Genomic DNA, 72,089 nt, shown 5'->3' on the forward strand with positions numbered 1-72,089 from the left:
CTCATCATTAGAGCTTCAACAGGATCCGCTGTCTTTGTTTGTCTGGACGAGACAAGACAGGGATGACGACATGTCAGCCATAACGGCCTCGTCTGTGGTTTTCTGCTGTAGGAGGACCTCAGTCAGTGGTCGGAAGAGAGGAAGTGCAGAGGAAGTACGGAGATGGACGAGAAGAATTAAACCGAACTTTCAAGCACTTGTCATCAAACAACCTGCTGCCCACAAAGTTGCCTACAGTGGAGGTTTGAACCATACCAGGTTGCTTTTACCCCCTCACAACAAATCACATTTAATCTATAGTGCAGCTTTTTTCTTAAGGATGTTGTTGTTGTTCATTTCTGTTTTTACTTTCATTATCTACTCCATATTATAATTTTACTACAGCTACCTCTGTCTACCCTCTTTTACCTATTATATGACTTTTCATAACATGTCCCTCCCTTTTTAGTGTCATATGTCATACAGTTTAAAAAGCCCTCTGAGACAGAGTTGTGATTTTAAGCTATAAGAATAAAATTGTCTTGCCTCAATAAAAATAAACAAAAATAAACAAAAATAAGTAGCCTAATTTAATTTCCTTGAATATCAGTCTTTTTTGTCATATTTCCATACCACATACATGTAAAATAATAGTAACCAGTGTCTTCCCAAGAAGTGAGAAAACCACATCTAAAAATAATTAAAACAAACCTGCACATAAACAACAATTACTGTTAATACCAGATGTGTATTGAATGAGAAATGACATGGAACAAATTAAGATTATTGAAACACTTATGTCATATTTAAAGAGGTTTGTACAGCATATCATATAAAACCTGTATTTCTTCAGTAGTGTTACTATATACAAGAAAGTCTGTCTACTTTTTTGATAATAAAACTTTTGGGGTGGACATGAAATGAATGAATGATGAATGACATGATGAGGATGGTCTTGTAGTCCGTGTCTCGTCACAGACACACCGAGGTCATCAATCTCTGGATGTCTTTGTTCTTTGGAAGGGACAAGACAGGAGTGACAACACTTCAGCCATAATGGCCTCGTCTGTAGTTTTTTACTCAACTAAGGAAGGAAGGTGCAGGGAAGAGAGGAAGTACAGAGGCGCAACACACATGAGAAGTCATATACACTGCTGGCAACAAAGAGAATGCTGAGCTTGTGAGAGGCTTGTGGGCTCACATGGAAAAACATTTGTCCTATGTTACTGAAGGAACAGTCACACATGTTAAAAGAACTGCTGGTTTATCCTCTGAGTCAGAGGAAAAATGATCAGTTTCACCTCAAAAAGACACCTCTCCACAGCTGTCTGTTCTGCTCTGTCTGTGGACAAAATGGCAAAGGTATTTTTTATTTTATTAGTTCATTTGTCTGGGAAAATGCTTATGGCTAGTGTTTGCCTGGAAGGCTAATTTTCATCTGTTTCATCTGACCACAAGTTAAAATGTCAGTGTTTCCTTAAAGTAATTGTTCTACATTTTGAGATTCTCTTCCAGAGAACATCAATATCAATATCAATATCAATATCAATATCAATATCAATATCCATATCATGTCTCTGTATTAAACACAGCACCGCAGTGGCTGATGTGGTTAGCCTAGCTTAGCATAAAGCCTGGAAGCAGGGGGAAACAGCTAGCCTGACTCTGTCCAAAGTTGAAAAATAAACCTATGTACACTTCTACAGATCACTAACTAGTGGGTGTCTAATTTGTATGTAAACAGACAGGAAAAATTACAGTTTGTTGTTTTAAGGGCAGTTACAAGTCGGAATAATTTATTGGTAAGCAGCAGCAGGTTGTCAAGACCAAAACCAAAACCTGGGCTCACTGACCATATCTGGAAATCTGCGCCATAGCTGGAGATGCAGCACAGAAGCGATTGATGGATGGATAAACTGTTTGTCAAGTGATAGTTACTGCAGCTAACTACCCATGAAGCCTCTTGCTTTGTGTATGGATTAATAAACAAAGGTTGTGTTTATCAGTGGGTGTAAATTTGAGCTTTGGAGTCCTTGTATATCCAGTCTTTATACTAAGCTAGCCTAAGCACGTGCTGACTCCAACCCTGTACTGAAATAAGACTGATATTGATGCTCTCAGAAAGGAAGAGAATTATTTAATTTTTTATACTGTAGGACTTTTCTCTCAACAAGGGCAGTAGAGTATTTATTTGGATGAGATCTCACTTATCTTCTTTAGCTTAGCTCAGTAAAACAAGACACAGGGACAGAAAGGATGAAATAATATGAAGAGAAAACCTCCAGCTTGCTCTATACAATTCCCCCTCTAAACTATACATGCATTCACATCCACAGCAATCATCTAGCACAGTTTGATTTTGTCTTGTGCATTAAGTAAAGTCTCACTGAGCTGCCCTTTAATAGTTGACCTTTTCTGTGGTTTACGCTACCAGATGTAAATGTGTATGACTGAATATAGATCAGAGCAATGGTGAAAAACAAGGATCCTACCCAGGGTAAAATAAAGGCGAGCAAAAGCCCTGCTATAAAGCCCTGAGATATTGATCGCTGATAAGTTATGACCAACGTGTATTGATCCAGCAGGACATGTGTCCACAGCAGTAAGACAAAGACACACACCTCAGCCCTGACTATGAATACTTCAGGACACAACAAAAAAACAATGATGATTTTTTGTCTTGTTTTTTAATCCTAAAACTGCTCACCATCAAAATTCTCTCAAAACTGATTTTTCTAAAAAAAGAAAAATTTCTTTCTAAGAACAAACATAATTTCTGCAATGCATGACCCTTGTAGCAATAAGTTATGGGAGGTGGGTATTGATCTGGCCTGTTTTGTGACCACAGGACATTAAGAGAATGTCACGCTATCCATCTGCATGTGACGATGGCCAACAAGCAAAGACTGAGGAAATGCATTCAGAGACCTCATCTAAATGCCGGGAGTGGAGGCAATCCATCCTGCTCTACATGGCTATTCTGGCATATTTCAGAGATCTGGGCTCAGAGAGACAGGACGACACACAAAAGTCTTACAATAAACACAGACAGAAAATCCACTGTATGTACAAATCTTTTCAAAGAAGCAAGTGCTGCCTCAGAGAGAGTGAATAAGACACAGTCACAGCTTCATGAGACACAGTCAGATATTCAGAAAGATGGAAATACACTGAGATAATTTATCTGGACATCTTCAGTAACTAATGGTTGTGGAGGACACATTAACATATAGTGAAGGTACAGATTGCACCCCCACCCTCCAGTGACTGTCATCATATACCACCAGCACATCATGGTCAGTCCCATCTATTCATACACATTTCATTAAAATACTGCATGTACATGCAACTACTGGTATTATAAAAGTTGAAATCTGAATTTTTTTGCTATGGCAAAATCACAAATCATAAAATCACATCAATTTTGAGAGAAAAATAATCGTTACTCAAAAAGGAGAAATTTATATTTTTTGTATCATCCATTAAGACGGAAAGGTTTTTTAATTTAGGCAATCAAATCATTTCATTTGAATTATATTTGCTATAGTGACGGCGTTCCATAAGCTGACGGTCACACACTGACTGACACCAGCTTTTGCATGTGTTTCCTCCATTATTGTGTAAGTGCCATGTGAGTGCAGCTGTGTGGATACCAAAAGTTCAGATATGTTGGACTTTGCCTGAGTTGAACTGAACTTTGTATGTGCAGACAGTCACTGTTGACCACAGCTTGAAATGAAAGATGAATAAAAATCTAATTATTGAACTGCAAAATAACAAATAGGTTGAATATATTCAACTGAAATATCAGCTTGCGGATGCAGATTCTTGTTTTAACGATATTAAAAAATGTGACTTGCAGATTAAACTTCACTCAGAAAACTTGTGAAGTGACCAGAGGATAGAGAGTCCTCCTGAGATTTCACTTCTACATCACAGAGTTAAAAGTTTCTGTATTACCCCTCAGTGAAATTACAGCCTAAATGTTTCTTTGGATGCAGATTAAAGAATATTATTGGTGGAAAAAAAAGGATGGAGATTGAATAACTGCAATACTAATATAGGAAATGGTTCTAGGAGTTTCTGTACATTCCTTTATTCTGAAGAGAGGAAGAGATCTTTCTATTTTTGGAGCCCATCAACATTATATCACATCATCTGCACAATTCAATATAAGAGTAAACACATCAGCATCAGCTCCGAGGCCTCTCTACAGCAGAAACACAACACACACAAAGACGATCAGCAGAGACAGAGGACTTCTTGATGATTTTCTAATAGGGTTTATTCCTCTTTCCTGTCATTAGTCAAACAGTGACAAATCCATTTGATCTCCGCTGTGTGATGTTATATGAACTTCACTGGGGAAACTCTCTCCTCTTCTGCCCAGATGAGCCTGAAACCTGAACCCTCACACTCCCTTTTTTACTTAATTGAAGCATTGAGAGGCAAATTGAACAATAGCCTGGTGTAATTAAATCTTAGCAATACCCTGTTGTGCTAGTTTAAGCCTGTAATGATGTTTTTGCTGCGCGCCTCTCTCCTGTTCCCCACCAATTAAAACCTGCTAAAGAGCGTAAAGACAGCTGGATCGATTTCTGCTTAATGCCAGTGTTGTGGTTTTCTAGCCGTCCTCCAGTGGCACTGAAATCCAATAAATGGTATAATCATGGTTCCTTAATGACAAGACGCAGGTGGAGGGTGATTTGTTTTGCTTGATTTGGCATGCAGGATAAGATTTACACTAGACAAAAAGTTCAAGTTGCCAATGATGTGATACTAATGTGTGCAGCTTTCAAGATGCAGCAGTTACTTAAAGAACAATAGCAGTAATTTTGACTTTACAGAAGTCAATACGGAATATGTTGACTGAGATTCCTTGATGTTTCAATGTTTCATTTTGAGAGGCGTATGCTGGGTCCGGCTGCAATAATGTGATTGTGGAAGATTGTGTATGGAGCAAGAAGCATGTAGCATGGAAGCCTCTTAAGAAAACCTCATTCAAAAACACACAACGGCAGTATATTGTGTGGTTCACGCTGTATGTTTTGATAAGGACGGACCTTTAGAAAAACAATTTGTTCATGACTTAAATGGCCAACAAACAGGATTCCACCAACTCTGCAGCTGAGGTGGATGGAGGCGCTGCAGCTGATACACACATGTTCATAACAACAGCAGGACAAAGAGTGTTAATGTGTTTTAAATGGCAGAGATTACAGAGAAAAGATCTTAAAGATTAGAAAAGGCTGTTGGTGGTTATCATGGTTTAGAGAGAAACTGCTGCTCATGTGTTGATGGAACATCATGGGAACTGCAGCACTTCCTGTGTGCTAACAAATTAATAGTTTTTTTTAACTTTGTCCAAATCATGAAGAGTATCAGAATCCAGATTTGCATTGAGGTACACAGGTTAGTGTAACAAACTTTGGCTAAATTAATTCAGGGTTACAAACTATACAAACAGGAAACAGCCAGTCTAGAACAAAAAATATACCTGGCCTTTCTGACATTCACATCAGCCTGGTCATCTGATTCTGAGTGTGATGGCAATAAGTGTTCTTTCAGTTTAAAAGTTGTAACCTGCTCTCTTATGAACAAGTTAAATAAGTTAGAGTGAAAGTTAAAGGAGTAGCTGCAGGAGTAAACAGGGGCCATTCCAGAACTGTTCTTTTTTTTTTTTTTTTTTACTGTATTTGCCTTAAATCCAGCTTTACATGTTTGGTATTTGGAAACATTTCAATGTGCAATAGAACAAAAAAATATTAAAATTATTAATTATATTAATTATAAATTCTCTTCTCTTCTCTTCTCTTCTCTTCTCTTCTCTTCTCTTCTCTTCTCTTCTCTTCTCTTCTCTCTCTGTGCTGGTTGTTTAACTAGTGTCTGTACAACTGAATGGCATTCAATTATGAACGCTATTATCAGCCAGGAGGTTAGGGCCCTGTCTAATTCACTCCTACTCTGTTGTCACAACATTAAGACCCCCCAACCCACCTGCTCCTCTTCCGTTATCTAAACTACACACATTGGCCATCTGATAATAATACCTGATAATGATGTCTCCTCTCCCCCAGCCCCCTTCTTCCTACAACTCCTCCCCAGCTAAATGAAAGCAGGGAGTGGATGAGCTTCTCCTACGCTTCTTTAACAGCATTAAAGCGTTGGGGCAGGTACAGTTTCCTATCAGTTTTATCCAGGAGGAAACACGAGACTCACCAGCATCATTAGTGAGCAGACATAATGTAATCACTCATGAACAAGGTGTGTGTGTGTGTGTGTGTGTGTGTGTGTGTGTGTGTGTGTGTGTGTGTGTGTGTGTGTGTGTGTGTGCTAGACAGGGGATTGATACGCCTATATTACATTCATCAGCAGCAGCGGTTATTAAAAGTGAACTTTTCCGACTTTTTCCTTTTTCTGTGTATTTGTGCGTGTGTGTGTGTGTGTGTGTGTGTGTGTGTGTGTGTGTGTGTGTGTGTGTGAGTGTGTGCATGTGTGTGAGTGCGTGTGTGTGCATGTGTGTGCGATTTACATGTTAACTGGTAATTAAAGGTAAACTTGTTTTAAAATGTAGCCATCAAGAGGATTAGAGGTCAAAGGTCATACATTTATCACAGCTGGGTGTCAGATACAGTGTGGGTGGGATGCAGTGGGTGCATTTGTAAATGTCTTTACAACAGGGGAACGAAAGAGGGGCAGAGCAGGAGAGAAAAGTGGAGATGAAAGGAGTAAGAAAAGGTGTGAAAGACAAGAAAAGAAGAGAAAAGTAGGAGAGTAGAGCACAGTAGAAATGAAAGATTGCAAGGAGATGAAGAGAGGAAAGGAAAAGGATAAAAAAGCGGGGAAAGGAAGAGAAGTAGAGGGAAGAGCAGAAAGGAACGGAGCAGAGACAAGCAGCAGAGGAGGAAAATGGAAATGAGGATAGAAAGAAGAGGGGAGCAAGAGAAAGACATGGGAGGAGAAAAATGATGAGCTGAGCAAAGGCAAAAATAGAAGGTGAGATGTGAAGAGGAGAGGGGACAAATGAAAGAAAGAATGAGAAAAAGATGAGGAGAGTAGCAAAATAGAAGAGAAGCAGAGATCAGAGGTGGCAAAGAAATTGAGGAGGAGACAAGCAAAAAGGGGAGGAGGAAAAAGGTGGCGAGGAGATGAGAAATGGAAAGAAGTGGAGAGAAGGAATGGAAAAGGAGGAGAGGTCAGGAGAGGAGGAGAAGTGATGACATTAGAGATGAGAAAAAGAGGGGTGGAGAGGAAAGGAAAAGAGGGAAAGAGAGGGGAAGTGGGATGAGAAGTGGAGAGCCTCTTTATCTGTGACGCATTAGGTCATAATACATAAAACCCTTCCAGTGCACCATTATACTCCACAATACTCCACTGTGTGTGTGTGTGTGTGTGTGTGTGTGTGTGTGTGTCTGTCTGTCTGTGTGTGTGTGTGTGTGTGTGTGTGTATGTGTGTCTGTGTCTATGTCTGTGTCTGTGTGTGTGTCCTGAAGAGGGCTGTTTGCAGTTCGTGGAGCAATTTTGTACTTTGGCTTCTTTGTCCCTGTGGTTGTGCGTCACTGATAACCTCCATTAACTCATCATTGTTTATTTGCATTGAATAGAACATCAAGCCAGGTTTTATCTGCTCACAGGTCTGTGAGAAGCTGACATACGTGTGTGAGGTTGGTAGAGATGTTGACTCACAGTGTTGGTTTAATACAGTCCTGACACCAGCTGATCAGTTGTGTGTATCAGTGGTGTGTATGTTGATGGGCATTATAAATTCCTGTAAAATCCTACATACATTTTGCAGAGACTTTCATTTTCATTTCAAGGTATATGTTAACACTTCCTAATATTCCCCTTTCTATTGTGTTGCTAATATATTTAAGAATAATTAAGAATATTTGTTCATGCAGAACTTGTATTTTGCCATGAAAAGGAAAGTAACAGGAAGTTCATGGATTATTTTATTTTACAACTGTACACCCTGCATTTTACTTTTTGTCACACCACATTGAGGTCTAGTTGGGGTTTTGTCACGTCTCTGTGTTTTGTCTTGTCATTTCCTGTTTTAGTTTGAAAAGTAACTCTCCTCTTGTTTCAGGTCACTTGCCCTTCCTCATGTGTCTCGGTCTGATTGCCCTCGGAGTGTTTTCACTTGTTCCCCTTGCCCAGTGTTTAAATAGTCTGTGTCTCCCTTTGTCTTGTGCCAGTGTGTTTCGTCTACGTGCGTGCACCCCAGCTCTTCGTCACAGCCCTTGTCACAGCGTTCCTCAAGTTTTGTGTTTTTCTTCCTCCAAGTGAGAGTTTTTGAGTTGCAAGTTTATTTCCTAGTTTAGTTTCATAGTTAAAGATTGCATAGCCTTTTGTTTCCTCCGTGTGGAGTGATCTTTTGTTTACTTACCTTTTATAGAATAGAGCCTCCAGTTTGCTGGAGAGTTTTTATTTACAGATAACGTTTAATAGCCCATTGTGTTTTCCTCCTTTAGTGGAGTGATTATTATTTTGATATTTTTCATAGCCTCATGTATAATGAGGGCTAGGTTGATAGCCTATTTATTTCTCCAATTGGAGGCGCTCTGACGAGACAATAAAAACTGTCAATTGAACCCTGAGTCCTTGCCTGGTTGTGACACTTTTGTTGTCTAGGCAGAAATGATCTTTATTTCTTATGTACATCTGTTTATAAAAGAATAATAAAGAGTTGATAATAATTAATTTAAATATATAGTTTGCTGTGTGGTGATCTGCACAAGCCTCTACAAGGCAACTTTATTTGTATAGCACCTCTCAACCACAAGACAAATCAAAGTTCTGCCATAAAACAGCAAAAAGAAAACAAAACAAAAGGAATTAAGACAAGGACATTAAAAAACACAAGTCAATATGAAATAGATTTAAAAAGAATAAAATAAAAATTGAAGGTAGACTAAGGTCTTAATTCCTTTGTCTGATAAAGCAGAGACAGAGACAGTGAAGACAGGAGAAGCATTTTAATGTCAGCACTGAATCAATATGGGGAAAATAATGGCCTAAGAGGAGCAACAGTGGCCATAAATGTTACCCATGTGTCATGGCGTTAGTAATGGAGGATCAATGCAGCGAGAAAGAGACTGGTCCTCAACTGTCCTGTCCTAACATGGCTTGTCCAGCCGTTAACATGCTATATCTTTAGTCAACCCAGTCACACAGTCACCAGCAGCCTTACACACACACACACATGTAGTGTAAGTTATCATAATAAAACAAAGTTTTCACCTTGATCTGTATCTGGCTGCATGTCTCCACTCAGACTTTAATAAAATGTTTCATATATTAATCATTCTTCTTCAGATTTTAGTTTTTAGCTCCATGTTTGTGATTAGTTTTCTTTATCTAGTTGATTTTAATATTCTATTTAGCTTTTTTTTATTTTAGAGTTGTTGAACTCTGCTATATAATTAGAATTTAGATATCATGGATGTTAATTAAAGTAATATTACTTTTGTGTCAGATGAAATGGTTAGTTCATGGTTACATTAATGAAGGTAAAAAAAACTTAATTTGGGAATTAGAGAAATCCGTTGTTGGCGTTGAAGGTAATTTTAAATGTGATGACTTCGCAGAATTACAGCTCACTAAAACTCCGGTAATGTTGATGAAGACAGAGGAAAATCCTGAGCTCGGACTAGACACTGCTCAACAGGTTAGTTTAATGTCAGACACACACTCATAGCTGGAGCTTAAGAATCCACAGAGGGGATTTCCTTTCCCACCCACCACTCTGTGTGTGTGTGTGTGTGTGTGTTTATGAGCATGTGCAGTTGTTTGTGTGGTTTCAGAGGTGCACAGTAAGCATCCACGCATTTCTGTCTTGAAATTGACATTTAGTTTGATGCGAGCGAGTGAATTAAATGTAAACTGGGGGTGGAGAATAAATATGCATGTTTTCAAATCTATATTTGTCTTAAAAGCTAAATAACACAGGACCAACACAGACTTTTGGCCGATCTGTAACACACACAGCAGCGCATGACCTGCACACACTCACACACTGATTAAACCCATATTAAAAACATTCAGCCTGGTCCAAAACTCACTCTAACACATAATCATAATAAATACCCACATTACATTGAACCACTGAATGCAGACTTTGGCTGCTAGTGTAGTGCTACAGCATACCAAATGAATAAAAAACAAATAAATGGTCAGTGCTTTTTCAGGAATTTGTGTTTCAGTCAAATATGTATCATCCTCACTTTGAATTTGAATTTGACAATGAAATTTGAGAAAACTTTTAATCCAAATTGATTTGTCACTGTACAAAATGCTGGCTCATGATAACTGTCTGTTTGGTCTTTTTAAATGCTGGATATTTTTGGTACAAGGTACTGAGCAGTTATTCTGTTCTGACTTACTCTGAATGAGGACTATATGATGATGACTTAGAAAACAGATCTGGAGATAATATATCAGTGATGCATTATGTAATGATCTCTCTCTCAAATTAAATCGAAGGCAACTGGACTTGTATTTGTCTGTGGAAGACGTTTCACCTCTTATCCAAGCAGCTTCATCAGTTCTTATGTATTGGTCTCTCTAGTCCCACTAGTGGGACTAGAGAGACCAATACATAAGAACTGATGAGTTGATTAGTCAATCTGTGGATCACTTATATACTGATCACTTTCTTCATGAGTCATTTTAGGTAAACTCAAAATTAGTAGCTACTCATTAATTACTAATTACTTAAACATTAGTTAGTATTTTACATTAAACATGGTGCTTCATGATGTGAAGTGAATAAGTAGTGCCTCATTACTTTTATAATATCTGACTCTTTTAAAGCATCATCCTACAACATGACAAGTAGCTTACTGAGGAATTCACAAATAGACAACAGGATTCTCAAAATATAAAAATAACCATATTCAGGGGACATATACATGAATATTCGTATCCATAGAGACACCACAGTAGATACTGACCAGCTAATTCATAAGCATATGATGGATATGATTTTACCATCCTATCTTTCATCAATAATACAGTAGATAATCTCTTCATTTATAGGCTACATATTCATTTTTCCAGAGTGCTTTATAATACACCTCTTATTCACCCACTGACACACACACACACTTACACACTGATAGCAATGAAATATGAAAGGTGCTGGTCTGACTATCAGGAACAATTTAGGGTTCATTGTCCAGCCCAAGACACTTCAGTGTATGGACAGGAACCCTGACCCTGTATTAAGTTGGATATGAATTTATTAGTGACCAAAATGTCTTTAAATTTACTCATTTTAGGGCAATAAGTAAGCAAAGGATTCAGGTATTCTCCCCTATCCAAATTTCCCCCCCAAGACTTTGAAACAGTATTTGGACTTTTGTGTGTGTGTGTAATTGAATAGTTATGTGAGTAAATTAAGTATAAGACATCCAAATTATTATTTAAACTTTATAGTAGTGGTCTATGGGGAAATATGAGATTTTAGCTGCTGTATCACAGTTATTAGACCACTCTTAAAACAAGCTAAACACCACTTCAACAAAGTCAGTGGCAAAATGTCTGATCTCAGAGCTGCATTCAACATGGTTGACTACGACATATTATTGGACAGACTGTAAAACTTGGTGGTTCTCTCTGGCATGGTGCTAAACTGGTTTGACTCCTATTAACTGGGACTACTTTGTGTTTCCTGGTACATCCAAGAGTAAAACAATAACTTCAGGTCCTCTGGGCACCATTCTCTGCCTCTTCTGTTCCAACTAGCTTATATTATGGACAACAACATAATATCTCACCAGACAAATAGGGTTTATATAAAGCACCATACTGATTACTATAGTCCCATGCAAGCACTAAGTAGGTGCACTTGTCACAGACCAAACCATTGAATGAATGTGCCCCTCCAGTTAAACAAAGATAAAACTGAAATAATTGTTTTTGGAGCTGAAGAAGAACAAAGTGACTGCTCAGCTCCAGTTGGTCATGTTAAAGACCAGAAGCCAAGAAACCAAACCAGAAATCCTTTTGTAGTCAGTGACTAAGAGTAATAACCACATTCAGACAATTCAGCCAAAAGATCAGAGAAAATAAGCCAGATATATCACCTGTAGCTAATATCACACCAACACTTATAATCTTTAGTGTCTTCATTGAACACAACCATTACAGTGCTGGTGTAAGTAAGTGAACCCTTGGATTTAATAACTGATTGAACCTCCTTTGGCAGCAATGACCTCACAACAGCTCTTCCAGTAGCTTCTGATCAGACCTGCACAATGTTTACAATGAATTCTGGACCATTACGCATTATATAGCTGCTTCAGCTCTAATAGATTCTCAGGATGTCAGGTGTGAGTGGCTCTCTTCAGGTCATTCCACAGCACCTCTACTGGGTTAAGGGCTGGGCTATGACTGGACCTAAGTGGTCAGAGGTGGATTTTCTTTGTCTGAAGTCATTCTTCATTGGATTTACTTTAATGTCCAGGGTCATTGTCCTGCTGCATCAGCAGCTTCTCCTGAGCCTCAGCAAGTGAGCAGACACCCTGACATTAGCTTTTAAGAGACCCTGATAAACACTGGAATTCATTTTCCCCTCAATGATGTGGAACTGTCCAGGTCCAGAGGCAGCAAAGCCCCAAATCATGATGCTCCCTCCTCCCTACTTCACCTTTGGGGTGATGTTTTCATGTTGGTATCCAGAACTCTTTTTACACCATACATAGTGCTGCATATTCTTTACCAAACAATTCAACCTTAGTTTCATCAGTCTAATACATTACGTCAACGCATTTTCCCAGTAGTGTTGTGGAGAGTCAAGCTGCTCTTTGACAGGTCTACAGTGATGTGTTTTTTGGGAAACAGTGGTTTCAATGTCCATGGCAGAGCACTATGCTCCGTGATTTGCGCCTGGCAGACTCCAGAGCTGTTACTCTGAGATTCTTTTGTACCTACACTGTGAATGTTTGAATGATGTTTTCAATATGGACAAGAACAATACAATGCTTTGGGCGTTATTCGTTAAAAGAGATTGTATTTGTTCAGAATTGTAACTCATATGAAGATCTGATCATATTTTAAGACAAACTTCTATATAAATTGAGATACTTCCATATTGTTCACTTACATATTCTTGCCACTTGTCTCAGTTTGAAAAACTTGTCTGTGTTTATGTTCTGTAAGCGCGTCTACTGTAATACTGTCTTTACTTCTGTCTTGTATTAATGCCTTTTATGTCTTATTGCCTTGCCTTTCTTGCCTACAAAATTATAAAATACAAATTGATTAATCTGGATATCAACCTCAAGAGACATGACAGTTAATGGTACTGTGTTGTTACAAATTTGAGCTAATTGGACAGTTTTTGTATCTTCACAACGTGAATATTGATCCATTCTTTCACATATATCATGAAAGTTGTGTTTTAGGGTGGATGTGTGCTCCGGAGCAGATTCTGTTTGATAAAACCCTCCACCAGCTGTTTTCATGACAGATGTCTTATTATCCAAATTTTAGTTTAATATCTTTATACTCATATTTCTAAACATTCATCTTCATAGAGTTGAACCAGAGAATCTGGAGATATGGATTCAATATTTTCTCTGGCATAGTAACGCCCTCCTCCGCTCTCTGTCTCTGTCTGTCTCTGCGCTTGTTTCACAAATGTGATTTATACAAAAAATTAGCATACAATCAGCCTTCATAACATTATCTTTATTTCTTTCATTCATATCTTTTAACTGCACAATGAGCCTGTGAATTTGATTTGTCATCTTATCAACTGTGACTAATCGATTTATGTAAAATCACCCAAAGAAAGAAGTGGTTGAAAAAGCAGCCATGTTGCGATACTGATGGATGGTCCATTTGGGGATCTGACAGTGTGCATTCACTGGGGATCCTGGGAATTTTAACATAGGGTTTGGTTTGGGTTCAAGCTGATTTTGACAAACAATTATTAGGGTTTTAGCTCTAGTGTCGACAAAGGTCACAGTTGAGTTAAGTTTAAGTTTGTTCACCTTCGACCCCCAAGTTTAGCCAATAATTAGTGACTGTCCTCTGCCTGTAGACAGCTTCATATGTATCAAACAGCTTTCACAAAGCATCATGAGGCTCACAGGCTACAGTATGGACTGCATCCACAATCAAGAAGACGTACACCTGTAATGCTGTGATGAGCTGATATGTGCCTAAAACAGAGGTAAAAAAAATCCAGATCTTGTATCATTTCAAATACTTTTTGCCTTGGGCTAAATGTGCAGTCATACTTCAAAACTTCTATCCAACTAAACTGTCCCACTGTCAGACCCAGAAAAGGTTGTGATGCCATTATTCTGATGTGGTGTTAGGGTTAGGGTTATCGCTATCACCAGACATCAACATGAATATTGGACAATTCTTCAAAACCCTGGATTACAATGACGACATTCTTCATATTCTACTATGGTTACATGCCTGGCAGCTACACTATGGCTAAGATTGTATTGATAATCTGTGCTTCAGGTGTGGTTAGGATAACTCATCCAAAGATACTTGTTTACAGGTGTTATGTGTAAGATCTGGCCAGAATTTTTGTTTAAAATGTTCAAAAAATGAACTAACACCATCAATAGTATGTTAAGGAGCCACAGTGATGATGTCAGACCAAGACCACCATCTATTGTATTTCAGAGGTATCTACTGCACAGTGCTGTAATACCACCTAGACACACTAGATGCTGTGAGTCAGAGTGGCGTCTAGTCTGACCTTAGTCCCACGGAGAAGAGCTTCCTCTAGAGTTTGAAGTTAAACTACAGCTCCTGACTAGAAAAAAAAACCTCCTGACTAACATCACAGAAACGCAGAGATGGCTGAAGCGCGTATAAAGCAATCTTTATCTCCGTCCCGAAGGACCACTCTGACAAGAAACCACATTCAAGGGCAAAGAAAAGAAGAAAACACGAGTAAATCCTGGTGTGTCTTCCCACCGCTGGAGACAGCTGAGATGTGGTTTGATGCAGAGCTGCAACTTTTCTTTTAGACTGCTGAGTAAAATTTAATGTGCGTCTGTAGCAAAAAGTATCATTAGTGCAAATGACAAACCGTTCTGACAAATACACATAAATGTATGATTGATGATGTCGACAGATGTTTTAGTGATTTAGTAGAATTTAGCCTGTTGTCCAGATAGATGCGTCAGTAACTTTTTTTTACAAGTAAGACAAAGAGACTGTTTGATCCAGAAGCAGTGGGTTCAGGATCCACTGCCTAATACTGTATTTATTTTAGCATATTCATATCTATCCTTACTGTTTATTATACACACACACAACAGCACTAACATGTTTAAATATAAATAACGTGTATGATATAAACGAATTGTCCTATCACATGTTTGTCTGTATCAGGTCCAGAATTCCAGTCTAGCCCTCCTCAGGGATGGACCAGCACCTGCCTTTTCTTCTGCGTCTGGCCTCATCAACCATCAACAAACACATTATAGTAACACTTTGGAGTATTATCCCTGCACAGAACACATATTGTCTATACTGTGTTCTTTTGCACATCCTACTCAGCAGGAGTTTTTTCAACACTTTTGTACTTATTTTTTTTCATAGTTTTATTTTTTTAATATGAGTGTCTATGTATATCTATCTTTTTGACTTTTTCAGTATTTTACCTTTTTATTGTTATTTCCTGTTTCCTACTCATAATTTGTTTCAGTGCTATCAACAATTTTAACTATCAACAATAAATGCACATATAAATGATAAAAACATGGGAAAACAACAACATGATTAACTTGACAGCAGTGAAGAGGTGAAATGCTGCCCCCTATGGAGGTGGAGCAAGTAGCACTATCTTACACATAATACATTTAAGTTTAGGTAGAGATTATGGTTACAGTTAATAAAAAAGCCAACATTAATTGTCGGTCTGTGACATGATGACACCTCCAGCCTACAGCAGAGATGTGGAATTGTCCAATATGACCATAACATCCAGGGCACTGTGATGGAGCATTCCTGTGATTTGCAGTCTAGTGGTATTGTTGTATAAAACGGTGGTCGATCGCTGCTACAATAATCACTTCCAGACACAGTGGACCCATGTTTTTGTTGAGCAAATTCACAGAGTTGCCCTGGACCACCCCAATACATGAAATGCATTATTGAATGTGTCAGTTGTACAGGCCTCTATTAAAGTGAATGGGAAATTAACTGAATGTGTGATTTCTGCGAGAGTGACTGCATCTTACAAAAGAACTCCACTGATTGAACTGCTACTGCATATGAAGTACAGTAACAGTAGTATAATGTCTTCAGTGTCTCCAGAGGGAACTGTGTGAGGTCTGATAAAGTGATCTCACTTTCAGCGTTGGTGGGTCTGAGGGCTACAATTTTGAAAAGAAAAAAAATCTGGGGGTGAGGAGTTAGAAAGAAGTGAGCTTACCAGACCTCCAGAGTCAGATCCAGCACAGCCTTCAGACTCTAGGCAAAGCACCAGTGATAATGGTAAAGTTGATGATGATGAAGCTTATTTGGCTAGCTTGCTTTTTAGTCACATCAGTCGGGAATGAGGAAGCTAATAGTTACACAGGTGTTAATGAGACATTAATATGATGGCAACTGTTTTTTTGTTTGTTTAGCTGAGAGACTAACCAAAAATCGGATCTTTTTTCAGGGTTTAATGAAACAAAAACTACTAAAATGGTCAATTTTGTCCATGTATTTCTCAACCTGTAGTGTCTAGTACCGGGGCAGATTTAGTGATTGAAGGGCACAAGGCAAACTTTGCTTTATTTTCACCCTTTCTCTTACTGGGAATGTCTCAAAATTTCTCTCTTCAGTAAAACTATTTCACAGTAAAAATACTGTCCACACAGACACAAGGCTTGTATGACGTATGTACTCTATAATTTCATTGCTGTAATGAAGGGTTCAGAGTTTGATAGGTGTTTCTAACCGATAACAACATTAGCATTAGCTGCTACTAGCATAAGTTACCTGAATCTTCGACCAAACTGTTGGCTATAGATAGATAGATAGATAGATAGATATGTGTATGTATTATATGGCTGTTTGTATTTTACTATTTGAGCAGAGGTAACTTCAACATCATAAAAACAGAACATGATCCACCGAGTCCCAAACCAAATGGGCCAATTAACCAATTAAGGTCCCTCATTAGCTAACCTAGCTGTATTAATGGAATTGTTGAGCAAGAAGAGTCAAAGCAATAACATGCTGATAGGATTACACTCGATATTAGGAAGACGAGGGAGAGGCTGGATGTGAATGAATGTGTGCATCAAACTGAGGAGGGTGAGAGTGATCACATTAATAATCTGTGAGAGAGAGAGTATGTGGATGTGATCAGAAGTGCATATGCTGTATATAGAGATTACATTTAAAATTAAATATGGGTTATGGTTTAGTTAGTATCATCCAATTTTACAGTATATGATGATATGATGCAGTTTGATTGAGGAGAGGTCCAGTTGGGTTAAGAGTAGTCTTGCATAGCCACCCATTATCATTCTGCTGTAGAGTAAAAAAATCTGTCTTATTTGTATTTCTCAAACCAACCACAGTTGGGGGGGAGCTGAGCATATGAACGGTTCTGCTGCAAAATAGAGTTGGAGGAAATTGTTTTGGTGGTTATTAGCATATGGGGAGGCCAGTGGCGATCCCAAACTCTGGGGGCCCCAGGTAAATAAAGCCCATCGAGGAAACCCCCAGATCCCCCACCCCACACAGGGGGGTTTTGGGGCAAGAGCAGTGCACTGCGCAGTGTCTTTATGGGAGGTTTATGGGGGTTTATGTTTATCATTGCAAAATATGCCAATTTGAGGGGCCATCAGGAGCCCCTTTTCTCCTTGGGGGCTCCAAACATTTGCGTGGTTTGCCTTTCCTGACATTGGGGGAAGGGAGCCACATTTTAAAACATTGCTATGGAGTAAAGTTTGTAAGCCCTTGGCGGCTCCCTAACAGCTTGGGGCCCCCAACAGTTGCCTGCCTTTCCTGTTCACAAGCTGCACCTCTGGAGGGGCAATCTTTGTCATTAAAATGGCTTATTACCTGCAAAGAAAACATCACAAAAACAGTAAAATATGTTGACCGTGTGATTGCACGATCCAGATCTTCGTCAAAACTTGCCTTTTTTCAGTGTGTAGGCTGCTAGCTCGGAGGTTGTTGTTGTTGTTTCCCATAGTGATGGAGATTTTCAAAACGGTAACAGGAAATAGGAAAAAGCGTGAGGAAAAGGCTGCGTGAGATACATGGCCAGTGGCAGGCTTCTACCTGCAGCAGCTGATGAGTTAGACTAGGTTGGCAGAGAAAGAGAGAGAGCAGGAGGAATGAGACTATAGCACAGATCCACATAAAGATTTACATTATATTACATTACATTTATTATAATAATAATAATAATAATAATAATAATTGTAGCAGTTATTTTAGTTAACACAGAAGCTGTCATAGCAATTTTTAGGAGCAGTTCACAGTTTTCACAAGGACTCAATTTGTGCCATAGAGTTTTTCTCAGAGTCAAACTGAATCAGTTATATCCAGGAACATGCACTGGAGATTGTGAAACTCACTGTGGGGTTGTAAAGATATAAAGTAAATCATGATTCCGCAGCTGCATTTATTTCCCCATTCAAATAGAATAAATAACGACCTCAATAATGAACCCTGAATTGTTCTATTTCTAATTTTAGAAATCATTACATTGCTATTAGAACTGAAACTGAAAATTATTAGTTTTCAAATAAAGTTTCGGTATATGAACCAGCATTTAATGGTTTGGCAGTTTTATTTCACATATTGTCATCTCTTTTGTCTTTAATTACTTGTTCTGTGGTGAATGTGTCATGATGAGAGAAGACAAGTTAAAACACACATACGTTTGATTCTCTCCTCCTCTGTGCTGTTTGCTGATGACAGGACTCCAGACTGCCTGCATGACACTGAGGTCATTTGTCTTCCTGACACCCTCCCCCACACACACACACACACACACACACACACACGCGCGCACATCCACACAAACAGGATGTTATATTTCAAATTAAAGAGCACAGTTGCTCTCACGTTTTAACAAAGTGTGAAATTGTGAGAGTTAAAGTTAATGAGGATGATCAGATATTATAACAGTATCAATGAAGTCATGAAAGTAATGGTGGAGATACATGTTTAATAAAGCCTGAATACCAGTCTTCTATTTACCAGCTTATAAATTTTTATGACTCTAGCTTGATGGACAGCAATGTACATAGAGTAAGTGTGTGTGTGTGTCTGTGTTTGTGTGTGTGTGTGTGTGTTTGCATTAATGTTTATATAGGTCATTTGACTGGTCAGGATCCTAATCACCCAGGCTACTAGAGGAGAAACAGGTCTCATAGGGTTCCAGTGGTTTAATGTATTAATAGTCAGTATAGATTTCTCCACTCACTAAAGAATTAGCTCTGAAATACTGACTGAAAAACACATTACACTGATATGGAAATGGCATCACAGTATGCGCTTTAAATTGATCAAACATTAAGAAGTAATATTTTTTGTGTCAGTGGTCTTTTTTATTTCAGTGTCCAATCAGCAATGAGCAGGATAAATTCAGGAAATTCAGGATAAAATTTGCATATACACATACATATGCAAGCCTATACACACACACACACACGCACACACACACGCACGCACACGCACGCACACACACACACACACACACACACACACACACACACACACACACACACACACACACATACCTGCATGTATAGGGGTGTGTTAGGAAGTAATCCTACACTGATGTGGAAATATGGCAGATGGAAAGAAGAACCAATAAGAAAACAGACATTTTCTGACATTTAATTATGCTACACTTTGACAGAATTCAGAAACACACCTTGAGCAACTAAATTGTCAGAGATAAAACAGAAGGAACTGATGCATCTGTTCAAGTGCAGCAAAGTGGACAGAGATTAAATCTTTGCGGTGGAACAGAAACGTATAGGTTGATCCATTGTTGTTGTTAAGGGAGACCACATGTGATCTCCAATAGAAGACCAAAATCAGCACATATATCTGTATGACCTCGTTAAAAGTCATTAGATTTAATACAACACATACATTTTTCACATGTGGTCAGATTGACCTGATTGAACCATACAAATGTGTGCTAGACTTTAAGAACCTAATTTTAATTGAACCCGTATATCGTTTGGGGTCATTATCAGTTGCGAAACAACAACAGCAGTAACAACAACACAGAAGACAAGTGAAGACATAAGGCTGATGTGAGACATTAATTACTGCTGCTGCAGTGGTTAATTATTTGACGGACAGCAACTTATTGATGAGAGAACCTCCACATATGATTAATGTACTAACAGACTAATGGATAAACTTGCAGCATGCTTGTGCAGGCACACACAACACAACAGACACACACAGAGGAGACGTTAGCTGGACCTAGCTCTCATACCGTAGTGTGACTGCTTGTGGTAAATTAAAGAGCGATTAGTTGAGGTCATTTGTTAGCCTGTTTGACACCTGACCAGGTCCTGGGAGGTTCTGGAAGATGAATGGAGTGCTCCACAAGTATGAAGTCCACAGGTGAAGATTAACTGGCTTTAATGATGCCATTTGCTTAATGTCTTGGCCATTTTCTTTCGGTCTCTATCTGTCTTCTCTCTTTTATCTTGAAACAAGGTAAACTGTGATTAAATGTTTGTAAGACATTCTGAAAGCTGATGGTTTCTACTTTCTAGTATTGCGTCACTTGCAGCTATTCATGCCACAACAAAAGCAAACATTTAGAAATTCCATCAAAAATAATCTAGTCAAAAATATGTTGATGGAAAGAGTGACTTATCTTTTTCTAATGGAGTTGATACAGGTCAGTGTTAGTTAGTTTTCCAGTTAGTTTAAATTGCAAATAGCAACATGAAATCGCTAATTCCAACCATCTGCACATGGATCTGTGGTATGGGATGAGATCCTGATGTCATTAGCCTACATGCATTTTATGGATTGAAATAAACTCACAGTGTCTTGTAATGCACTTTGAAATATCATCTAGGTGATGCATTCTGGGATAGGTTATTCCACTCAGTATGAAAGTAAACCCAGGAAAAAGGAAAAAACCCCTGAGACAAACATCAAGAACCAATGATTGATAAGCGTTTGTAATATTTTGGGCAAAATACAATAAAGAATAATAATTTGCAATCAAAATAATTGCAAACTGTTTTCCACTGAAGTGACTGAGGATGAAGCAGAATTCAGCTGAATGGCTGTATGGTCCTAACTTCCTGGTTTCCTCTCAGATGTTTGTATAATTATTCTTTGAATGTTCATATTCACAAAAAAACGAAAAACACTGACTTTAAACACCATGACCATTCAGTGCAAAGGCAAGTTGTGAAAATTGGGTGACCTATAGATAGTCTAGTCCCACCCCCTTCTTTAACACACATTATGGTTTGTCCTGAGGTCACTTTATGTTTGGACACTTTTTGACTCTTTATGTTTGGATATTTGTTTCATTTCCAGTTTTATTTTGAAGTTGACTTTCTCGTGAATCTTGTGGTCAATTTACTTCTTGTCTTTGTCCTGTTTCCGTCCTTGTTGATGATTGTCTGCCCCGCCCTAATGTATTACACCTGTGTTTAATTACCCGTGCCTTTCCTTGTGTATTTAAGTCTCTGTCGTCCCATTTGTCTTTGTCCGTGTGGCTTTGAGCTGCCATTTTGTGTTCCTGGTTTCCGGATTAGTTCTTAATTCTATTTTGTAAGTTGGTCTTCTTCATTAAAACACCTTTTTCCCAATCTACACCCTTTTTGCCTGTCTGCATTTTGGGTCCTTAGTTTCTCATACCTGACATTTGGAAAAAATGTTACTTCGTATATACATGTAGCCTTATGTGCAGACTATCTTTACCGTACTCTGTATGCATCAAGAGTAATGCACAACAAACTCCATGTGCACAGAACACAGGGTAGCCAGGACACTGATAACAACGCCTCGAATCTCAAATGAAATCTTAAATATTCACAGTGCCAGGTATGGTAAGGTGACACGTTTCTATTGGGCTTCGAGTCCCAGCTGTGAACGCTACTGGAGTGGAGAGGAAAGGAAATGTCTGAACCCACAGCAGTTGTGTTCTAACATGTAGTTGCTAGGTCCTAGCTTTTCATTAACAGAGGCAGGTAGCTGTAGGTTTTGATTTGTAGTTAAGCATCAGGGCCCGTATTCACAAAGTATTTATCTTACCACTAAGAGTACTCTTAAGTCCCACTAAAACTTTTCTCAAGTGCCACGACAATCATTATTCACTCATTACTGAGTTGTATCTTTTAAGTAATTCAACATTGTTGAATTGAGTTTCCCAGCACAGTCTCAAGAGCATGGAGGAGATACCAGGAGACTGGCTGTTACACGAGGAGAGCTGGATAGGGTTGAAGAAGGGCATCAACCCAGCAGCAGGGCCGGTACCTGCCTACCCTGACTGCTGTTAGGTACAGGGATGAAATCCTCAGAGTGATTGTCAGACCTCACGCTGGTGCAGTGGGCCCTGGGTTCCTCCTGGTGCAGGACAATGCCCGGCCTCATATGGCCAGAGTGTGTAGGCAGCTCCTGGATGACGAAGGCATTGATGCCATTGATTGACCCTCACGTTCCCCTGACCTTAATCCAAATGAGCACCTATGGGACGTAATGTATCTGTGCATCTGATGCCACCAAGTACCACCACAGACTGTCCAGGAGCTCACTGATGCCCTGATCCAGGTCAGGGAGGAGATCCCCCAGGACACCATCTGCCGACTCGTCAGGAGCATGCCCACAGGTTGTCGGGAGTGCAAACAGGCACATGGGGGCCATACACACTACTGAGACACATTATGAGTTGCTGTGATGAAATTCACGCAAGTTGGATCAGCCTGTGATTTCAATTTTTAACTTTGATTTTCGGTGCGATTGTGAATCCAGCCCTCAGTGGGTTGATCATTTTGGTTTTCACTGACTGTTGTTACGTCATTTTGTTCTCAACAAATTATACAATGTACATCAGCAAAGTTTTTCAACTTGAATAATTTGTTCATCAAGATCCGATGTGTGATTTAGGTGTTCCCTTAATTTTTTTGAGCAGTGTATATTAAAGTATATAGTTATATTCAGGTAACTTCTCTATCTCAACACTGAAGAAGAGGCTGCCAACACCAAAAACACAAATGATTTAATGAAAATGAATCTCAGTGTAAAGCATCAAATTGCTTAGCTTGGTTGGTTAAGATGACCATGCTGTATTCTGCATATGAACTGTGTCATTTCCAAATTCAAACAGCCAGTGTTTTGCCTGTAACACATATATGTACCTCTGTCTGCTTGTCCTTTTCCTTCCCTCTCATTCTGCTGAAAATGGTTTGAAGTGAAGATGACACAACTGTGAAATGGCCATGAACTCTTTGACCTGTAAGACTCTGTTTCCCTATAGTTGGATGTATCCATTAGTTCACAGCAGCCCCATCATTTCCAGTCACAGCTCTCACACTCACTGAGGATGAATATTGATGGGGCTGTCAGAATAATGACACACACACACACACACACACACACAGACACACACACACACACAGACACAGGCAATAGATGGCGATACACTTACCTACATTCATACTTATGTGTGCACCAGACAAATAATAGCTATTTCTCCATCTTTGTCTAATGACGCTGATATGAGGGAGCATTTTTTAGTCTTTATTGCAGTTACAAGACATTAGCATTAATGTTTTCTGATGATGGTACAGAAGTCAAATGTCAATGGTGGAGCCTGGCTCAGTCTAATGACTGAGGCAGGGGATCGCTTTAATGAGCGGAAACCAATAAGCTCTGACCTACTGATCCTTGGCCACTCCCATGTGATCCTCCAGAACATGCAGTTGATGATAAATGGGAATGAGGTTCATTCCAAAATCAGATGTGTCAAAAATTTTATATTTTTATATCAAATTCCTCTTTTTTTGTTTTGTAAAATGTAAAAATATTATATAAGGTATAAAAATGACCTAGATGTATTCATTCAAATGTGTTTTGGGATAATTATCTACCCCGCCCATCATATAAAATTACATTTGCCTGTTAGCTTGTGGAAGCTAGCAGGACAATATCCTAGTCAAGGTGGATGGTTGGATTTCAGCTGGCATACATATTTTTAAGAATGTGACTCTGAGGTCTGAGTTATTTGTTTCGACTTGAGCTAGCTAACCAGACAATACAGTAAGTTTGTACAATTTCTCATAACTGTCTGTAAAGCATTCATCTTGTCTCTCCTCTGGCAGAGCAGGGTCATATCAAAATTCAACACTACTAATAAGCTACGGTACGTTACTGTGTTTTGGACTTTCCAGGTCTCAGTCCTCAGTTTGCTGTTGGTCAAAAGTACAAATTCACATCAAAGTTTTTAAATTCATGTTGATCACTATTGTGAGCAGATCCAGTCCTGCAGTTGTGGCATGTACTCCAGTTGTGAACCATCAGTTGGCCTCACTATGCCTCAAAACTGGAACACCCTACTGTTGATATTTCTATGAAATCACAGTGTAGCAGAAGAGTGGCTCTCACACATGGAACAAGAACATGTAAATGTATTTTTACATAGCCTACTTCCTGTAAAACCTGTATTTCATTGCTTTTTAATAAGTCTTCCAATGTTATTTATGGATTCAGTGCAGGTGTCGTGCCAAAACATGTACGTGCTAATAGGTTTGTTTTTGTGAAGCTTTTATATCTCTAGTAAATGAACACAGTTGTGATGGTTTACATGAGGGTGGCCTAGGATGGAGTCAAAATCCTGGCCTGAATGAGTGCTTCAGTCCGCCCTGATCCTCTGTTTTTATTCCTATATGCAGGATACAGTTGGAAATCTGTGTATGTACTCTGTTGATGCCAAAAACAAAGACAATGAGGACCTTTCTCTTCATTCCTGTCCCGATGCATAGCATGCCGCCGCCCACCCACAGCATGTGTGCAGTAGAAATGTATATACACACACAGATGCACACACACACAATTATATCATTGCATCACTGAAACTTTATATTACACCATCTTTGTTTAAGATCTACTTTGCCAATATTTGTTGCAGCTCCCCTGGAAGAAAACACACACACATGCTGGCATGAACACACACACATGCTTACACAAACACTCACACACGCACTGCTGCATCCCACACACCACCACTCCCTTCTCATGTAACCAGTTCCCTGCTCTCTTTAAAAAGCCACAGATGATTCTTGTTCACACACACAAAGATAATAGATAGGTGAGGATACGTAGAAGTTTCAGAAACAGTCAGAAAATCAAACAGACAACAATACAGTAAACCATCGAACTGACCCACACAGACACAAAGTGAGGTACTCATGGAAAAGAAGGAGGGTCAGGAGTGGAAGTTTCAGTGTGATCAGGCAGGAAACAGCCTGGTATGCAGAGGTAGCAACCTGGCTGAAGGGTGAGAGAAGGAGCAGGCTGGCTGTGTGGAGCCCAGTGGCCAAAGGGAGACCTGGGACTTTTCCTGACATTGGGCTCAATGTTACAAAAAAACCATCAGACAGACAGAGAAAGAGAGATAGAGAAAAAGAGAGAGGGAGAGCTCACTGTCTCCCTGTCCAGCTAACTACGTTCTGTTCAGTCCCACAGCTCCGCTCACAAAAAACAACATAAAGGTCTGGCTGAAAACGTCAGAGAAAAGAAGTTCAAACCCAGAAAATAGTGCATCTAAAGTGCATCTATCAGCAGTAACTCTGCAGACAAGAGACAGGAGGAGCAGAGTTGTAAAGTTGTCCATGAAACAATTGAATACACAAATTAAAGTCCTCAAAGTCTGTATTTTATTTTATTACAGAAACCTCCAGTGAAAGGAGAAAAAGCCACTAACATTCTAATATTGTATACTGTATTTACTGTAGATTTACTGTGGTTACTACAATTCTAATTTCTCTCTGTACTAACCTGTAGTTAAAGAGCTATATGCTTATTTCTCATGCTGTAGCTACTTTGTTGTTGTAGTTGTGGACTGTAAAATGAAAAAGTGAAAAATAGACCAACTTGGGTGATGTTTTTTGCTTGGTTTTTTATTTGTTAATTTTAGCCTCTTTGTCCATTTTACACTGAAACTTGTAGCTATGCTGCTGTAGATTTCATGATGTTATGCGGTGAGCAGGTTTCAGACCAGATGGAAATGCTCACTCTGCAACAGTGAGTGGCTCATTTCATGGAGTGCATTGTCGAGGGAGCAGAAAGGGGGCTTTTTCTCTTTTTCCTAAATAACATTCACATGTATTTTCATGTGTGGGTTTCAAGTTTTACAGCATTTGAATGTTTTATTTTAGGGAACATTCTTCACAGTCTGAGTAATCAGATTAGCGCAATTTGACCACATGAGCAAAGTGTATTGGTACTAATTCCACCGCTTTTCACCTACTCCGCCAAAAATCTCTTCTTTTTTTTTTTCTATATTATTGTTTCTTACAGTTAATGAAAGGAGGTAAAAAATTGATTGTGAATGATGTGAGAAAACCTATTGTAAAAAATAGAAAACACAATACTTTACGTCCATCATTTTCTCAGTGTGTGTGTCTGTGTGTGTGTGTGTGTGTGTATGTTTGTGTCTCCAAAAAATACTTTTATCAGCAGATTTTCGGCATTAATTCCAGCAGCAGAATAATTCCAGTAATGCAATATTATAAAATAACTACAGTCAGATTAAGGTAATTCTCCTCTTTACTGTCATGTGTTATTTCAGTGCCCTCTTTCTTTGATTTCTTTGATGGTCAGTCTCAATAGAGGAAAGAGCCACCTACACCAAATTACCAAGAAAAACAGGAACCTCCCACGGCCAGAGGAGAAGAAAGAGAATCTGCCGGCCTAACAGGCAGCTATCTCCCACATGGTCAGCCTCACTACTCTGAGTGTGTGTGTGTGTGTGTGTGTGTGTGTGTGTGTGTGTGTGTGTGTGTGTGTGTGTGTGTGTGTGTGTTGGGGGTGTCCTGGCAGTGCGGGATGACAAGGGGAATCTGAGGATGTGGGTGGACAGCGATGGGCCCTGAGAAGACAAGACGGTAGAGAGACAATGGGAGAGACTGAGGAGAGTTCGTATGACAATGCACTGAAATCTTAGCACTTAGCACTTTTTTCTGTTCTGCAGTTATGACGCTCCATTAATTGAAAATAATCATTTTATTTGGTAACACTTTATAATATGGCTCACATAGTTCTCAGTGATTTCTTATTCTTCTTTCCTGGAAATTATGATTTACAGGGAACATGTACGCAATGTTCGTTTGGTATATACATAAATTCCAATATATTGCTGTCCAATAGCAGGTGAGTTGACATTTCAAAATTGTAACATTTGTCAACATGCAAGCAAACAATGAATGAATATTTCATATATTCAATATTTCCAGCCATAAACATTTTAGCAGTTCATTCAAGAAAATTCATCAGGAAATGAACAACTGCTTATAGACCATATACAGTGCATTTGGAGTGTGCAAGTGTTCAGACTCTTTTTACATGGTGTTATGTTGCAGCCTTATGCTAAAATAAGGAAGAAATAATCTTTTTTTTCCCATTAGCAATCTACATTCAATACCCCATTCTGACAAAGTGAAAACAGAACTTTAGAAATGTTTGCAAATTTATTAAAAAGGAAGAACTGAAATATCACGTTTACGTAAATATTCAGACACTTTGACACTTGAAATTTAGCTCAGGTGCCTCACAGGGTTGTGGCTCAGATCTGGAGAAGGCAACAAAAAAAATTCTGCTACATTGAAGGTTCCCAAGAGCTCAGTGGAACTCCATCATTCTTAAATGGAAGAAGTTTGGAACAACCATAATACCTAGAGCTGGCTGTCAAAGTGAGCTCCGTTTCTCGTACAACGACGGAAGTTAGCACTGAACTAACATGGGACGATGCATTGTTAAACTAACAAACATCTGAAGTACAGCGGTTTGCCAAAACTGTTGTACCTTGTTGGTACCACAGTAGTTTGAACCATGTTGGTTTGAACCACCATGGTTAGAATGACAATGTTTCCAGATGTGTTCGGTCTGACTCACACACTTTGAAATATTATGCCTAAATATGACAATTGTGATGATTACATGATTCCTATTTTGGCTATTCATATTGTAATCACATTACTGTTGATGTTGTATTATATTATTTTTATTAATAAAGAATAGCAATAATCAATAATAATAGTAATACACTGTAGAAGAAAAAGTATAAGAACTATTAGCTAGGCTGTTACAATGCATGTAGGGAGGCTCTATAACATTATTCACACCTATAACACCTTTTAAAAACTTTGGCATAGCATGATGTTAGCTCAGTGGGTAAGTAGGTGCACACAGACCTGGGTTTGAATCCCTTTTTCACAATGGCAACAGAAGATCTCAGTGATCAATTGATTCATAAAGTACCTTAAAGATTTATGTGGTGTCCATTTTTCCTTTGCATATATTTGTAGTGAAGACTAACTTCAGAACTCTCTCCTTCATAGGTCTAGAAATACACACACACACACAGAGACACACACACACACACACACACACACACACACACACACACACACACACACACACACACACATATATATATATATATATATTTATGATCTATATTATTTACATTATTATATTACATTAAGGTTCACTCATGAACAGAGAAATCCATCTATAGAGAAATACATATGAAGTGTTCGTACAGCAAGATTATTGAACGTTATCAGTTTACTTACATGATGACCACCTATCTTTGTCTGCATCTTCAGTCATCTATGATGTAGTCACCAGGAACTACGCTTTTAACCACAGCTTGAGAGCTGCAGCTCGAACTATGCAACTTAACAACACTGTTTGTCGTAACCATGTGTCACTTAATGATGGTTTGTACCATGTAAGTTACCAACATAGTTACCACGATAGTTCCAACTATGGTTTTGGGAAACACTTGCATCCCAAGTGCTTAGTTCCAACTATATAAGTTGCTAATGTAGTTTGCAACTATGCCTGACTGACTTGAACCCAATCCAACATCTGGAGAGACCTGAAATTGTCTGTCCACCAACTGCACCCATCCAACCTGACAGAGCTTGAGAGGAGCTGCAAAGAAAAATGGCAGAAAATCCCCAAATCCAGATGTACGAAGCTGGTTGCATCATACCTAAGATGAATCAAGGCTGTAATCACAGAAAAAGTACTGAGTATAGAGATTTATGAGGGAAAAATACTATTACCTTTTCAATTTTAGCATAAGGCTGAAACATAACACAGTGTGAAAACATTGAAGGGGTCTGAACACTTTCTGAATGCACTGTAAATCGCTGGTTCTGTCTTACATGATGTCAGTGAACATCAGCCCCCAATCAAATGTCCTACAGAGTCTGTTGTCTCCTCAGTATCAGGTGTTTACTGCAGAGTGAGCTGTGGGGTTTCTAACGTGTGCATTGAATTGCATTGGATTTCTCTCTTTAGCACCCTACAGCTGCTGACGCCCTGCGTGACCTCCTGGCTTTATGCCAAAAAACAGCCTGAGCAGGGCTGCGACTGATGACACTTAAATATCATGATTCATTTTTGATTTGATAATTATAATAATTATTCATATAACCTATAAAAAATCCACTGCCCAACACGAGTTAATCAAAAATAATGTCCTCAAACTTAGTTTGTTCTGTTTTTGTTTGTCTGATTTAAATGATTATTCAATTCAATTCAAAATTAAAAATCATCATTATTCTTAAATCAATCAGTTAATCATATCTTTACTAATGTGCAAATAACCATAATAATATGAAGTATGAGAGATAAAAGTTAATTGATAATTCACATTCATTTTTGTTATTGATTGATGATTATGAGAAAAGCTTTGTGCAGCTCCACATGGAATATTGCATCAAACTAATGACTCCGTTCAGCATCTTTACACAAGCAAACCTCAGTATTTACATTTATAAAAATCAGTCCAACCAGCTGAGTTTAATCTGAATTTGATCAGCTCCATTTCTGAAATGTGCTGTTCATTCATTGCTGATAAATCTGCTGCGGCCACACAGAAAATATGTATCTGCAAAAAGTCCATTTGTAAGGAAAGATGGAAGGAACATTCAAAAAGTCAAACACAGTTTCACAACTAAGAGAACAGCAATACAAATGTGACTGTACATCTGTGCTGCTTAAGTTTTTGAGGAAAGAGTAATAACATCATTTCATAAGAAGTTGGATTTAACTTTGATTCTTCAGTTGCACATGAACAATAGTGAATTTATATCCCCAAGTTTCCCATTAAATAAAAAGCAGAATGACTTTTAATTTTCGTCAGTCCTATAAGTTTCTCACCCACAGAGAAAAAAGATGAAACAGCAAAAGTATGAAATTAAATAAAGTCATGAAACAGCGTCAATTTGGGGCCAAATCTCCAAATGGGGTTTCAAACTATATTTGCTGTTTAACAGAGAAACAGTGGAACACTGAGGAATTATGTAAGTCAGCACAGTGATGGCAGCAGCAGATAAATGTTGACTGATCCTGTGATGAGGGAGCTGAGGGGGCCTGGGGCCCGGGGCCCCCGCTGCTCACAGCCCCGGCTGATTCTGGAACCGATGCTGAAATAAAAGACTGGTAATCGAGTGGCTGTCGTGGCGTGGGCGTGCGAGCGCTCGGCCAAAGCAAAAGCAAACCCCAGGGGCCTCGTCAGCAACCCCTCCTTCCTTTTTCTTTCCCTCCCCCTTCCTTCTTGTTTTTCTTCTCTTCATTGTTTTTATCTTCTCTTTTGACTTTCTGTCTTCCACTCATTCCCTTCTTTGCTGCACCCATCATTTCTCTCTTTTCTTTGCCACCTTGACTCTGGCCTACACTTCCTTTCCTCCTTCCTCTTCTCTACTTCCACTCCATCATCTCATTTTTGTCTTTCCTTCATTTCCACCCTTCTCTTGTTGTTTTCCCTCCTCCACCCCAATTCTTTTCCATCCTCTCTTTCTCTCCTTTAGTTACCTTTCCCCTGCAGTCCATGCATTTCATTGTTTTATCCTTTCACTTCTTCCTTTGCTTCCCATCTATCCTTGCATCTATCTCTTATCACATTCCCGTTTTCTGCCATTTCTCTCCTCCACTTCTACTCTTCTAAATTTTCTTATTCCCTCTGTCTTTGCTTCCATTTGCACTTTCCCATTTTCTCCACCTTCTTTTTCTTATTTTTTTATTTTCATCCCCACAATGATTGTTTTCTGTTCTACATCCCACTTCTTTCTTTTCCTCTGTCCCTCTTCTGCTCCCTCATCTCACTTTTCTTTCTCCTTCTTTCCTTCCCTCTGTCTTTGCTTCCCTTTGCTTCTTCCATTTTCTCCTTTCTCCATCCTCTTGTTTGCTTCTCCCCCATGTTTTTTCTCCTGCTGATTCCTCCTTCCTCTTTCCCTTCCTTTTTCCCTCCTCCTTCCTTCCCTCTCCCTTTCCTCTTCTTTGCTTGTCTCCTCTCTTTTTTCTTCTTTTATCTGGCAGGGCTTTCACTCCTCTCTCACTTCTCTGCCACAGTGTGCAAACATTTTTGTGTCCGTGGGCGAGACAAGAGAAAAACAGGCCACATTTTCTGAGGACGTCCCCACAGCCAAACTGTTTCCTCATCTGAGTTTGTGGAGGCGGACGAGAAACATTCCTGAAAATGTGAAACATTCAGATGAGGCTTATCAACGTCGGGGCTTTTCAAACACTTTCAGTGTTCTGCAGAAACTTAGAGCTTTTGTGGTGGCTGAGCTATTGTCAATGGACTACTCACACTAGACGGAGCAGCCTGACTGTGGAACATTCTGCTGTCAATATGTACGTACATATATGATGTACATATTGCTTTAATGCTGCAGCTGGTGAATGTAGCGCTAATGTAAATGCTCTTTACTTTACAATTTCATTTTTAAAAAAACATCATCATTTATTTGTTGACACTATAATGATCTGAATTTGCAAATTATCTAGTAACTAAAGCTTTAAATAGAATTGGGTCAGTAAAAAGTGCAATATTTCCATTTCTAAATGTAGTATAAAGTTAGATTAAATACTCATTAAAGTATAAGTACCTCAAACTGTAAAATACTCAGCGCTGTATTTTACATGCTGAGTTTTAAATTACACTCTTGAAACAACATTTGGCAAAACCATCCCCACTCAACATTCACTTACTCACTTGGGTTAGAGCTTTCACCTGGTCTTCATCAGTAAATATTAAAAACTTTAATCATTTTAAACACTGTTAGTGCCTTTAATACTTGGGCTGCTGATGAATATTATGGGATGCTGTCAAAAGCTCCAGAACAAGCACGTCCTGTAAGTGTACCATTATTTGAAGTTCTTTGGTCAGCTGCTGTTCAAGAACAAGAATGAAATGTCAACATGACAACCAAGCAAAATTAGTCAGCTGATAAATTGTGATTTGGTTGAAATCTCCAGAACAAGTGAACACTGAGTGGACATTGTTGTGTGAAGTTTTAACACGTTTAGTTTGGACACTTATTCTTGCATATATCATGTGTATTTAACAACAGTTCTTTTTTCAGAAGAGTATTTATCAGGCTTTGGAAGGCAAACAAATTCATAGTTACATAACGGCCAACATTCACAATCTATAATAACTCACTTTGTGCTCAAAAAAGCAAAAATGAACCATTAAACCCCTATTCCCACCTGATTCGCCCACCTTCTGTGCACTGTTTGAATACTTCCTTTACCAGCTTTACTGTGTAATTTGATTAAATGCAAGTTCATTGTTTTGTGCATCAACTTGGAAGCACAATACTGAAACAATAATAGTGTTGGAGTTAAATTTTGACACAGGGACACTCATTGCAACAAGGCCTCAACATTAAAGCATGGACAACCTTACAATCCTGATTAAATCTGTTAACACTGTATTTTAATGATACAAAATCCCAAACAACGTTTAATTAAATTAGTACAAACCAGCTGACAGTGAAGGTATGGAAACAACCTGTGTCCGGCTGAGAACTACAGTTGCAGTGGATTAATTCCCAAGATGGCGCCAGTGTGTGTGGCCTGCCGTCAGCTGCTGTCAGCTCTATTGGTACTTGTGGTGTTTCTGTCCTTTGTCACCAGAAATGCCAACTCTGTACTGGTTTATGATCGCCAAGCACTAGGCCTACTGAATATCCAACTTGCCACAGAAAATCTGGTGAAGTACAACTTGGGTGGACAGAAAACTCTTCCCCAGTTCTTATCAGAAATACCTGCTTACCTATGCCGCATACCGGCTTCCCCGGAGGAGGCGTCAGAGACGCCAGGGTAAGCACGGTGGTCTGTTGGTGAGACTGAAATCCCACCTGGCACTGTTTCCTGGGACTAATCCCCACAATATTCTGGCTGAATATGGATCACATCATCAGCGTTTTGTTTCTTGGCGCCCTCTGGATCCTGTATATACCTGGCTGGTACCTGTTGCTGGCTCAGATGAGGAGATCCAGATACCACGCCTCCGTTCACCTCATCTTCGTAGTGGTGGGGTGAATCCCCGAAGCCTTAGGCCGCTGGGTCGGGCCCCCCAGACGTCTAACGACGTGGCTGTCAACTCAGCCCCGACCAGATTAGCCCTGGTGAATGATAGATCACTAGCAAATAAGACATTTATCTTGAATGATTTCTTCTCTTCTCGTGGATTGGATTTTCTGTTTGTGACAGAGACCTGGCTGAGTGTTGGTGAGTCAAGCTCATTTTCTGAACTTTTACCACTGGATTGTTTATATTTTAACTCCCTGAGAACCACTGGCCGAGGAGGAGGGGTAGCGACTGTTTTTAGGAAAAGGTTTCACTGCAGCCACCTGTCTTTTGGACTTTTACTCAAGTTTTGAACTGAGTATGTTTGAGTGGGATCAATCCCCTCCAGTGCTGTGTGCGACCGCCTAAATATAACAAGGGCTTTCTAAATGACTTCTCCAATTTCTTGGCCGGCATTATGCCAAAATATGACAGGGTTGTAATATCCATGTTTGCTGTCCAACTAAGCCACTGGTCAAAGACTTTTTAAATCTTATTAACTCTTTTAATCTTGTTCAATCTGTGACAGGTCCTACGCAAGAGCATGGACATACACTAGATCTTGTTTTATCATGTGGTCTACCTGTTTTTAATATTGAAGTATGTGATGCAGTCTTCTCTGATCACTGAGCCCTTTCTTTCAAAAATCCTGGAAAAAAATTGTGCTTATTCAATTGCAGTCCTTAAACTTACATTCTTACGTATTTCACAGCACTGAATCTATCTGCACTTTTAAAAGTTTTTAATGATCTTTTGTTAGCCACTGACTCAGGGGATTCTGCTATTCTTATGCTTTTAGACCTCTCAGCTGCTTTCGATACAGTGGATCACAGTATCCTTCTCGCTCGCCTAGAGCATTATGTAGGTATTAAAGGAACCGCTCTAGAGTGGTTCAGGTCTTACTTGTCTGACAGAAGTTTTTCTGTCAGCCTTGGTGATTGTGTGTCCTCCTCAGCGACTTTACCTTGTGGAGTGCCTCAGGGGTCCATTCTTGGGTGTATCCTATTTTCTCTTTATATGCTCCCCCTGGGGTCCATTCTTAGAAAACATGGCATTGCATTTCATTTTTATGCAGATGACATAAATGTATCTGCCCTTGAAACAAAACGGCACCCTACAGCCACTGTTGGACTTTTATGTTAAAACAACAAATGTAAATTAAATATGCTTTATAAATAAATTTGATTTGATTTGATTTGATTTGAACCTGGTTGGTAATCCAGTGGTGAAGACATGTGCTCATTTAGACATAGCCTCAGTGACGATACCCATAGGTCTTTGAAGAGCTGTTTTGAAGCTCAAAGTGAGCTGCTCCACCATCGCCATCTTGGCAGTGTCTGACTCCGCCCCAGCTAATCCAAAAATGGACAAAGAGGTGAGGTGTGTGTGGAACCGAGACTTTGGTGCATGCTGGTTCAATAACTGTGGCAAGCATACACTTTTTGTACCAGGCTGTAAACATGTTTATTTCTGCTGCAAAGTTTTACATTTTAACATGGAGCCAGTCTCAAGTGGCCATTCGAGGACTTGAAGTTTTTGGCACTTCCATATTGGCTTTATTTTTCAGGGTTAGGGTTGCTGCTTGGTTCATTCACAGCCATAATATCCAGGTGAGGTAACTGTGGTAAACCTCTGTGTCAGTGATAAACCTTTAAGTGTGTGTGAATTAGGATGACAACAGAGAGTTAATTCCCTGTCAACGCTCATCTCCAGGATCTGGAAGTGGCACCGGATGATCTACGGCTAGTGACAGGGGACACAATAAATACAGCCCGCAAAATGGGGGATGGCTTCATTAGTCACAGCTTTCATTATGGCATGACAGCATGTGTGTGTATGTCGATGTGCTAATGTTCCATCCTTTCATCACTCCACATGCACTACTGCTGTGTGTGTATGTACATGTGTATTCAAAGTGTGTGTGCATCAATATGTGCAAGTGTGTGTCTCATTAATATTTGCATTCAGGCACTGGGAGAATATTTAAAGGGTTTTTCCATTGACACTGGGCTATCAGTGGGGCTGTAGTCACTCTGTCAATCTGTCACATTAATGTGTGTGTGTGTGTTTAATGTCTCTGTCAAACACTCCTGTCATTTATTCAGTCAGTGATTATACATTAGGGAGGAGGAACGTTTTTCCTCTCACTGCCTTTATGTGTGTATGTGTGTGTGGCCTCAATCCTTGTAGGGTGGTGGCATTTGAATTCACAATTAATGCCCAGTCAGAAAAAAAGTGGTGCAGGAAAATTCATTTGCACAGCTCTGCTAGCGGGTGAGCTACTGCAGCTGATCAGCTAACCACTAACATGATAGCTACTTTGGCACATGCTAGCACAAGCCAATAGTCAGCTGAGCTAGCTTCCTTTTATTACCATGTGTATGAACAAGAGGAGAAAAGTGAGAATCTTTGACAGTAAGACCCCATTGTGATATCATCATATTTGAAAGAGGGAGAGGTGTGTAGTATAGGATATCCCCCTGTGTTACACGTGGTGGTGATGGAATGAAGAGAATGATAAAGATAAAGATATGGATATGATGAGGAGTGGACTCAATGGATTCATCCTGGATATGAAGACTAGAGGAGGGACACAGCTATACACACTGAAATGATGAGGAGAACAGATGTAATGTTTGACAGCAACAATATGATTGGCTGATTGAGATCATGGTGAAATCTGATTGGTCAGTTGATTAGAAGACGCAGGGAGAGAGAGCGCGTGGGAGAATAGTCCTCCTGACTGAACTCATACTGAGCTTCATTTGATCTATTTCATTGCAGCATGTTTTGACGGAAACATAATACTGTCCAGATTATAACCATAGGCAGAAGATCAGAGTTCACAGCTGCATTTTTATGATTTTTAATGTGAATTACTGTAAACAGAGAAACACATGAAATGTTAACATTTTTTTAGCATTACTTTTCAGTCCCCTCTTGTGTGGTACAACAGCTTTATACCAGAGGACCAACCAGAACACCCACAGTACAGGACAGGAGAGGACAGGACAGGATCAAAAAGTGAACCCAATAGTGCATTAGAGATGCAGGGTTTCCACAGTGGAACAGTGCAGTGCAGTGTGATGTCAGATCAATCAGACCACAGCAGGGTGGAGCAGAGGTGGATGGTGACGGGGATGATGACTGTACACTTACAGCTATGACACTTTACTCTGGAACTTTACAGGGGCGGCTGCATGTTTGTATTAGCAGGGTGAGAGGCTCTAATGTCTGCGTATACGTATATATTTGTGCCTGTGTACCTGCGTGACCTTGTGTGAATGTGTATGTTCCAGGGGAACTAGCCTTTCATTCATGTTGTCAAATATTAAATGAGGGCAAAATGCCCAGAAAGATAATCTTAAGGGTAAAGTTCAGATTTTTTTCAATCATAATGCAGTACTTAAATGCCTACGTGTATTTTTAAAAAATGTCATTCGTTGCTCTTCCCTCCTCGCCATACTGACGGTCTTCAGTGCACTCAATTGCACTCTGAAATAAGCAGAAGGCTTCAGCATCAGGAGTTAGACTTTGTTAGACAAATTATACTATATAAAATAATCCTTACTATACCAAAAAGGTTTAGTTAAACATTTTGGGGAAATGATTTACTTTTTTGAAATTAATGTGATGAGAAGATTGATATGAGTCTCATGCGCTACAGAGCTGAAATCAGGACATTTCTTCACCAACTTCAATGGACGTTGAGATGAATTTTCCCAGTCTGAAACAAATTTTTCCAATTATTCCACACAACATAAGTGCAGAACAACATGCTGCATCACAGAAATGTAAAAATGTCTGGGAGTTTATGTTTTGAAGCCGCAGTTTTCCCATCTGCTCAACTATTAGTATAAACCCTTGTGTGGTTTTAGGGTAAGTTCAATTACAGGTTAAACAAATAAAAATATATTAAGCAAGTCACATAGGTTAAGAAGTGTTGGTATGGTCTTTCTAGCTTTGCAGAGAGCCAGGGTAGGGCAAGGATAGTGGTTTCCCCATACAGTCTTTCTGCTAAGCTAGTCTAAACACTGTCTAACTGCAGCTCCATACTTCTTCCACAGATATGAGAGTGATTATTATTATTATTTATATGAATGTGACCAGTGGACAAGCAGTGTACAGATTAGCTGTAAGCTTGCTTGCAACGTATGCACCAACCATGTCAGTGGGAGTGAGACTTTGACTGTTTTCAGCTCAGCCTCTGACTGATCTCAGATCTCACCAGGAACTCTTTTTACTTTGTGTCAGTCCTGGGCAAATGTGTGACTCATTGCGTCTTTCCTTTAAATTCCTTTAAAGTAGAGTTACATAAACAGTTTCTTGTTTACATGTTAAATCTCTTGAATAAGGTTATGAACTCAGCACTACTATGTAGAACAGTAACAGTTACAATATGACCCCCCCCCCCCATCTGAGACAAGGCGCGTCTCTGTATACCAGAGATTTCCAACTCTGCAGCTTTCTTCTTTTATCATTTCTCTGGTTGTTCTCTCTTCTTTCCTTCTCTGCTATCTTGGACCGATATCAGAGTGTTTCCACTCGCTTTCATGTTTCACACAGCAGGCGATGAAAGCTGTCAGTCTGTGATGCAACAAAGCTAACAGTCATGGTGGCAGTCGAGCCACTTTAAAGGAAGAATTATGGATTTAAGAGCGGTGACTTTCAGAATTAGGGGTAATGATCTTCCACCTCGTGAAAAATTGGATTTTTGTGTGTTCCGGTGGGCACTGGTATGACATTAGAAAGACTTTCCGTATTTGAGTAGGACACTGAAGGACCTACTGCTCACTTTAAAAGAACCTCTGGATCAAAGCTTAATGTCTCACTTTCAGTGTATATACTGTGGCTTTGGATTTATTGCCACAGGTCCAGACTATTGAACAAAAGTAGCATCATAAGAGACAAGAGAGAGACACAGAATATATCAAATTTCACATATATTACATATATTTCCCAAAAATTGTACAGTATATTTCATATAGTATTGATATTTCTTTGAGGAACATCTCAGGAAATGCATTTATTTTCTTCCTTCTGAGAGTCATGTCAGGTTCAGACTACATGATATCAGCCTGATAATAGCTAGACCCAACAGGCGGGATCAGGCACAACAACTAAAAGGGACACAAGACAGCAAGTATCACACCGCTTCAGACTCCATTCTGTTTGTTCCCAGATGTTGGTCCCTGTCATCTCCTTCTGATGACATTCAATTGAATTCAATTTTATTTATATCACACTAAATCATAACACATTATCTCATTGTACTTTACAGAGGCAGGTCAAGACCTTTTGATATAAGAGAGACAAAGCCAAGAGTGGAGAGAAAAAACTCCCTTTTGACAGGAACCACCAACAGAACCAGACTCAGGGTGCCTTGACTGGTTGGGTTGAGAGGAGAGACAGAGGGAGAGGGGGGAAAGAGGGAGGAGAGGGGGAGAGAGAAGAGAGAGAAACCAGGAACAGCTGTATATACTGTTGTATTCAAGCACAGTCAGACTGGTTAATTCATTAATTGAGGACTGAGGAAAGAGAGAGAGAGAAAAGAGAGAGAGAGAGAGGAGAGAAGCACAAACTACAGGTAAGACAAGACACAATGTTGATCACATGCAGTAGCATGCTATAAATGCATGGGAGAGTCAGAGAAATGTAGAAGAACTCAGTGCACCATGGGAGTTCCCCAGCAGTCTGGCCCATAACTAAGAGATGGTTCAGAGTTCAGCTGAGTCAGCTCTAACTATAAGCCTTATCAAAGAGGACATCAATCCCCATAGACTCCCATGTTAAAATGTCCAACTTTACAGCAGAAATAAACATGTTTACAGCCTGGTACAAAAACTGTTTCGCTCTCTAGAGCTAATTTCCTCCTTCATGACAATTGTTTATATAAATCACCTGTTTACATTTTATTAAGGCTTAAGGTTATGCATAATTGAGGGCGAGGCCTGCGTGCACCAAAGTCTTGGCTCCACACACGCCCCTCCTCTTTGGTCATTTTTGGATAGCCGATGTCAGACACTGCCAATGGCAATGGCAAGACAGCTCACTCTGAGCTTCAAAACCACTCTTCAGAAACCTGTGGGTGATGTCACAGAGGCTACGTCCATCTTTATTTACAGTCTTTGGTTAGAAAATGTTTAGCGTACCTTGACATAAAGACCGAAAGAGGGAGGAAATGGGTAAAAAAAGTAAAAAAAAACCCTGAATACTAAAGATCACTTATTATCATGTTATAACTCTTTTTTTTTTTAAAATCACAGTCTGTGGAGTTAGCAGGACTTTAGCAGGAGTTATGTGATGGAGTTATTTCTTGACAAACCAACAACTGGAGCATATATGGCTATAACAGGTTGTCAGATGGTTTCTCCACAGGCATGATTGAACCAAACCTGGCAACCTCACTGTGACAGCAAGACTATGGGAAGCTGCTCACAGACACTGTACCCAGCTGTGGTTCACCAAGAAATAGTCTGCATGTGACTGTCCTAAAAACAACAAAGTGCATTTTCTACATTTCTGCATGTGTATGAAGTGAACAAGCTACAACATGTTGATCAGTGAGCTTTAGAGGTGTTGGCTGCTGTATTTTTGAACTTAGCACAGAATTAGGTCAAGTCTTATGCTAAGCTAGGCTAACCACATCCTGACTCCAGCACTGTACTCAGCATATGAGATTGATGTCAATCTTCTAACCTCACTTTCAGAAAGAAAGTGAATAAATGTATTTCCCAGTGGAACTAGTGTTTTAACTTTCCACAGGCTTCACTGGGTTCTACCACTTTTCTGAGCATTTTCTAATTGGCCTACCAATTTCAAAACAAGAACATATGTAATTTTACATTAACAACATTTTATAATTCAAACATGTACCACAGTGCTGAGTCCATAAGAGTTAAAATTTGTGGATTCAAAGTCAGAGAAATTTTAAAATCAAAATCTGTGTGGGAATCCTCCACAAAACATCTCTAAAAATATGGACTTTATACTTTAAAAAATTCACTGAAAGGATGAACGTGCTATTGTAAATGTATGCCAAGAGAAGATTTGATTGTTTCAATTGGGATTATTGTTGGCTATTGCTGTATATTAGGTTGTTTGAAAAATTGATTTTCTGGTTAAGGATTGGTTTTCTGTTGTGTACTGACATTACTCGAAGCATGGAAGTTGGGTAGGAGTAATGTGGGTGAGGTATTATCCCACAAAATACAAAGGAAATGTATGAGGTGTTGGTCCAACAGCCTAGAACAATGTTGCATTGAGTTAATGGAGGAGAGACAATAATCTGAATATCCAAAATAAACATTTATATTTAAATATGTATATGTATACATTAAAATGTGACCCAAACAAACTGCAGTTAATTAATGGATCTGCTTTTTTTTTAAGTATATATTTTTGGGGCTTTTTATGCCTTTATTAGATAGTACAGTAGAGAGAGACAGGAAATGGGGAGGCAGAGAGAGGGGGAATGACATGCACTAAAGGACTGTCCGATGCGGGATTCGAACCGGGGCTGACTGCAGCAAGGACTGTAGCTTCTACATATGGGGCACCTGCTCAACCCACTGCGCCACTTGATGGATAGGATAAAGATGTGTTTGAGTCCATCAGGCTCTATTTCCAATAATTTGGTCCAGAGCTAAATTTCATGACAACAACTAGCTGCATCGCCAAGACATTTACTGCTGATATTCATGATCTTCAGATGTTGAGAACTTTTGAATTTGGTGCTTGGAGTTAATATCATAATGCAAATGTTCAGAGCTAGTGCAGGAAGTGTAATGAAGCAGAAAGTAAGGCTGTGGAGGTTGCAGCGGTCAATGGATGTGTACTGCATTTGACTTTGGTGTGGGAGGCTGGAGTTTGAATCTAACCCATGATCTTTTCCCATCATTGCCATTTACAGTCATAGACCTAGAACTTGCCTGCATTTGCCTGTTTTTCTGATGAATTAGATATGCTTCAGTTTTAGTCAATGCAGCTGTCTACACAGGCCATGAAATGGCTGGTGTTACACTTGTGCTTTATGTGAAACACTGTGACCTGAAGCTTCTTTTCAGGCCTCATGTCTATTTCTTCTGTTTAAAACATGTAACTACAGGGCTTGTGTATTGGGCTGCCATGACCACACAGTAGTTCTGTAGCTGAATACATCCTGTGGAGGACTGAAGCTGCTGCTGTGATGTGCAGCTATTTTTCCAGTCTGTCTACAGTGAAAACAAATTGTGCAGTTTTTTTTTTACTGTTGCATAAAATTAGTAACTGAATTTTTATCTCACGGTGTTTCTATTTCATTTGTCACTCCCTTTGTCTTGTCTTTGTTTTATCCATATTGAATAATAATGCATTTGTTATTTAAATGAACTGATTTCTATTTCTGTATGTAAAAGTTTTCTGAGTCAGAATATATTCATTTAAAACCCTTTCCAAAAACCCAGAAACACACTGTTACTCACATGGTGGCACTGATCTCCTATGTTTTTAATAAGCTGTGCATACAGTTGCATTATGTGATACTTACAGGAATTTGCATTTCCAGGGTGTTTAACATTACTGGTGGCACTGAAAGACCAGTGGCATTAGGCATGTGGTGAACAAAAAATTTCATTTGACCCCATTATTTACCCTTTACGTACCCTACTGCAGGTACAGCTGTCATCTTCAGAAATTCTATGATGATTTTTCCTTCACAGGCCTCATAGTAAATAGTGAAGACCAGAACTAGAGAGACCAGTTTGAGAGCTGCTGCTACAGCTGGTTACACACATTTCTTTATAGAATTAACTTTTTAAAGGCTCTTCACACACTTCTCTTTACCAAAATTCAGCTCAGCACAACAGTTAAAATATACTAATGCACCAAAACACACATTCACACACATCTGAGGATCAACTCTGGTATGGGAACACTGACAACTTTTGTTTCTCAACAAGAAAACACAGTGAGCTACAAAACATCACAGTATGGATCACTATTGTCTATGAAGCAGCTTTGATTGATTTTTTCTATTTGGCATGAACCAAGATACTATTACAACAAAAAGAAGAGCATTTCTTTACTGCATGGATTGTGCTGCCCCACAGCATATGTCACAAACATGAATAGCTGAAATATGCTCATGCATACTGCAGCAACTGATCATCAACCTTCCACCTCTATGAGAAGAAGAGTTCCTCTGTGGGGCTGAGGGATGGAGAATATGGGGCAAGGAAAAGTGACAACGTGACACGGGGAGAGAATGGTGAAATGCAGTGTTATCCCATACAATTACAAAATGTTCTGATGGATTTCGCCTCTGGCACAAGTCTCTCATGGATGTCATCAAGGAATGAAAATAGGCCTCAGTGTTTTAAGGCCCAGTTAGCAATTCATGCTATGTGCCTGACTTCGCCCCTAACTGCCAGCTATTCCAAAAATGACCAAAGAGGAGGGACATGTGCGGAGCTGAGACTTCGGCGCATGCTGGTTTGTAATAAGCATACACTCACCCACCTGTCACTCAAAGAGGCCACGCCCTCAATTATGCAGAACTTTAAGCCTTAATAAAATGTAAACAGGTGAGTTATATAAACAGGTGTCATAAAGGAGGAAATTAGCTCTAGAAACCAAAACTATTTTGTACCAGGCTGTAAACATGTTTATTTCTGCTGTAAAGTTGAACATTTTAAAATGGGAGTCTATGGGGATTGACTCACTGTTGGAGACTGATAGCAACTGTAAACAACTGTGATCATGAAATTTACTGTTAGTAAGAAGAAGGAGCTGATTATTGACCTCTGAAAAAGGAAAGCTGCAACAACAATTCTCATAAAAATTATCAGGTTAAAATTGTTTCCTCTCACAAACATCTCAGGGTTCATACTGAAATTAAATTGAAAAGACAACATAATGTTACTACTGTTCTTCAAGAGACTGCACCCAGGTTTCTCTGGATATTTAAGTCCATCAAGGACAGTAGGATTTATTTTAATTTTTAATTTTTTGGCAGGTTTGTGGCAAGTGCCTTGTTTTATGCTGGTGTATATTTAGATTGCAGCACTACTGCCAATAACAGAAACAGGATTAACATGTTCATCAAAAAGGTTGATTCTATAATAGTTTGACTCCTGGTTCATGAGACGGCTGTGGAGGGAAGAACCAGATGGACAGGACCAGGCTTCTGTCTGAACGTCACCTTCTCTGTGGTTACACAAAGAATGATTCTGAAGGTCTTTTTTGTCCATGGCTACTGTAACAAGTCATGAATTATATGATGCCATTTTTGTTTCAAACACATTGTTGTTAATTTGCATTACTTTTTTATTGACCTTTTATTTGTACAGCACTGTTTACATTTGATTAAAATTGTGAATATTAAAATCATCACAAAAATATAATAAAATGAAATAATTATCATTATTAGACATGGCTATTTAGACACTCAAGATTATATCAAGGTTATATTTCAGGGTGGCTGACATTTACCTGTCCTTTAATAAACCTTTAGAACCGAGAAATGTATTTAAAGACAGTGAAGTATTTTTCTAATGAATAAAAATATTTACTGAAGCCACCAATGAACACCTCAAATTAAATGTCATATCAGATGTTGAAGTTGTTTTGTGGAGCTGTGGTTTGGGAGAAGTATCCATCATACCCACTCCCTGATGTCTGATATTTAATATGACTTCAGATTAGGGGAATTGAAAGTCTTTAATAAACCTTTCAGTCCTCCATATATGGGTAGTGAAAGGCAGCAGTGTATGTGCGGGTGTTTGTTGATCTGTCACTTGAAGATGGGTCAGATTTAAATTTAAACCATATGAGCTTTCTCACTTTGACTGTTACACAGTCATCGTCTCTCCACCCCACTCACACAGATAAACACACACACATTTGCATTCACACACCCCATTTGCTGTACACCCACACAGAGAAAGTATGTACTAAAGCAAACAGTATCCAGTGTGGGTTTTGCCTCAATGTCTGTGACAATTAAACAGGAACTAATTGTATATTCTCTCATATTAAACTTGTGGCAGTGGTATAACCTGAGTGGCAATTCTTGAATGTAAACTAGCCTATATTATGTGGAAGATAACATGATACTGTGTTGTCTGAGAGGTATATCTATACTAGGTCCACAATGTCAAAGTCTAGTTAGATAGTCATTCCATCTAGTTTTAACTTTCAGGAAGTCCAGAGAAGACAAAATGTAATGTCATGTCCTGATGATGAACTGATGATGTTATGGTGTCAATATTAAAGGATTTTTTGCATATTACAAAATGTTGATTTTGTGAATTAAACAAAACTCAAACTGTCTTCTGGTGATCATTAGTTAAAAATGGAAGAGACTCTAATATGAGGTCTCTCTCTCTTAGGGTCACTATATTGCTTACTTTCTGTCTATCTTGAACACCCACTGACAACCACAGGTACACTGTTAGTCACAGCGCAGTAGGTATATTTTAGGGACAGTACAGGGATTTTCCCTGCATTGCTGCTGCAGTAGGTTACAATAACTGTTATGTGTTGATGTCAAATGTAATCAATGACATAATGGTTTTATGTATGCTAACTCTAGATGATCATCACATCAGACTTTCATGATCTTTCAGAAGTGATCAGGGGATCTCATTTCTACTGAGATCACTAAATAGTTATTTGTAGGTGTGAAGCTGCGTGGCTGTCAGTCAGTCCATCACTTTTATCCAGACTGAAATATTTATAACTATTAGATAGATTGCCATGATATTTTGATTGATTTAGAGAATGAGTTATAATGACTGAGGCCATTCTCTCTTTACCTCTAGCACCAACACCAGGTCAAAATTAACTTTGGTTTATGACCAAATACCTGCAAAACCACTGACATTATACATGCTAAACACCAGCTTGTTAGCATGCAGACATTAGCATTTAGCGCAAAGCATGGTGCAGAGTACACAGTACAGCATTACAAAGCTGTTAGCATGGCTGTAGACTCTGAGTTTTGTTTATCTGGAGAAAACAGATCTTGATATGTCAGGATCACTAAGTAACTTCTAACTATATAGCCTAAATGTAGACAGCGCTGTCCTCATATCTTTGTATACTGTCTGGGTCTGCTTGTCCTGGTTTGGTCTTGGCCGCTATGAATAAATATGAAGGAAATTTTAATGTTACAATATACAATAATATTTTAAACACGTGTTTTCTGGTAGACAGTTTGCTGTTTCAACATGACATGCTGTGCACAAAGTCAGGTCCATACAAAATGGTTTTCCCAGATTGGGGTAGAAGAACTTGCCTGTCCTGACCTCAACACCATCCAACACCTTAAGGATGAACAGGGGCACCAGCTGCAAGCCAGGACTTATCATCAACATCAGTGGCTAATGTCCATGATTTTGGAATCACATCTTCATTTTAGGATGATGCTTGTATCATGTATAATGTTGTATTTAAGCTAAATGACAGACTCTGTGACCTCATTCCAATTTACCTTCCCTCACATACATACAAGACCAGAAAAAACATCTTATACAGGGAAAGAAACATAAACTTAAATGCACAAGTTTTAGTGTGGTCTGCAGAGGTCCACAGGTGTGAATGTGCCTGATAAGACTGTAAAAATGTTACTATCTCTATCTGCTTTTAAAAAGAACTTAGAGCAGCAGTTGCTAAAATATGTTTAAACCTGTGTTCCATGAAAGGCTGAGGTCTTTTTTTTCTACTATTTATTCCTGGTTGTGTATCTTACCTATTAAATTTATATATGGACTGATGGGACAGATGTTTTGGAAGATTTCATTTTTTTTTAGTTTTTTTAAAATGGTTTTAGGAATTAGGTTTTAGGATTTAGGTATTTTATGGCTGAAATTGTATTTTGTACATGCATTGACTGGGCCCCTATTCACAAGCTTATTTCTAGCTTTTGAACCTTATTGGGGTGTTCCGTTTTCACCTATTGCTATTTGTATACTTGTATTGTATTTTTATTTCTAATTTGTGTGACATGAAATTGAATAAAAGTGAAATGACAGTGAAAAAAACAGGGTCCCCACCAAGCATCCCAAGTATAGGAATGACATTCAAACTGGAAGATTGTGCAGCTCACATTTCATATCTGGGGTCAATGTTCAGTGTCAGTGTAGGAAATAATGTGTCCTTCATGTATCAAAGGGGAGGGCGAGGGTTAGGTTAAGCTGGACAACAGCTAGTTCAGAAAACATGTAGTCTGACCATGTCAGGAATCAAGTGTATCTAGTTGTTCTGAGCAGCCACACTGGAATGTGGAGTGAAAAGCTAACAGTCATAGAGAGGGGGGAGATGAGATATTCTGTCCAAAAGTGGAGATAACAGCACATATTTTCTCCTGGGAGACATTCATACTACTATGGCAACTTCAGGCTCAGATTCACTTCTGGGAACATAACATCAGACTGGCATTGGCTCGAGAAGGGGATAATAACTGGTTGTACCATCTCTGTTATTCTCTTTGCCCTTGCTATGAGCATGTTGGTCAAGGCAGCAGAGACTGAGTGCAGAGGCCTTCTGTCCAAGTCTGGCACTCAGCAGCCCCCCATCAGAGCCTTCATGGATGATCTTACTGTCATCACATCATCAGTGCCTGGAGGTAGGTGGATACTCCAGGGCCTAGAGAAGTTCATGGCCTGGACAAGGATGAGTTTCAAGCCTGCCAGATCTAGGTCCAAGGGTGGTGGATAAGTTCCATTTCGGCATTGCAATTTCATCCATTAAGGAGAAACCAGTCAAAAGCCTGGGCAAGGTCTTTAATTGTAGCTTCAGGGATACAGCAGTGATCCACTCAACCATCAAGGAGCCAGAATCTTGGCTCACCAAGGTAGACAAGTATGGATTACCTGGCAGGTTCAAGGCTCGGATCTATCAGCACGGCATCTTATTAGTTATCTCTTTTGAAAGTGAGAAGAAAATCAGCAGCTACCTCTGCAGATGACTGGGTGTGCCGTGGAACTTTAGCAGTACAGCACTCTAAGGGAGGAGCAATAAACTCCAGCTCCCCTTCAGTAGTCTGGACAAGGAATTTAGGGTCACTTGCTCAAGAGAGGCACTATTCTACCAGGACTCCAAGGACCCCAGAGTGGCAGCAGCAGACATCATTGTGCAGACAGGCAGGAAGCGGAGAGCCCAAGAAGGCCTGGAAGCAACAGAGTCTCAGCTGAGACACAGGGCTTTGGTAGGCACAGGGGCAATTGGATGGGCGGGACTGGGATCCATCCCACAACCTCAATACAATAAGACTCATGGCAAGGACAGATGTCATTATGTCATGGAGGAGGTACAGGCAGGTGTCAAGTGTGCAACTGCACTTGGGGGAATGCTGCTACCGCTGGCAGCATGACCAGGTGCTTAAGACCATGCCAGAAGCCATCAAAAGCAAAGCTATGACTAAAAACAAACATTGTCTGCTGCCAGAAGAACATCACCTTTGTCAGAGCTGGTGAGCAGCCGCAGGTGCATCTCAGACCAGCAGCTGGATTGCTAACCTCTGCCCTTGACTGGGAGCTGCAAGTTGACTTGGGGAGGCAGCTCAAGCTCCTGGACCATGTCATGGCAACCACGCTGAGGCCAGACATGGTACCATCTTCAGCTTCTTCAAGGCAGGTGCTGCTCATAGAGCTTACAGTTCCCTGGGAGGACCGCATGGAGGAGGCCAATGAACTGAAGAGGTCCAAATATAAGGAGCTGTTGGAGCAGTGCTGGAGGAGAGGCTGGAAGGCACACTGTGAGCCCATTGAAGAGGGGTGTAGAGGTTTTGCTGGGTGATCACTGAAAAAGGCCTACATCCTGCTTGGCATCACCAGGGCTGATAAAAGAAAAGCCATCAAGTCCACCATGGAGGCTGCCAAGAAGTTAGGATGAGGAGTTACACGTGGGTTAATGCTGTTGGGACACAAGCCAGAGCCTGATCAAGTCTGGCTGGGTCGCCTGAGTGAGCCCTGAAACACCCAGTGACCTCAGGAACATCACTGATGATGAGTCCCAGCGCATCCTATGTATTTTTAATCATAGTGTTGCAGTTATGTTGTTCACATAAAAAGTGATGGAAAGAAAAAGAGAGCTTGAGAGACAAGCTGACTCCACCTTTGAGTATTGCTGTTTGAATCAGGTATAAACACTCTTGATGTCAGACAATAGTTCTGAAAGAGCACAAACAGGCCCCTATGAAGCTTCAGAGAGACTCTCCTTGTGCTCGCGACAACATTACCCGCTCTCCCTAAGCTGCACCAGCTCATCCTCATCTTGATCCAAACACAATCTGACAAGCTGGCCTTTAGCCAATCACACATAAGCTGACAAATTTTAAAAGCATCTTCTCTTTCTGCTGTCATTCAACTGTCATTTCAACAACGCAAAGAATTTGTGATCCACCTCCACCCTTTCACCACCTCAGCTGTGGATGTTTGACCATCTCCAATCAAACTATATAATAAGAAGTTTCCCATTTATAAAGATGTTCCCATCCTTGAGCTCCATTCCTCCTCACCATCACCAGCATCCAGCTCCAGGGGTGTTTCGTCTAATAGAAAGCACCTTACTCCTTAGACGATTCCCCATAGTGATCCACTTCCTGCCAGGGTCTGAGTGCCTAAGTCTATTCCTTCTGTTCACAATGTATTTCTCATACTCTTTTGTTCCTCTCATCAGTCTCTTCTGATTGAAATGGTGTGGAGGTCAAGGTGGTGGATTGGTATGCAGCACAGCTGACTCTTATGCAGGACACCAGAGTTCATGTCTTGTCATCATCCAAAAGCTGATCTTCACCTGAATTTACAAGAATGTAGATGTTATACAGCTTCTTATTTGTAAATATTATTCAGAAATCTTCTTTAGTCTTAAGACCAAAATGTCCAATTTAGTTGTTATTTCTTTTTTAATCTCTATAGAACAGAACAGTATGTACTATCACAATAGTGTATATACCATTAAAATGTCACTGGTCACATTATAATGTTATTTTTACAACACAGACAGCATAGTTGTGCCATAATGAAGAATATCTCTGTATTTATCTCAGTTATTTATTTACATTTGGTAGGCTTTGGTCACGCTCTCACAAAAATATATAACAATTTGTTGTGTTTCCTGATGGCTGAGATAATATCTCAGCGTGGTCAGTGTCTAATCTAGCTTCAGCACAACCATCCTGACATCAGAATGTTCTGCATTGAGAAGTAGTTTCAGTCTGTGAATTGTGCAAAACACACACACACACACACACACACACACACACACACACAATGGAAACTATATTCCACCCAAGGTGCCCAATAATTTCTGTTTTCTGTCTGTCAACTTTTGTACTTTTGTCCACCCACGGAGGGACTTTACAAGATCAAACGAGCAGAATGAGTCCATAATCTGAGTATGTGTGTGAGTGAAAGGGTGGTGGTGGTGGGGACTTCTTAAGGAGGCCACAGGAGGGCACACAATTCTCCTTACTGACTGACAATTAAGAACTACAAACTGTACAGTATATATTACAGAGGTTGTAGCAGCATGTAAAAACACTACAAATAAACTACTACATAATGAATCACCATATTTCACATATTATGACTTAGTGTCAGGTGTTTGTTTGTGTGACCCACTGTCACCTTTAGAATTCACCCTTTGTTCATTTCACATTGCCCCCCACCTCTTCCTCTATAAATACTGGTTTCCTTTAGCTGAGCTCTATAAATATCTCTAAATGACTATATTTAACTCGTCAACGAACCAAAGCTATTCTTTCCTAGAGCATAGTCAAATCAGACTGACACAAGTTTCCGCGCCCATACAGCCTCTCGCACCCAAAGGAGTAAATTCCGCTCGTCTGTCCGTCTCATTTAATTGTGGTTATACCAGAGCGGCTTTCTCCTTCTCGCTCAGCTCGGTAAAACTCGTCACTTTCCGATGATCATATTCCGGAATCAAAACCAAATATGGAGCATGGGGGGTGTTCCTCTGTTTACCGGATTCAACCTTTTATGGGTTAAGAAGCTCGACCGGAATTCCTCTTTTGATATCAGAGCGCGATTAAACAGAAGATACATGAGAATATAGATGTAAAAAAAAGAATGATAAATAAAATAAAGCTGAATGCAATGAAGCACTGTTTTCTCTCTGCATCATGTTTTGTTGCTGTGTAGTTTTTTGGTTGTTTGCTGCTGTTTAACGTCGAGTGGAAAAGTCGCTTTATCGCTCCTCGAGCAGCGGGTTCTCCATTGACAAGTGATTCCCTTTGTAATCGTCACGGAGCCTTTCAGCCAATCAGCATCGGCAGCGCCTCTCCCCTCTCCGCTTCCATCACCCCTCCCACTCCATATTTGGGTAATGACGTATGGTCGCATTCAAAAGGTTCCCCATATATACAAACTAGTGCCAGGGCCCGCGTTCCCTACAAGAGTTAACTTTATCAGCAGAGCGCATGAAGCGCAGCACACACACGGAGCTCATCTTCTCACACCCGGTGACACACAGAGACATGCAGTGGTGACCCACGCGCGGCTGGGTGACACACTGTTGTTTGTTATAAACTTGGAAGAAAAAAGAAGAGAAGAGAGAGACTACATACGAGCTTTTCTCTTTCAAAATGACTGCTAAAACTTTGGAGAAGGTGCCGGTGAATCTCGGGGGGTTCGTCCATCCTGACAGCGTGTACTCGGTGGATGACATCGCCACCAGCTTGCCGACCTCTGTGGCTATCTTCCCCAACACAGACTTGGCACATTACGACCAGCTTAATGTGACAGCAGGTAAGACGACACACAGTTTGATACTCCTGTAGTGTTTACTGAAGAAATGTGGATTGTTCACGTATTTAAAGTTGTCTAGCATATCCCCCGAACGCTTGAGTAATTACAACTTTACAACTTTCTTCTGCCTGTCATAGTGAAAAAAGGGAGTTTACAGGCTGTGTTTCGTATATTCGTAATGACATGATAAGAACAGAGTCCGTGCGTAATGGAACAGAGACGCACCTGTCCTCTCTCCACTTAAAGCCCACTTTCCTGTCTAGTGTGAACAGGTTAATTAATCCTGTTTGTGTTGCCTCACTAATGACTTGTTTTGTTTTCCTGTGCAGATGGCTTGATGAGCGCGGACATGAGCGCAGAGAAGCGCTCTCTGGACCTCTCCTCCTACTCCAGCGGCTTCTCTCAGCCCGCGCCCCACCGCAACCAGACTTTCACCTACATGGGAAAATTCTCCATCGACTCCCAGTATCCAGGTAACTGGAACCCCGAGGGAGTGATCAACATTGTCTCGGGCATCTTCAACGTGGCCCAGCCGCCTCCTCCTCCTCCCTCCTCTTCAGCGTCCTCTTCCCCGGCTTCTTCAGGATCTCCCAGTCATTTCTCCAGCGGAAATTTGAGTTGCACCATGGCGGCTCAGAACCAGGCAGAGATAGACCATCACCATCACCTCTATTCCCCCCCACCTCCTTACTCATCTTCTGGCTGCGGGGAGGTGTACCAGGATCCCTCGGCCTTTTTGTCCACTTCCACCTGTCCTATCGCCTCCTACCCACCACCCTCCTACTCTTCACCCAAGCAGCCTGGCAGCTCAGACGCGCCGGGGCTGTTCCCCATCATCCCCGACTACTCGGGCTTTTTCCAGCCGGCTTGCCAGCGGGACATGCACACGGCAGGTATCCAGGATCGGAAACCATTCGGCCCATGTCCGCTCGATACATTCCGCGTCCCTCCACCCCTGACCCCGCTGAACACTATCAGGAACTTTACGCTGGGGGGTCCGGGTAGTGGTGGCGCCGAGGGAGGGCCGCCGAGGCTTCCCTCTGCATACAGCCCACAGAACTTGCCCCTGAGGCCAATCTTGCGACCCAGAAAGTACCCGAACAGACCCAGCAAGACACCCATCCATGAGCGGCCGTACCCCTGTCCTGCGGAGGGCTGCGATCGGCGGTTCTCCCGTTCTGACGAACTGACCAGACACATCCGCATCCACACTGGACACAAGCCGTTCCAGTGTCGGATCTGTATGCGCAACTTCAGCCGCAGTGACCATCTCACCACGCACATTCGTACGCACACGGGGGAGAAGCCGTTCGCCTGCGACTTCTGTGGCCGGAAGTTCGCCAGGAGCGACGAGAGGAAGAGACACACTAAAATCCACCTGAGGCAGAAGGAGAGGAAGTCCTCCACTGTCTCCTCCTCGTCCTCCTCCTCGTCCGGCAGCTGCGGGCTGGAGCGGCCGTCAGGCGGGATCAGCGCAACCAACGGGATCTGTCCATAGTTAGAAAATTTTCTTGTCACCATGGCAGCGTGACGCACACTAACCCCTAAAAAGGAAACAAGCATCGAATAATTAGACTGAAACTGTTGTGAACTAAAGATAACAGCCTAAACACCAGGATGGGAATAAACAATAATTTCTGTGCAATCGTGCGCAATTACGCACATCCATCCATTCCTGCTCCAGAACTGACAGACAGACTGACACGAATGCACTTTGCCTGCACAGTCTACTGAAAATACAAGTAAATATAGCCATTAATAAATGAGATTATACAAGGGCGGTTGTAATAAAGGGGATTTTGAAATATCGCCACACTTATTGAGCGCGCACAGGCTGCACGTTCAAATGTGAAATAACTGCAATAACGTTTTGAACAAAGAAATCTGTTTTAAGTTATTGAATTGACAAAGTGTTGATTCTAACGAGTTTGTTGATGACTGTATCTCCCCTTTAGTGCCTTGCTGCGTGTCTTTTTGTACACTGACTGATTCAAGGACGCTTCTCATGCAGTGTGTATTTGTCTTTTAATATGTACAGGTGAAAGACTTTCTATTTTTGTACACATCTCGTCTCGTGTAACTCCCATTGTTCAGCAATTGTGGTTCACGTGTAAAACCATGTTGGAGTGTAAATATGTCGAACTAATAGCGACTTGACAGTTTTGTTGTGATGTGTGTTTTGAGACTTATTAAATGTTGAGGATGCTAAACACTGCCGGTATCAGTCTCGTTTATCACTCAGAACTAACGTGTCAACCGTGATGCTTTCATGGAACACAAACGTGCGCGGGTTGAAAGTGGCAAATGAAATTGTATCATCTACATTTATAAAACATGTAAAAAGTTAATGTTGGAAATTTATTGGGTAAATCCCACGTTGCGTCACCCATGGCATAAGTGACTCAGAGTTTTCACCCACTCACTTGTTATTTAGGTGTCACATCAGGTTATAAACAGGCGATGATCTCGCATGCAAATAGTTTTGCTTTAAGTTCTGCAGCCACAACAAAAGAAGTCCGCAGTTTGTCGCAGTGAACAGAAAATAGCTGAACTATTCTTCATGGCTCATATATTTAATACAGGTCATTCGTCTCGAAACACCATCATGTGTTTGAGAAAAAAGTAAGAAAAATCATCATTCAGTAAATTCATAAATAGATACATTGCAAAGATTTTAGAAATAGTTCAGCCCACTATTTAAAATTCAATTTATCCAACTATAACAGTTAAAATTTTTATATACATAAATAAGTTTATTTCCCAGTGTGGAGGTCTAAATGCTGTTCAAAGCCTTAACGCTGCTAAGAATGTGACACAGAAATACTCGATCCTTTATATTTACATTTATTCCTTTGTTTTTACTTATTTAGCAATTAATTTGTTGGCCTAAAAGTATAATACACTGGATCTAAAAATACTGGCATCATCTTACACGGATCAACTGGTTTTACTGCTGTGGCTGATCGGTGTATAGCTAAAAGAGATATTACGCAGCCTACATCTTAATAGTAGTATGTAAACTCCTCAGAGGAAACGACAGAGGAGGTGACTTCCTGATACTCTATAGATGATTGTGTAAATTATATTTCTTTTCATTTGAAGTGCATCAGAAACAAGCTGGTCTTCCCTCCAAACCTTTACAAGCTAAAGGTGTGTTTTCATGTTTTGATGTTGTCTGTGACTCACACACACCTAATACCTTTCAGGACTGGGCTGCTGTTGTCACCCGTTTCCTTTCCCTTTACTAAATGTCTGTATATTTATAAGCTCCAGGATGTGGTTCGTTTCACTTGTGGAATAACAATCATTTATGGTGCTTTACCTTAGCATCTAAAGGGTTCATCACACAATGGAACCAATTTAGAGAATGTGTACTGATGCTGTAAAGTAAACTTTACAAAAGTTTAAGTGAGATGCATTTTATTTGAGTAAAACAAAAGCTTCTTCATTTTATGGACCACATGAAAATGGTTAGTTCCTGTGCTTGGAAGAAAATAAGAAAAATCTACTTGTATTTTTAGTCTCTTTTTTGGCACATTTCACCCATAAAATATTGGTACTTTATGGATAGTACTATTAGAGTCAAAGTAAAGGCCCGTTGTAAGCCATTAGCAGTTTAGATAAATTTTCAGAAAGTATTCAGACCCCTTCACTTTATTGTGTCGTCGATTCGATTGTAAATGTATAAAATAACCATTTCTCCCATCATTCGTACATCATTTTGTTATATTATATGTTACATCTACACTTAATAATTAATAATGACAAAGTGAAAATTTGATTTTAGAAGTTTTCGCAAATTCTTTAAAAATCAAAAAAAGAAATCTCACATTTACAAAAGTATTCAGAGCTTTAATTAATTACTTTATAGAGGCCTCTTTGGCAGCAGTTACAGCTCCTTGTCTTCTTGGGTGAGTCTCTACAAGCTTTACATATCTAGATTTGGATAGTTTATTCCTTTCTTCCTGACAGATCCTTAAAGCTCCATCAGGTTGGATGAGAAGTGTCTGTGAACTGCTATCTTCAGGTCTCTGCACACTTTGACAGGTCCCCTCAGTCAGAGACTTGTCCTGAAGCCACTCCAATGTTGTCTCTGCTGTTTGCCTCAGGTCATTGTGATGCTGAAAGGTGAACTGTAGCCCCAGTCTCAGGTCACCTGCTCTGGAGCAAGTTTTCTTCAAGGACCTCTCTGTATTTGGCTGCATTCTTCCTTCCCTCAGTTTTGACCATCTCTCTGTCCCTGCTCAGGAAAAGCCCTCCACAGCATGATGCTGCTCCCACCATGCTGGTGCCAGGTGATGAGCAGTGCCTGGTGTTCACCAGATGTTTGGAGTCCTGCCCAGAGAGTTCAGTTTTTGTCTCATCAGAGAAAATCTTTTTCCTCATGCTCTCAGAGTCCTTTAAATGCTGTTTGACAAATTGCAGCAGGCTGCTATATGCCTTTTACTCACAGTGGGTTCTCTCTATCCACTCTACTGTAAAGGTCTGATTGATGGAGTGCTGCTGAGATGGTCATCCTTCCAGCAGCCGTTTCTTTAGAGTGACCATTGGTTCTTGGTCACCTCTGTGATCGAGGCCCTTCTTGCTCAGTTACTCAGTTTGGCTGGATGGTCCAACTCTACGAAGAGTCCTGGTGGTTCCAAACTTCTTCCATTTCACAGTTATTGAGACCACTGTGCTCCTGAAACTCTGACAGGAGGCCACACATGGAGTCCAATCAAGTTGTAGGCAGATCTCAAGAATAATTAAAGCAAACAGGAAGACCCTGACCACAGTCTGCAGCCACAGCATAGGCTTTGAATACTTTTGTAAATGAGAGATTTCAACTTTTGATTTTTAATTACTTTGCAAAAAACAAAAAAAGTGCAAACATGTGTGCAAACTTTCTGAAGCTGAACACTGAAACATCTAAAGTGACTTTCTGATGTTGATTTGTTTTCCTTCCCTGTTATTATGCTGACCTGTCATAATTGATTAATACTGCTCAAGTTTAGATTTAGATAAATTATGTGACTATTTACAAAAGACCCCCTATCTGCTGCTACAGGAAAGGCCTTTAAAATTAAATGGGACAAACTGTATTGTGAAGTCATTAAATGTGTTTGTAAATGAAAATAATAAATTGATATTTTAAAGTGTTTCATTTCTTTTTTATGCCCAACTATATACATTTTATCTGAGTTGAATTTGTGGATGAACAGGCAAGAAGTGACTGGCACTACTCACACAGTAGATATAACTGTGCCATAGGGTAGCTCCCTAGCCCTAATCCTTAGATAAACTACAGCTAATATTAAAGACAGACTCAGTGTCAGACTCATGTTAAACAACAAACTGTTTGAGGCATCCAAGACCGATAAACTGTGATGACGTTGGTTAAACATCACAGAAAAACAGATTTGGTTATTGTTTTGTTGTGGAGCAGGTATCTGATGTGGTCATTCAGCGAGTTTAATCCTAAAACTAAATATTCCAGGATAAACAGTAACAACCTAGAATGAGTCAGCCAGTGTGTTAATATTATAGTAAGTTAGTTAGTTAGTTAGTTAGTTAATATAATTTGACACTTGACCAAATCTACTTTCTGACTCTCAGTACTTAAAGTGCAGCTACATAGACACACCATGCAGTTGTGTTTTGAGAATGATTAAATGCCAGGAAATGGTTCAGTTTACTCTGTATAACTGTACGAGTGCCTTTGAAACCAGTCTAGAGCCTAGAATTTTTTTAATTGATTGTTGTCTAATGCACACCTGGTACACAGTTGCATACAAAATCATATATATATTGTTTATCTAATTTTAAGCTCTTGTCACATATTGTGTCTTGATATCTAGAGTGTAAATAAAGCAGTTTTGTATTGGAAGCTGTGGTTTTCAGTTTCTGACAGGTAGCCTAAAAATCTCTGACGTGCTCTGTGCTGGACACACACAAATGAGACTGTTTGATTGAGGAGAAGACAGAAAACAAGGACATTTCCCAGCTCATAAGAAACTGCGGTGAAGCCTGCAGTAATCTATAACATCTTTATTCTTCTGACGTCAACTTCACCACAAGAACAAATGAGCAACACTGTAGAAAGTCATCATGAGCTGAACAAAGACCACCACTGTATCCCCCACCCCCCACCCAGCATATAGCTAGTTTATGGTTCATGATGGTCAGTGTGCACCGCTGCATCTGCACTTGTCTCATTATCTTGTTGCATACTAATTTGGTGTCATACCTGCCTGATGCCAAATCAGGAAATATTTCCTAATAAATATAACCAGACTTAAATGGTCTGGGAAAACTCATACCATCCCTCTCTGACATCTCTACCAGGGCTCTGGTAGGGCTCTACCTGGCTTCAACAAATATTGTATATTCAACTTTACACTGATTTCTTCAAATTTTATGCCAGATCAAATAAGAACCACAAATTAACAACAATGTTCAAGCCGCACCACAAATATTCTATTGTGTCAACGTGTGGGAGAAAACTTTCCGGACGTTGACCTTTTTCTCTTCTACTGTTCTCTGTCTGCATTTGACTCTTCGGATCACTGAATCCTCTGTCACTCTGTCTTAGGGATTTCCCTTAACTCATTTAATGTTCTACCTTTTCAACTCTTAAATATAACATAAACATACCTTTCACAGTTCAGGTTGCAATGGTTAACCTGTTTTCTCATTTAACTCCAATCTAACATTTGTGACATTAAGGGTCCAACTGTCCATGTGAACAACTTCACACTTCCAAGGTGCACAGAGAAAGGAAAAAGTCTAAAGACATCAAAACTCAAATGAACACATTTTGAGACAAGGTCTCTTGTACAAACTTAAATAGCACCCTTAGGTGCACTTTCTATGAACTACTTTAAATATGTTGACCCCATGTCCTCATTTTGGCATTCACTTTACCTTTCTACCAGCCTGACACAAAAAATTGGTCTAAATCCACATGACCATACTCCCAACCCATCTTTGTAGAAGCCCCATTTGCAGATATGTATGTGTTTGAATATCGTTGGTTGTTTTTTTTTATGTCCCATACTTACCCTATTTAAATGTATTTAAAAGTTAGTCTGTATACTGCAAGTGTTGCTGGAGTTTTGACCTCTTTGACCAACTATAGACATCACATCTGAGGGCCCCAAGTCTGTGAGCCAATGGGACCCCAAGCATGAGGTGTTTAGTGAACTTTTTTTCTTTAGGAACCTCATTTAAAAAGACTTGACAATCTGTCTGTGCTCAGGACTTGAAGCAGCATTACTCAGTTGGACAGATTGTATGAATTGTATGTAAAACAATATAAGAGCCTCTCAGTCGTACTGTCATTGCACATGGTTTAATCCAGTCCTGTTCTAAAATGAACAAATATACTCCCGTTGCAGCACTATGCTAATGCTAAGGAGTAATCATTGAAAAAATATAGTAAAATCAGGCTACACAGAAGTTTGCACAGATTAAAAGAGGAATGGGGGCCACTGAGGCTGCATATGTACGGGGTCCAGATTTTTGTGAACATATATTAGGATGTGAAGGTTCCACTTTCTGTGTGCTTTTCAAACAGGTGAGATTTTATTTCTGCTGTAGCACAAGAGGTACAGGACATGTTGACCTCCTCATGCAGAGCAATTTGGATTTAAAGCCCTGTAGGAGTAAACCTGTTAGATTTTATAGCGCTGTGGCAGCAGAGGAAGTGATGGAGCACACTTCTACAGCCCTTGCTCTCTTCACAGATCGATGTGAGCTCCGCAGTTTGAACATTCTCCAAATATTTGCTTCAACATGTCGTTCCCATGTGGTAAGTGTACAGTGACAGTAGAAAACCTAAACCTTCCAGCAGATGCAGTTTGTGTTTATCCTGTTTGTCCTGAGATTCAGTTTGGTGACTCGCTGACTGGACTAAGTCTGTTTTTACAACCTGGATCTTATTTTCATAGTTATAATAATTATTACAATTAAATATAAATTGTTATATAATATTATAATGACAACAATTTGCTTCAGCTTACTAAGTGAAATATGGAATCCACAGAACATAACTGGACACAGCAATGGGACAGGTCCAGTTTAACTTGATTATTTAAACCAATGGACAAATAAATCTAAAATGTCATTTATAGCTGCTCTTTGTATTAGAGAAAATAAGCAGAATAATGATTTTTACATTCAAAAAAATGTCTGGCATCACTTTACATTGTAATTTAATCTCTGAGCTCCATTAACACATACAAAAAAATACACTATAGGTGTCACAGGGACCTACACTCTATTATGAACAAAACATGTTTAGTGTTGTGCAGACACCTCAGAGGTCTCCAGAAGTAGGTTTGTAGGTTGACTGGACCAACTTCACATAAGTCAAAATAATAATGACATTGACTCAAACTAGGCATAATATATTTGACTTGGCCTACAGCCCATTGAAAGAAAAAGCTTCATCTGTGGATCAGCCAAAAACACTGATCATGATCAGGAAAAGTGAAGCAGAAAAAGAGCTCACTTCCTGTTTAGTGGCACATCCCTAACAAGTCCATCTGCATGCTGTGGTCACAGTTTAGTGTATAAGCCTTTTAGCCTGACTGGTCCTTTTTCACAGCATGTCATAGGAGGAGAAACACCACACCTGTGTTTCTCCTCCTATGACATGAATGATGTCAACTCATGATGGTTGAATTCCACCGCATCATTAATGTCAGATTACACATCTTTTTCCTGCTGGACAAGTCAAACTGTCCACTGAATAATAGCCACACTGACCAGATTCTATTCTTTAAATTCATTTAGACCCATGGAAAAGTTTGTTGATAGATCAAAAAGTAAAAGCCATTTTGTTGTTGTATTGACCAAAATCAAAAAGTCAAGAAGACGACAACACCAGTGGTATGAAACAGAAATTAAATGAGTATTCCCGTCTACTTTATTGTTGCACTTACATTCATCATTAGAGTAACAGAATCATTGTCAAACTGGCACATGTGTGGAGTCTAATATAGGCCAAAGTATATAAAGTTATGTAACATAGAGATAGGAATCATAAAGTGTTTATCTATGTGTAAAAGGTAGTGAAGAAAGTCTCCGTGTGTTGGCTTTATACCATGAAAATGTTGATGTTCCCTGACACAGCTTCTTTTTGTAAAATACTTTTTCATGGACTACCGTTTCTAGACTGGGTTTAAAGATTTTAGTCCGTCTTTAATATGATGCATCACGTTACATTAGCAGAAATGACAATATAATACCATCACCAAATATGTAGAAAGAGCCGAACATCAGCTTGTTTCCCTTAATTGTCCAGACCTGTGAGGGAACCATGTCACCTGGAATAAGTTACACACAGAAATAAAAATAAAGTACGTATAATGTAGTGTGTGCACTTTGGAATGAGAAATTAGTGTGTATGATAAAAATAGCGATCTGAAGAAGTATACATTCAATATTCACAAATAAGGCAGGTATGATTTAAGTTACAGGCTTTGGCATTAAGACACATAAGAGTGTGGAGGTCCACTGCAGCACAGTGAAATATCATGTGTGAACGGCTGTCTAAGCTTCATAGGACACACAACAGAGACCCTGATGACCCCACCAGTTACAGAACATTTGACTAATGACATTCATGTGTGCACAAGGCAACATAATGGTCCAAAGAAGAATACCATAACTCGTAAGAGAATTCCTGGATTCAATACTTTTACCAGTACTGACAAGGTTTTTACATCCACCAAGGAGCTTGTGTTTTCATCTGTGTTTGTTTGTATGTCAGCAGGATTATACTAAAAGTACTGAACCGATTTACAGCTAATTTGGTGAAGGGATGGGTGATTGGCCGAAACCCATTAAATTTGGATTCAGTTTCCTTAAAATTGCGGGCATTTTTCAACATTTTCGTCAATTTTTCAGGAAATAATGTTTGGATCTTGGTGTGAAAAAAGAACATATTTATGGTGTTGAGATCTATGAGTTTTTACAATTTGGTGCAGATCCAGATAATAATCTCCAGATCCATATAATAATCTGGATAGACCGATAATAATCTGGCTCTGCCAGACGTGAGTAGGATTGTTTGGCCTTGGCGGAGGTATGCACTCTGCTGAATGCCATTCTAGTGTAAGGCGTGTGGAAGGAAGATCAGTGGTCCTTATTGTGATGTAGTGTCAGAGTTCAAGTTCCTCTTTCTGCAAGCTTCTGCCTTGCTGCAGCATCCTTGAGAAAGGCACTCAATCTCTTTTGAGTTGCAGGTAATAATGACCCTCATGTTTGACCTTCCTGTGGAAGGGGACAACACAAAGTTTACCATTTTGGATGGATGGATATCAGAATATTATCACTGGTGTTTACTGCAGTGCTCAGAGTTTTCATTCAGATAGAGACTGCAGGGCCTGGGTAGGGTTCCCCACCACACCAGAAGTCCTCTGGCTGAGGGATTTCTAGTAGCCATGTCTCCTCTTCTTTCTCCTTTTCCTCTTCCTGCTGCTCCTCATTGCTCCTTCCATCTGTTTGCCTCTCTGCCACAGTTTGAAGAACTCTGTAATAGTGACAGTCCCGCCCGTCATCTGGATTGTATGGCGGTGCCAGGATATCCAGGAAAGCAGCTGGCCCCTCCACTGCGTCGATCTGGTGGAGGTTATCCCTCAGAGGAGTGAGGAGGCATGGCCCACTGTTCTCTGAGTACTCTGCAACTGAGCGGAGAATGGAGCGCCAAAGGGAGGTCGTCTGGAGCGAGGTCAGTGGGGGATCAAAATGAGGCGGGACGGCATTGACAGTCAAGTTGTCCTCCAGTTTGTCAAAGCAGCGTACACTCACCTTCCCATAGAGAACCTGCAGAAAGGAACACAACATACCAGTTTATGATTACAATTTCTTACAATTACAAAGTCATCTTTGAATCTACTGATTCCATTTCCTATATCAATCTTTTCCCTGGATTCCTAGGATAGATTTTTTTTTCATCATTACGTTTTCAGATTGCAATATTCAGTATATGGATAACCTCTCTTTATCTTTTGTACCATGCTGGGGATGGATGTGCACACTCTCCCCCTTCTTATTTTATCATTATACAACAACCCATGACCCATGTTCAAGGCCAGCAACACTAAAATATCACAGTTTCCTCTATAGGCATACAACTGACTCATCATGACTTTGAAAAAGTACTGCTGTTCATTTTCAGTGAAGTTATATTGATGAAATACAGAAGAGTGATACACTGTAAAGTTTCTCGTTATAAAGCAGATGTTTTTCACACTGGCAGCAATCAGATGCCAAGCTCCATGCTGGTAACTGGAACTCCACAATGTGTTTTACCTCAGGGAATCAAACAACTGTGCCCCCTTTCCAATTATCAGAGCCTCCATTGCCAAAGTGAGATGACTTGGGGGCTGCTGTTATGGGTCCTTAGGGGAAATATTCAGCATGCCCAGGTGCAGAAGGAAGATTAACAAGATATATTTTCATTAATTAGATATTAATAAGAGGAACACTAAATCATAGAAGCAACCCATCAGTGTCAAGAGTTACAAAGAGAATGGATAAGTGCATAGCCTTTCTCTGCTGATACTGAATCCAGTAGCTTCCCTCTGAATTCTGACTGATGTGCTGATTTTCTCGTTCAGTGTAGAATCTCTCAATAGCTCAGTGTTTAGAACTGATTCTTTAATATGTTAGGTAACATGTGGCTGTAACTACCTGACATTTAACTAAAGGAGGGTAGGTTTGTACATCAACAATTTACACACATCTTAATTCAGGAATATGCACAATGTGAGCACATTAACTGAAATAAAAAAGCTCTTTAAATCTGATTTAACAGTGTATCTACACAAAATTAACTAATAACAGCAGACCCACTGAGCTGATTTGAAGTTGGAGCTTTTGAGGCCCCTCAGGGTCTGGGGCCCAGGACAGGTAATCCAGCCTTGGTATTGGTGCATTACTAGTGTTCATGGTGCCCTCTGTGTGCACACAGGGGCCACTGGGCCCCTGGATATGTGAGCATTGTGGTGGTTACTGTGACAGTAGAAATGGATGGCAGAGTGGCCCCAACATCTCTCTCTCTCTCTCAGCTTTCTGTGATATACAACAAATGAAAATAATAATTACTACAAACCGAATTTGAAAATCAAAAGTTTAGCTGCTGTGTCAGCTTTGTTTTGTTAAAGGTCCACAACTCCAAAAACATATGAAGCTGGAGTTGGTGAATTATGAAATTAATTAAATTATAAAATGATTGAGTCACAAAACAGTTTCACGTCTAAATTTGCGCTGAGCCATATGCTTCATCTTAAAAACGTGTTTCTAGCTGTTTCTATCTATTAACAATTCAAAGACAAATACACAGAGTGGCTCACTACAGGCCACAACATATTAGACACGAGGTGTAGAGACCTTCAGCATCCCGTTCATGTTCGGGTGGTCGTGCAGTGGTATGGAGGCACCGGTCCTCAGGAGGAACACCCCCATGCTGAACACCTCCGTCTCGCAGATGTGCATGTAGGTGACCGGGGGACTCTGGAGCCCTGCTGCTGCGGAGCTCGCTTTGCTTTTCCGGGGTGCAATTTTGAGGTCGGCAGCCCTGACCGCGGTCACTAAGGAGATGAGTTCACTCTGTTGGTCCGCAGCCAGTTTATTATCCCCGTTGGCCGAAGACTTGAGGCCTTTAAAGGTGATGTAGGCCTGCTTCGCTATTTTCTGAATCAGAGGAGTTTTGTTGTCCCGCGGCATCCTGGCTGCGGAAAAAACTAACGGTTATCAGTGTGTCTCTGGCACTGTTCCCGACACAAATACAACCGTGGTAAAAAAAGCCTTCAGACTCTCCAGTGTCAACAGGTTTCCTCTGGAGCTGTTCGGTTGACACTTAAAACAGACGAAGAAATGGCTTTTAAAAAAATAGCACACAGTTCATAGTGATAATATCTAATTCCAGCCAAAGATGAGAGCCTCCCTGTAGTCATTTTCCATCGTCCCCTGTCCTCGTTCGTGTTCATGGAGCATGCGCGCGAAGCGAAACGCTGCATGGGATATGGAGTTTTATCAGAGGATAGCAAAGACATCTAACGCGTGTGAACATGGACAGTGAGGCACTTCACAGCCAGTTTTTAACAGACATACCTATGTAATTGTGTAAGATTAGGGAATATACCAACATACCTAAATATTTAAAAAAATAAGATGACCTGCATTTCAGTGAGACTACATTACCCAGAGGTCCTGAGGGCTGCACCGAGTAGCAGAGGGGAAGGCCAGACAGGCCATTGAACTCCCCGCAGGGTTGGCGAGTAAATTTTAGGGAAGTGACGTATTTCTCCTCACCTCAACTCGCAGCTAAGCAAACCGTATCCCCAACCCTGACCACTTATCGGTGATGATGTTTCACGTGACCCCAACCTGACCCTGGTCCTTACCAGGTACCTCTGCCTCTTGTGGAGACTTTGAAGGTAAGACCCCCATTCCCCGCCCAGCATCACAACCTCACATCCTGCTTCTTGATGCCACTCTCTCACATCCCTCTCACTTTCCAAATGTTAATCAAAATTTTTTTTTATAATTTGTTGTTAATACAAATACCATCAATCAATATGTTGTGTACAGCAGTAGTGAGTGTTAAAGTGACATTGTTGTTATACCGAATATCATTACAATATAATAATAGATTTGATTTACAAAAATCATCATCATATCTATTCAAGAAACATGACTCTAATGAATAAAAACAGACCACATGAGTTCTACAAAATAATAGGTAGGGCTGTATATCATACATCTTACAGTGAGCTTCATGTTGGTTTATTCTGTCATAACGCTGTTTCACTGTGACACTGAAATTTTAGTGTTAATGTTTACATTTGGGCTTCATTGCTACAGGAAGCACATATCTCTTTAATCCAAGAGTAATGTAAAAGATAATGGAAGCATGAACTCCACTTTATGTTCCTTTTAGCAGCTTGAACATTTGATAACACAGACGTGCAACAATGGAGCGCATTTAAGGTGCAATGGGTATCCAGTGTCATGGTTGATTCAGTTCAAAAATTTTCAATGCATTGGACCTGTGTCCATGTACATTTGAACTCTTTGATTTCACCATCAGGGGAGATGAAAAATCAATTAATTCTTTTTTTTTGTTTAATCAAATTAACATAGAAACAAGACTAGAGGGCCACACAGAGAGCACAGACCTCAGCCAAGCTCAATGCCAAATTCATACTGAATGATTCAGATCAGCATGCTGGTGTTCCACAATCTACTTCTGTCCCACCATGCCAGTTCTCCCTTTTACACAGAACTGAATCCGTCTCTGTGACTACCTCCACTGCCAGTATAAGGGCGGAAAAAAAATATTCATACCTTAGAATGGCGAGGCAGAATAAAGGCACAACTTTCCCACCTCGAAGTTACTGTGAAAAAGGGGTAGTCCAGGTGTTTCTGGAGAGTTAACATTAGCAAGCTAGCTGAAAGAGGAAAATCCTCACGTTAATCACAAAATTCAACCCTCCTCATTCAAAAACTTCTATTTTGTCAAGCACATATATATATATGGTGAATAAAAGCAAAAACTAAGTGTTTTTGAATTATAAAGTGAAAAGTAGAAAATGAAAGTGAAGGTTTTTTTTGTTTATCTGATTTCAAAATGGATTTGGACTGAATGGAAGGCAACAGATCTCTGAATCTGAATCAGATATGAACATTACAAAATCTATTCACATGAACGTTTTCTGATGTGTCACCTGTATGGGTAAAGGAAAACTTTGTTATTTAACAGTTTATATTTTTCTACATTTCCTCTTCCAAATACATTTAGCTTGTTTATAAATTTTGCTATAAGTTTGTTTATAAAATATCTGATCAGCTGACTGCAATTTAATTTTACTCTATTGCCATGGTTCTCAAAGCAGGGTCCAGGGACCCCCAGGGTCCTTGAGGTTCCCAGCAAAAAAGGGAAAATTATTTTCACTGTAATTCCATCCATAATTAACACAATGACAGAATGTATGAATATTTTGGTCAATGGTTTCAAACACTTTCTGTAATAAAACATCTAAAGGCAAAAATCGTATTAGATGGGGGGCCCTGTGACAGAATCTTATGAAATGGGGGTCCATGGTCTAATTTGTGTCAGTTTAGGGTCCTTGATGTGAAAAAGTTTGAGAACCATTGCTCTATTGGACCTAAATGTTAAATCGTATGATCCTTTAGCCATGTAGGTGACACAACAGAAAACACTTATAAGAATAATTTTTGGCCACTTTAGTAGACACTGACTGGGTGTCATCTCAGAAAACGCTCACATGGGTTACTAGTTTTTACTAGTTTTTCATTTTATCAATGAGATATGAGGTTGTGCCTCCTGTTTTAGGGCACAGGGCATTGCCAGGACCCTGAAAATGTAACTTCTGGTAACAGGGTCCAGTTGCCATGTACAGATAGACAGTCATGAGTCAAAGTTGGTCTGTTAACCAGGGTGAAGGTCTGGTTTTTGTGTGATGTGGATTTGACGTTCTGAATGCTGATGAATCTTTCAAATCAAACATCTGTATGAAGCCAAAAGGAGTTGACTAGTCAGACTACAGATGTGGCTTCAGCCTGTCACTGCCCTCTGGAGCAGGAAGTCAGCTTGGTTCACCCAGCAACAAAACACAGGGCTGAGTCACCCGCATCACAAACACTTTCTGAGTAAATGTACTTCACTGATCACATGTGCGTAGCTCAACAAAACAGCTGGCAGAGTTGTGTGTGGGTTTGGATTTGAGTACCTCCTTACATGGGTGTTTTTTTTGGTTAGTAACTCAGTGCATTTGTGTGTGTGTTGCATTATGTATGATGCATTCAGCATGATAAGTGAGGGAGACACAAAGCAAGCAATATCCTCTTCAGAAATAATGAGGCCAGTTCATTATAGGTTCATACACACACACACACATACAAACAAACACGTGTGTGTGGTTGACACAGACACAGTTTCATTGCTCTAGAAGATAAGACCGTGTTGCTTAGAGACCCATCTTCAGTAGATAAGATGTGGTAAACTACTTTAATTCCATCTGAAATCCTGGAGAGTCAGACAGACAGGTCGTCTATGACCTATCTCATTTGTTCATTTGTTGCTGTTGTTAACTGCAACATAACTGTTATCTAACATATACAGAAATTATGTTTGATTGCTCTTAGAGCAGTTTAATTATTGTCAATTAATTTTAAAATGATGGGTCAAGGACAAATCACAATGGAGATATTTGCTAAAAAAGATTATTTCAACCTCGTTATCATTGATATTTAAATTACTAACATAAAAATTGTGTTTCATACTAAAGCATGCAAGTGAATAATTAACATGGTGTGAATATTAATATTTAATAATATGATTATTTTAAATATTTTCAAATCAATAAAAGTTTTTTATGTAACTCTTTATTGATTACTGATTATTTGTTTCTTATTACTTATTCTTATTACTGTAAAAGCAGTGCAGTGTGTTACAGCTGCAGCTGTTTGGCAACCACAAAACAACCACCTGTTGTCAAGTGACTGAATTTCCATACTTAGATCATACACGTGGGGGGTATCCAGGTAAACTAAACTAACAAAACAACTACTGTGAGATAAATTCAGAACGTAGTGGACCTTGATTGAGACTATTTTGTTTAATTACAATTCACAAGGTCAAGAAGGAACTTTGACTCTAAAGTTTGTTTTCACTTTTTCAGTGTAGGGCAAGACTGAGGTACAGTGACTAGATGACTTTGTGTCTGTTACAGAGCTATTAGGGAAGCAAACATAAGAAAAAAAAAGTACTATGACAGCTCATCTCCTCTTTGACAGTGGCCATGGATAATGCTATCAATCCTTCCCTCATCTTCAATCTGATTTGTGATCAGGAGAGTGAACAGACGTGGCTAAGTGTGAACAAAAGCATCTGCATCTTATCTGGAAATGTGACGTTTGAAATGACAACTAAACAATGTAAGCAATGTTTCACATAAAGAAAAAAAAATTGCATTTAAAAAAAAAACATGAAGGCATAATCCTAACCGCAGCGGCCCGGGTTCCAACTGTGGCCCTTTGCAACATATTATCCTCTCTCTCTCTCTCTCTCTCTCTCTCTCTCTCTCTCTCTCTCTCTCTGTCTCGCTCTCTTTCCCTGACTTTCCTCTCTCTCTCACTGTCTCTGTCAGGATTAAGTACAAAAAATAACTTAAAAGGAAAAAAAGTGATGAACCTGCTGGAAAGCACTTGTTATTCAGTGGTTTTAATTTCAAAAGTCACAAATGGGAATTGAACAGCAAGTCCCAGCCAGGTTAATCACTTCCGCTGGTTGTAGGACTGAATTTGCAGTACGTTTGTTTATTTGCATCTGTTGAAATTTTTTAGCAGCACATATGTTGTCAAATTGATGAAACTGTTTTCTTAAGTTGCAGTGTTGAGCTGTCTGGGCCACCGTACTTTAGTAATAAACGCTACAAAGGATTATTGGCTAAATCAGATTTTTTGGCAACATGCAACTGATATTTTGTCTGACTGAACTCCATTATTTCAAAGCTGTACAATGAGTCCTAACTTTTCTGGAACTATGTACTCAAATGGCATCTCACCATCCTGAGTTTAAGTTGCATAAAACAATATTGTTTGAATTATGTGTTTTCTGAGGACAAAGATGTAAAACTCCCTGTTTGTCTGGGATCTTATTTGCATGTGGTGCTGGTCCTCAGACATAAAGCCAACATTATTCCCTGGCTGTTTAAAATGTGCATGACTGACATTGCAGAGAAGTCAAGCAAGCTTCATCATGCCGTCCTCACAGCCACAGCCAAAGAACTCTGAATGAAGCAAGTGATTCTCTGCCTGTACTAAATTTGCATAGCAATACACAAACACATACACAATGCAAACACACATGTTCAGATTTGTTAGACATATACAGACATACACACAGGTGCATCTGCACACACTCATTCAATATGCACAAATATAAGGTGTGACTGAACAAGTGTTTGCACACACACACACACACACACACACCCACACACACACACACACACACATGCACACACACACACACACTCATTCCTCTGTCCTCTGGAATCGGCATATTGAGACAATGAGACAATGATAACAGCTGCTTATGGATCACTTAGTGCGAGCAGTCAACGTGGCCTTTGTTTTCAGTCAATACGCAGCCTGTTCTCCGTCATCAGAGTTGTCATTATTTTGCGATGCGTTCCACTGTTGAGAACATGAGGAGTCTTTTATTTGTTGCCCCCTGTGGCCTCATTGAATCAGGCCATCATTGAGAATGAAGCCAACTCTGTTTTGCATCAAAGAAAGCTAACAACCCGGGCCAAAGATGAAAATTCATTAGCTTGTCAGAAAAAATGCCTGCATAACTTGAGTGCAAGCAGCAGGAGACCATGCAATGCTAATGTTTGTTCTCTCCATCAAAAAGCTGCTTTCTTCAGACAGGTTTTCTGGGGAGTTCTGGTGGAAATGTGTGAGCCTATACAACCATCACAATCATGAGATGCAAAATGCAAATGTTTGTTCTGTACATTGTAAAGATGCATATTACAGAAAGGTGTTCTTTCTGGTCTCTTTAATGCAAACATATTTTGGGTTCATCCTAATACATAAGTTTCTGGATATTTCCATGTCAATCAGTATTTATTCTTTTTTTAAAGTATATTTTTTTGGGCTTTTTATGCCTTTATTGATAGTAGAGATAGACAGGAAATGGGGAGGCAGAGAGAGGGGGAATGACATGCAGTAAAGGGCTGTCCGATGTGGGAATCGAACCGGGGCTGACTGCAGCGAGGACTGTAGCCTCTACATATGGGGCGCCTGCTCAACCCACTGTGCCACTCGACACCCCAAATTTATTATCAAGAAAGGCAATGGCAGTAATGCTTGAGTTCTCTCTCCAGTCTCATAAATGTCTCTGCTTGGTTTAACTGGGAAAACTATCAGCAGCTTCCTGTACAGGACTTTATATCTATTATTTATATATTATCTATTATATATTTAGATTTTATTAGGGCCATCATCAACAATAATTTTCACTAGTAATCAATTACAGTTTTTTTCAATTGCTAACATGCACTGGTCAAAACTGAAGTCACATTGTCAAAACTCTTCACACAGTCAGAGAAACAGAAGTCTATGTGGAGCAAACTGTTTCAGTGACCACAGTTACCAAAATTCATGAACTCCTTTCTCAGTCAGAGTCCACCACCTGCAAAACACTATACTTCTGCAGCACATTTTTCAAATGCTAACACACTTGTTCAAAACAGTTAAAATAACAATCAAAACAGAATGATGGGGAAAAGAGTGCATTTCTGCTGCAGCCACATTGAAATCTATAGAAAATAATATCAAAATATTGACAATGAAATGAAATAATAATAATTCCAAACACAGCTGAGTAAAGTGTGCAGCTGAAAACCTACCCAGGTGACCTGAGCAAGCAGATAAAAGGGGATGGCTCCGGCAAAACAACAGGTGAGACATGCATCCCTCAACTATTGAAGTACATTTCACGGTACAGTACACTGTTTATATTTTAAATCTAGTGACATTTTTTAAATATATTGATTGTTTTGTGTCTTATATTACTGTATGTAGGATTCAAAGGTTGCCTCCTACAGGAGGGAGAGGCCGAATTTTTTCAGATGCCCAGGAAACTGCTCTCATTGACATGGTCATCGCAAATAATGCCATAAAACCGAGAGAAATTCGGGACAGAGTGCTGGCAGACAAGGTTACTTTTGCCAGTGTGAACACGGTCAGCACAGCAACAATCGCCAGAGTCCTTGAAAAACATAAAATAAGGATGAAGCAGTTGTACCCAGTACCATTTGAAAGAAATGGAGAATATGTGAAAGAACTCTGTTATCAATAAGTCCACGTAAGATGTCTATTCAATAACCAAACAGAATACATGCACAGCTATGCATAATGTGCTGTGCTAAAACTGTGGATTTACGGTAATGGAGATGGAGGCCAGACCAACTCCACCTATGTTCATCTTTGTGGATGAACATAGGTGTTTATGGATTCATCCTGGCAAAAACACGGCGCAGAGGAAGAAACGTCATTGGGCAGCGGGCAACTGTGGATGTCCCAGGCCGGAGGGGAGCAAACATTACAATGTGTGCAGCCCTCTCCAATCATGGTTTGCTTTTGTACAAACCTTTCATTGGTCCCTACAATACAGAGAGGCTCATTTCTTTCTTGGATGACCTCCATAATCAACTTGTGCCAGTAGGGGAGAGAGGTCAAAGGGCAAGAAACACAACATTTGTCGTTGTGTGGGATAATGTGGCGTTCCACTCTGCTGCGGTCACTGACTGGTTTGCTGCACATCCCAGGATGTCTGTCCTTTTCTTGCCTCCATACTCGCCCTTCCTGAACCCCATAGAAGAGTTTTTCTCCACGTGGAGGTGGAAGGTTTATGACCACTCTCCACATGACCAGCTGTCCTTGCTGGATGCCATGAATGCAGGGTGTGGAGATATTGCTCCTGAAACCTACCAGGGTTGGATCAGACATTCTAAAAGATTATTCCCAAGGTGCATTGCCAGAGAAGACATAAGATGTGATGTTGATGAAAACATGTGACCAAGTGCAGAAGAGAGGGAGTGAATATGTTATACATGAAGTACTGTAAATCACCATGCAAAGATATAGAAAAAATAAATGTAATTGAAGCAAATTGCTGCATTGTTGATTCATTCTTGTTACAATATACAATACAATATACAATAACTGAGTACACTCAATAAAGTGCAAAGATCTAATTCT

General features: G+C 39.9%; 2 protein-coding genes and 1 pseudogene across 2 annotated transcripts; 2 read left to right on the forward strand and 1 right to left on the reverse strand.

The window, feature by feature from the left end:
* Positions 1-25,370: 25,370 nt before the first annotated feature.
* On the forward strand, positions 25,371-48,429 carry LOC111237060 (annotated as a pseudogene).
* Positions 48,430-50,966: 2,537 nt separating this feature from the next.
* egr2 (early growth response 2) lies at positions 50,967-53,441 on the forward strand. Its single transcript, XM_022766063.1, has 2 exons — positions 50,967-51,305; positions 51,635-53,441. The coding sequence occupies exons 1-2, from the start codon at positions 51,143-51,145 to the stop codon at positions 52,801-52,803; spliced, it is 1,332 nt and encodes a 443-aa protein (XP_022621784.1). The 5' UTR covers positions 50,967-51,142; the 3' UTR covers positions 52,804-53,441.
* Positions 53,442-60,172: 6,731 nt separating this feature from the next.
* Positions 60,173-64,268, reverse strand: ado (2-aminoethanethiol dioxygenase). Its single transcript, XM_022766043.1, has 2 exons — positions 63,684-64,268; positions 60,173-62,114 (listed from the first exon to the last, which is right to left on the reverse strand). Exons 1-2 carry the CDS (start codon positions 64,017-64,019, stop codon positions 61,656-61,658), a joined length of 795 nt encoding a protein of 264 aa, XP_022621764.1. The 5' UTR covers positions 64,020-64,268; the 3' UTR covers positions 60,173-61,655.
* Between the last annotated feature and the right edge of the window lie 7,821 nt (positions 64,269-72,089).

Source organism: Seriola dumerili, unplaced genomic scaffold, assembly GCF_002260705.1.
Source record: "Seriola dumerili isolate Sdu_G_001 unplaced genomic scaffold, Sdu_1.0 BDQW01000807.1, whole genome shotgun sequence".
NCBI classification, from domain to species: Eukaryota; Metazoa; Chordata; class Actinopteri; order Carangiformes; family Carangidae; genus Seriola; species Seriola dumerili.

Bases quoted from the DNA above. Each gene is read 5' to 3' on its own strand.
- egr2 (XM_022766063.1), top strand. From the start codon at position 51,143: ATGACTGCTAAAACTTTGGAGAAGGTGCCGGTGAATCTCGGGGGGTTC. The intron at 51,306-51,634 runs GTAAGACGACAC...TTTCCTGTGCAG, and splicing joins CCAGCTTAATGTGACAGCAG to ATGGCTTGATGAGCGCGGAC.
- ado (XM_022766043.1), bottom strand. From the start codon at position 64,019: ATGCCGCGGGACAACAAAACTCCTCTGATTCAGAAAATAGCGAAGCAG. The intron at 62,115-63,683 runs GTCTCTACACCT...TCCTTTCTGCAG, and splicing joins ACATGAACGGGATGCTGAAG to GTTCTCTATGGGAAGGTGAG.